The sequence below is a fragment of the Budorcas taxicolor genome, chromosome 2, assembly GCF_023091745.1.
Source record: "Budorcas taxicolor isolate Tak-1 chromosome 2, Takin1.1, whole genome shotgun sequence".
Classification (NCBI taxonomy): Eukaryota; Metazoa; Chordata; class Mammalia; order Artiodactyla; family Bovidae; genus Budorcas; species Budorcas taxicolor.
Genome location: NC_068911.1, coordinates 77,082,481 through 77,146,003, shown reverse-complemented (window position 1 = coordinate 77,146,003; position 63,523 = coordinate 77,082,481). Strand labels below are relative to the sequence as shown.

At 37.7% G+C, this 63,523-nt stretch overlaps 1 protein-coding gene across 1 annotated transcript; it reads right to left on the bottom strand.

Moving 5' to 3' along the window:
* Window positions 1-4,252: 4,252 nt before the first annotated feature.
* Window positions 4,253-36,623, bottom strand: FIGN (fidgetin, microtubule severing factor). The gene is made up of 2 exons (XM_052636091.1): window positions 36,555-36,623; window positions 4,253-6,507 (listed from the first exon to the last, which is right to left on the bottom strand). The coding sequence occupies exon 2, from the start codon at window positions 6,497-6,499 to the stop codon at window positions 4,253-4,255; it is 2,247 nt and encodes a 748-aa protein (XP_052492051.1). The 5' UTR covers window positions 6,500-6,507; window positions 36,555-36,623.
* Window positions 36,624-63,523: the final 26,900 nt, after the last annotated feature.

Below are 63,523 nucleotides of genomic sequence, written 5' to 3'. Positions count from 1 at the left end.
GTGAGTTAGTCACAAGTACAGCTGGTTTTGAATTCTGAAACACTAATAGCTCCATGTTTGCTAATGTGCTTCATATGAAAATCAGCAGGTGATTCAACAACCGAAGGCTTTACTTTTCAAAAGAAAAAGCATTGAAATGCTTTGAATTGTAAAGTGGTCATGTATATCTCTGCATATATGAAGAGAGAAAGTAACCAGTTGTTTCCGAGTAACGTAAAATAGTTTTAAAGTTCAAACAGTTGGTAGTGAAAACAGCACACGTACACACACACAAACATACACACTAATTATATATATATATGTATATATATTAGAACTTTAGTGGCCTCAATAGTTCAACAAACTGTGTCCCTTTCACTTTGCAAAATAGTTTCAATGATCATGATACCCAATTCTTGTTTAAAAAAAAAAAAACCATGAGAATGAGATTATAAACTTTCTGTTTGGAGTTGGACACATTTTCAGAGAAATAAAATTCTGTATGCTTCAAAAACATATATTCCAACCCATAAATTAATTTAAATTTACAACAAACTATTGTGGGAATTAATTTGGACTTTTTTGGATGTATTCTTCCAAAAACTGCATAGCCAAGTACTATGCAACCGATGTAAACTGACCTTGGTATTTCACATAGCATAGCCTCTGGATAGTTTTTATCACTGGCCCAGATGGTGTTTGGCCTATGTATTTGAGTGGAATGGTTTATTTTCTCCTTGATAGGTTTCAAATGCACAAGAAAACATTATACCCGTCTATCTGCATTTGAGTAGAATACAAACTGACTAATAGATAAACATTCCGTGTGAAAGTAAATAGCCTTAAAGTATACTGCCTTCACATTCCATTGATCAGCTCAGTCAGCAAAGTTTTCTATATTGTCACTAATGTTCTAAATATTTTGGTGAGAAGCATGCCAGAAGTGTAGAGTATTCCCATTTGTGTCACACATAAGGTCATTATGAACTACCTCTTGAATTTCTATTGATTCTTCTACTGAAGTAGTTTCCTTCACTTCCTTTTTGTCCCTGTTGGAAATGTTACTGCAGTTGTGAAGAAAGAAATTAGGGGCTGTTAAGTATACTGGCTCAAATCCCCTGGCCAGACGGCAAGAGATTTGGACTGGCTCATTACCTTACCTTCATTAGTAGCCTTCTCCAAATTCTTAGCAGTCAAAGAGGCCAAGACTACGAAGCCCCATTACTCAGTTGTACCATCACTGATTGTACACATTCAATTCTCAGGATGTGGTATCCACCCCCCACCCCCCCACCCCAAGCTCAAGAAAGGATGGTCAGAATAGAGCTCATTATTAGGTTAGTCCATAGACGAGCTCAAAATGCTGCCACGAAGAATCAAAGACTCACAGGAGAGCACTACTTCCTCAAAGGTCAGCCTTATCTCCCTCAACAGATCTTCATTTCTTCAGCATGCCCAATTTCCTAAGAGATCAAATCCTAGTATTCATTAGGCTAAATGAAATTCACACACAACTTCAGCTTCTGCCTCAATACATGGATTTTTGACCACTCATAGCTCAAAAGTAATTTTTAAGTCATTTAAAGCTAAAAGCCAATATGCATGACTTTATTTTCAGTTTTATAAATGAGTGTAAAACACAATAGTGCAGTCATATATTTGGCATTAATTCTTACTAGCCACAGAAATGTGGGTCAATACCGGATTTTCCAAAGTTGTCTAAATAAGACTGGGTTTGTCAAAACTTGCCAGTTGCTTTCAAGTGAACACAGCATGTTGGCAGAAATGAAATGTGACATCCAAAAGACTGAAAATAGGTCAGCACTGTGCAAAAGTAAACTTGTCAGTGAGATCAATATGAACCTACAAGTTAATGGGGATATTAGAATTTCCTTACAATAAGGGATGTGTGCAGGGTAGCGCCAGAACATGATTGTAGTGTTCATTCACTTGTGAAAAGCAGAGGAAGTACTTGAATATTACTTTTTGTATCCTTAATGAAAGGCACTACTTTTTAATATGGAATATTTATATGTAGGAACAGGTTTAATTGATAGAAAATCATAGTAAATTTAATTCTAGTTCATCTGCTCAGTTTTTAGCAAGAAAAATAAGAAAAAAGGGGAGTAATGATCAAGCATCATAAAATCTCAGAAATATCATGATGTCCTTCATTAGCTTTCTCTATGTTAAGCATTTCAGAGAATTTGACATTGTAGATGAAATCAGTAAAAACAACAACAAAAAAAGAAATATGGAAGGAAAACAAAACAATAACAGAAAGACCTTTCTTAGGGCTTCTCATTGCATTTATTTAAAGTCTGTAAAAATGTACATCACTTTTTGAATACATAAAATGCCAGTGCTTTGCAACAGTTTTGTTACTGCATCTCTCAACTAAAAAAAATAAAATAAAATAAAATAAAAAATAAAAACAGGAAAAATACATTCAAAAAGCCAGGCTGTACTGCTTATGCATGGGCAGTGGCTTTGGGAGGCTATGGCCTACTCTGTGTCAGTTCAGAGGCATTGCCGAACATCAGTCAGCTAGCAATGTAAAGTTGCACATAAAGCATTAAAGGATACAAAGAACAACTTGGGGAGCAGGAAAGGAGTGGGAAACTAAGAAAAATGCTACATACACTGTTGGAGTGGGGGTGGGCCCAGGTGGAAGTGAGCATGAAGATTGATATTTTTCAGAAACTAGATTTATAGGAAAAGATGAAAGAAAACAAAGTAATACATTTGGCAAGCTATATCTGTTGGTGTGTGTGTGCATGTGTGTGTGTGCATGTGTGTGTGTGTGTGTGTGTGTGTCTACTTCCAATTGTCTACTGGACTTTCCAGGAGAAATGTAACAAAACTGAGGTAGAAATGAATGTGGGAGCACTACAGCCCAGAAGATTTCAAAATGAGAAGCAAAATTGCACTGACAAGAGAGGAGTCCAAAAGAAGGAAAGGGGATGCAGACATATTCTTTGTGGATATATATAAGTTGGTTGGTTGTTTTCTGTTTTTATTTGTTTGTTTGCTTGTTTGTTTTGGCTGTTATCTTCTGCATTCTGTCAAACAGCATGGCAAGCCTATAAGCTAGATTAGTGAAGAGAATGACACCATTTCCAGCAGTTTTCAGGGAGAATTTGCAAACTACCACCACCACCACCATTACCACCTCTTCAGGAAAAAGACAGTCCTAGTTTTTAGGTACTGTGACTTTCAGGGTCCTAAACAGGTCTTGTGGTTGACTGCTCCAGACACTAACACAAACTGAGTAAATAGCTTTCCATTAACCAGTGTACCTTTTAAGAATATTTTCACTTCGTTATCAAGGAGCAATGTACGAAGAACTCTTGCAGGTATTGATATAAAGAATTATTCTGCTCTGGTTAATTCCCCATAATTAGTGAAAGAACCTTTTTAAAAAATCCTTCCATTTTTACTTTAAATTGTAAATATTCAGTTGTATCACGCGTCAGTATTTTTCCGGATACATTCAAAGTAATTTTCCTTGCTATTTTCCAATTGTTGAGGTAAACATACATTTTAATATAAAGTAACATTGAAGCCTATCCCATTACTCTCAGCAGTACATAGTGCTTTCAACACATTCCTTTGAGGTACTGTACAAAACACAATCACTTTCCTGAGTTTTTGCAGACAAGAACATTAAAAGAAATGAACTGCAGAAATTAAGGTCCAGATTACCGTTACCCTGTTTTACCTGTTCTTAGCTTAATACTGCAGAACAGACAGGATTGAGGAATACTGTTGCTCTTAAAATGGCAAAAATCTGGTTTTCTGTCGAAACACAACCGTTCATCTCTTTAGTCCAATAATGTTTGAAGTTAAAGCTCTTTATATTAGCACATGCCACCAATGTAATTGTGAGGCAAACAAAAAATAAAGCACCACTCCAGGCACTTGACAGCAACTAAATCTCGAGAACAGCAGAATGGAATCAACACACGAGGCTCACGTCCTTCTGAAATCAACACACTTGCACCTTGCTCCTTGGTGAGTGTTGTCTAGCTTGAACCAAACTGAGCATCGGCAGATGCTTTCTGTCATCTGGGGCTTTCACATCCGAAGGTCTCATTGGATGCCTTCTTCCTCCAAATCTACCCTGACTCGAAAGATGCAACTTAATCGTCTTCTTCCCCAGTACCCTTTGCGATTTAAACACTACTGGAAAGGGGCTCTATACCCTATGTAGCAGGCTTTATGTGTGTGTGTGCGCGCCAACATTCATCACCTTTTTTTTTTAAAGAAGTTATCACTGACTGCAACCAAACATTTTGTTCCATTCAACATACATATCAAGCTCTTTTTGAGATATGCTAGGCTGAATCTTGCAGAAAGCATTTTCAAAGTCTTGATACGTAACCGGCCTCAACTGGCTGGGCATAATGGCTGAAAGGTCTGTGGCTGGCATGGCATGGAGGGGGCCCACCACTGCTTCCTGACACAGATGAGCCACGTCTAGCCCAGAAAAGCCTTCTGTGCGCTGGACGAGCAGTGCAAACTCCTTGTCATTGAGACAGTAATTGTGCTGTGAGAGCAGTTGTACTATTATCTGGTGCCTCGCTGTGCTGTCAGGAAGTGGGATTAAAAGTCGTTTCATGAAGTACCTCCGAAGAGATTCGTCTATCTCTTCTGGTTTACTGGTGGCACAGATCACTATGATTTGGTCCTCAGCCGATGTTAGCACAGTGTCCAGCTGCATCAGAAATTCGGTTCTCATCCGACTGACTGGACTGTGTTCCTCACTCACTTGAGAGGAGAGAAGCATGTCAATGTCACTGACAAAAATCACTGAGGGCTGACGACATCTGGCCACGAGGAAAGAGGCGTGGATAATTTTCTCTGCTTCTCCTAACCACTTGGCAATAAGTCCAGAACCAGCGATTTTGAAAAACGTGGCCCCCAGCTGACTAGCTATGCATCTGCCCAATAATGTTTTGCCTGTTCCCCGAGGTCCAAATAAAAGGATGCTCCGAGGTAAGGCCGTCAGTCCACTGAATGCGTCTGACCTCAACACAGGCCATAAAACCTCCTCTTTAATGACAGCCTTTACCAGGTCGAGACCTGCGATGTCATTCCAGTCCACTGGCGGTCCTTGGGTGATAATCTCATTGGTTACCAGGTCAATGAGGTGTGTGTCTGTATTCTTCAGTTGCTCGTCCACGGCGTGGTTGGCTGAGGTAGCTGCACGGAGTCCAGGGCCTTGCATGGGGTGAGAGAGGAGCTGCCTGTGCTCCTCCCCATGCTCGCTCATCACTGGCGACGTGTACTTCCCAAAGGATTCACTGGATCTTGATCCCAATGAATTTTTAGCAGTACCGTAGGAAGGAGGGGTCAGAGCCCTACTGGACTGGCTGCTGAATTTCCTTTGCTGTTCAGAGGACATTAGCTGCTTCGTTGGCTTAAATGCTAAGGATGATGTTTCAGCATTTCTGTCAAAGCCATTCCCCCGATTTGCGTTTGAAATGCTGCTGTCGGACATTCTGTACATAGGACTCTGTGTAGACCTCTGTTGGCCATAGCTGTAATTTCCATAACTGGAATCCATGTCTCCTTGCCCTGCCATATAGAAAGCTTTCCTTTTGAGAGAACTTGCTGAACTGTTTGTCAGAGCCGAGGGTGCGATCGGTGTCAAACCATGACCCTGGTAGGTGTAGCCAGGAACAGTGGTGGGGGGCAGGGGTGTGGGAGCAGGAATTCCTGAAGGCAGATATGCGGAAGGAGGAGGGGGCGCACCCCCAGGACTATACCCCGACCCCACAGCAGTCTGAGGAGGATAGCTAGCAGAGGGGTAGCTGTAACTGGAAAGGTTAGAAGTCCCATTGTAGCCTGGGACCAGGGCTGGTGGCGGAGGAGGCGGGGGTGGCGGCTGCAGGAGCCCGGAGCTATGCAGAGGAGAAGGATGAGGTGACGGAAGTGCAGGTGCTGGCTGGCTACTGTAAGTAGAATGCAAATACGAGCCGTTGTACCCTGGGGCATATTCCTGAGACGGGAGCCCTGTATGAAGACTAGGTACAGTGTGGCTTCCACAGGTACTACTCGAATAACTAGGTTCTGTCAGGTTGCTGGCCACCCCAGGAGAGCTCCCTATACTTGCAGAGACATCTGCTGGAGGGAGGGCTGAACTGACTCCAGCTTTGCTGGCAGTGATAACATCCGGAACACAGTTCATGGGATAAACAGCGTCTGAATTCAAGGAAGGCTGCCAGGGTTCACTTTCATTCTTCCGACCATTCACTAGTCCTGATGGTGCATCCGAGTAGTTGCTGAGTACGGGTCGGTCCACAGGGCCTTCCAAAATGCCAGAATACTTCTCTGCATATTTTTTTAGTAGGTTGGATGCCGTCAGAGCAGATATGTCGTCGTTTGCCCAGGCGTACTGGTACGTGCGCTGCAAGTGGCCTCGGTAAGCTTCAGCTTTGTGGGCAGGAGATCGAGTGGTAGAGGTGATGTCAAAGTGCTGTTCGGGCCACTGGGCGTGCTCCGGCGTCCACTGCATCTTCAAGCCTGAAGATGTGGGGGGAGAAGGTTAATTTATTTTGATGCTCATCGGAACTATTAAAGCTTTTCCACCCAACTTCTTTTGTTATCCACTATTTCCTACCAATGATAGTGACATTATAAAGGATCTCCACAGTTTATAACACCTATTGTGGTCTCTACCATGCATACATCTGGAAAAGGGACTGAATTTCAGCCCTGGATAAAAAGTAAACGGAATTTAAATGAAAACTCGGTAGAAGACCTACAGTTTTTTCATTCTTGAGTAATAAGCAAATTTATTTCTGCTAAGCCCATAGAGTTACTTGCTACACACACACAGAAACACATATATATGTACACACACATCCCTGTCAAATTAGAATTCAATCACAGGTTCTCACAATATATAATATGCATACATTTTTAACATCTAGCACGTGATAGTATTAACATGGGCCATATCTAGCTATCCTGCCTCTTCACACCACAGTTTCTGTTTTATATTTTAACCAATATAAAAATGAGACACAGCTGACAGATCGCATCTAGGATACCTCTCTTATTTGGTACTGAACACCTAGTTAGCACAGTATAATGCTCCCTGTGCAGAACAATATGACACAGACATAGCAGGTCATTCCATAATCCAACTCTCATCTAAAGGGGTACACGACAGTTTCAAATCTGCTTCGTGGAGTGCAGCAAAGCAATCTCCCAGGCAGCGCTCCACCGCTTTCATCACACAAAGCCTACAACTCGGTATGAATGACAACTGGCTCCTTTCTGCCTCTCAGTTCTGTTGTTGAAACTCTGAAAAAAAAAAAACAACCAAAAAACAAGTATCACTCGTCTGTCGGTCTTCCAGCTAGTGTTCTCCTTCCTTCTGTTATCACCTTCCCCTGTGCCTTACAGCTTCCAAGGCACTAAGAGGGGAGAATATATATATAAATATGGATATATATATTCATATATATTTATGAAGAGAGTAAGGGGGAGATAGGAAAGGAGCAGGTAAAAGGGAAGATAAGAACAGAGAGAATCTGGATTCTGACTCTTTACATTTATGTGTAGTGGCATATACTCGAACAGTACAACTAGAAAATGAGATGCTACGTGTATGTAACTCTATCATCTGCTACTAAGTGAAGCAAGGTGACTATGTAGCCAACTATACAGGACTATTTTCTCATTTAAGAGAAAATACAAAGCAAGGACTTCCCTGGTTGTCCCAGTGGTTAAGAATCCACCTTGCAATGCAGGGAATGCAGGTTTGATCCTTAGTTGGGGAACTAAGATCCCATACTCTGTGGGGCAACTAAGCCTGAGCACCACAACTACTGAGCCCGCAGGCCACAGCTAGAGAATCTGCGCATGGCAATGAAAGATCCTGAGTGCAGCAACTAAGACCCAACACAGCCAAATAAATAGATAAATGTATTCTAAAAGAGAGAGAAAATATGAAGCAGAGTTAGAGAATCATTTGAATTTTACAGTTTACAAAGAGACCTTAGACATTACCTTACTTCCCACATTAGGGAACCAGTACCCAAAGGGATTTATAATGTACCCTTGAGGACTCTCATATACTTAGTTACAGAAGAGCACTGGAACCCTGTTCTATTTCCCAGTGCTGACTCCTCCTAATCTCTTCTTGATTGGAACACTTCCTATTCTGATACAGCTATATTAAGCAGGCTTCCTTAATCTCCTTTGTATTACCCTAAGTGAATTTTGCAAACTCTCTTGTGCCCTCTGGCAGAGATTCCTTGATAAGAAGGAGGTCTGGTCTAAATGAAGCATCTGTGGCATCAGCTCCCTTCTGAATTACCGCAGTCTATGCTGACAGCTCCTACCCCCTTATGCTTTCCTCCTCCAACCCCTTTAGCTCTTCATTACCTGACTCTGGCTTCTGACATGGCCAGCTTTGACTTACTGAGCTAAACTGAACAGAGCACAGAGTTTGGTAACAGAATGGCATGTTGATTCCCTTCTGACTCCCTCTTCCTTGTTTGCAAAACCACTGCACCAGACACTGGAAGTTAATTAGCAGGATGATGCTGTGCTAATTGTGTTAATTTACAAGGTTTTAGTCAAAGAGAATCATGCCAGGGCTGGCACTGCTGTCATGCTTCCGACTTAATGATTAAGAAATACTGAAAACAAGGTGGGAAGGATTGCAGTAATTACACAATAAATGAATAAAGTAACAGGATTCATTTGCAAATATATTTTACTGCAACTGTACTCATTTGCATTTGGATTTTAAAAAAGGATCCATGTAGATATTCATTTGCAAATCACCATCTCAGTTAAGTTAAATCTGAATGCCGCACTGTATAACTTAATCAAGCTTCAGATATATGAATATATAATGAATTTTTTAGTAAAAAAATCTAAATACCTTACTTCTCTTGTATACACAATAGATTCTTTACTTTTCTTCATCTCCCCCCAAATCATCACATTTCTCTTTTAAAACTGTATTTTAAAAAATAATCTCATCAATTGGAAAGAATATATTATAAAGTCCTGATCAACTGTAGCTTGCATCATTTCACTTAAGAGGAACTCTGGGTTGTGTCGGTGGCGGGCGGTGCAGGGGAGTCTTCTAGGAAGAACTAAAGTGATATTCTTAATTGTTTCTGCTTTCTCAATCATTACTTTTTAAGGGGGAGGAAAACATACCGCAAAATGGGTGAAATGACCGAGACCACACTTAAAGGGGAAAAGATGCAATTTTAATGAAGCAGCATTTCAGGAATCATACTTTCATTAAATTCAACTGGAAATTATTAAGAGCAAATCACCAGGAACCAATCGCAAGTAATCAGTATCTAAATTCTTCTAGTGTCATGGGATTTACTTTCAAGCCTTATAAAAACGAGAGAATATTAATGTGACTGTAATGTAGAACTGTCTAAAAGACCTACAAATTCATTAGTCCTGTAAATTATTTCCAGGGAATTTCTATTAGGATTTTTTTTTTCCTTAAAAGATTATCAAAATACAGAGTTGAGAAAACAAGAAAACACATATGCTATGAGTAAGAATTTGATTATATTGATACAGAAGAAACATGAATAAGTATCTTGGAAAAAAGGTCTCAAAAATAATTTAGGAGTCATAGGCAATGGAATTTTTTTCACAAACACAACACATACACACACGTACACACACACCCATAAAAGGTCTGGCTTCCTTTCAGTTAGCTGAGTTAAGCCATTATTGGCATTATTCAACAAATATACATAACAAACATGATTTTTTCTATTAAAAAAATTGTCTATTTTTTAAAAAATAAGACCGCTTTAGCTTTAGAATAATTATTTTAAAAAATAAACAAAAAGGGCAACTTTCACCTCCATTGGGCTTGAAGTTTTCCTTGTAAATTAATCATTTGTAAAATATATGCACAAGTTTTTTGCTAAGTTATAGTCACTGTGAAAGACAGGAATATAAAATTTAAATAAAACAGGTTGGCCATTTTCACTGGGTAGTAAAATGCATAGTTTAACTGCATAGTTTCACTCTAGCAAAAATAATTAAATTTCTTAAGATTTCTATTTCATCTGAAATTAAGCAAAAATCCTATCAACATTATTTATTTGGAACAATTACTAGATACTCCATTGCCTTTTGATTCTCATGCTATTTTTGGATGTGCTTACCAAGATAATTGAAAGTTTATTTATTGATTCATACTAAATAACAACCTAATAAGCAAGGCTGCAAAAGTTAAGATTGAGCTTCCTTTAAATAACCTTAAGAGAACAGAACTATTCACATGAGTGAATAGTTGAAACATGAGTTTTATTGTACTTTAAAATCATTAATAGCATTTGAAAGTATAATAGCTAAACCATAAACTAGTTCCTAATAATAGTAGGAGCTCAAGAAGCCAGTGTTCAGGAGACTGTCCTGACCTGTAGGAGCACAAAGAACTTTTTCCTCAGTTTCTTGAATTTTAATTAGAAATAGAGCTCGGAGAAGGCAATGGCAACCCACTCCAGTACTCTTGCCTGGCAAATCCCATGGACGGAGGAGTCTGGTAGGCTGCAGTCCACGGGGTGGTAAAGAGTCATGAAAATGAAACTTTTTTTCATTGTCATTATTATTGTTCTATTTATTTGTGGTGATAGTTCTGATGTGCAATGGAAGAAAAATGTAGAGCCAAATGTTCTTCAAACAAACTATCACACTCCCTTTGATTACACTGCTGTTATCTGTAAGAAGTAGCACATGCATGTCATTTAACTTGGCACCCAAATAATAAGATGGGTTTTAAAAAAAGCTTTTATACGGTTTCTCTTTGGAACATGAAGAGAAAAACCTCAGAAACAATACTATTTTAATGTTATTAGAAACAGGACTCCGGCACAATAACTCCCACTGCTGTCTAGAAATAGCTTAATAGGAACAGTAAAAATTCAGAAAACAGTGGAAAGTAAGAAACACAGTTCAAGATAATTGAAGAATTGTTCCAAAACATCAATTTTATTTTTGAAAGTATCATAAAATTCTTAAGAAAACAGCTGGCAAATTTCACAATGCGATGTGTTTGTTTTTAAAATATGTAATTTAATAGAAAATTGCTTTTAAGATACCTTAACATAAGTGTTCACAAGGATGACAGATACTATAGTAAAAAGCCACTAGAGTGGGTTGCCATTTCCTTCTCCAATAGTAAAAAGCCTAAGCATTTTGTTATTTTATTGTAATAGGATGAATTTATGTATATATAATTGAACAAGTCTATATTTCCCATAAAACTGGTCAATTTGGATAACATTTTCCATTTTTATCATTACTGACCATTTTATAACCTAGATTTAATTACTAAACAGTGGCTGCCTCATTGCTTTATTTCTTCTATTTTACTCTTAATTAGTTTGAAACAAAACAACTGTGGCATCCTTAAAAGTTTTGTCACAGCTTCAAAATGATAAAGAAACTGTTACACAGAAAAATGAAGGACATAAAAACAACTTGCAGAATAGGAGGACATTGGGAATAAAAAACCAGGTCTTCTAGAAAGTATTTTTAGCACACATTTCTGGAAATATTAATCTAAGACTGCCCCACCCTCACTCCTAACTATGCTATTCAAAGTTCACAAGGTCTGTAAAAGCTGCTCTCTTCTACAGGTCCCCATAGGGTAATTCTGGCCAGTAGGGACTCTGCCTTCATTTGCAGGTTTCCTCAGACTTCCTAAGGGCAGGCACCTGAGGCAAACACCTGCAGGCATGGCAAGCTTGCTCTAAAAGCTGCACAGCGCTCACACAGGCCTGCGTGACATCCTTACACCTACTACACTCCTTCGGGCTACTGTACTTCTGAACCTTTCATTATCTTAAAAACAAACAAACAAAAACTGGACATTATACTTACCAAGATTCTCTCTAGAAAACAAACACTACTGGTGTAAATACAATAATGTAATTATTAGCCTAATAATAATTAGGCTCCTTAGCCTAATAATGCAACAGATTCATCGTCTGCTGGGTAGGAAATGGCAGAACTAACACAGAACATTCAAAATTTCAAGTAGACAGTAGCAAATACATTCACTAAATAATAAGAGACATCTGAGACATAAAGGACAGACTTTTGATCACAGTGGGGGAAGGAGAGGGTGGGATGATTTGAGAGAGTAGCATTGAAACATATATATTACCAGATGTAAAAGAAACAGCCAGTGGAAATTTGCTGTATGATGCAGGGAACCCAAAGCTGGTGCTCTGTGACACCCTAGAGGGCTGGGGTGGGGAGGGAGATGGGAGAGAGGTTCAAGAGGCAGGGCCATATATATGCCTATGGCTGATTCATGTAGATGTAGGGCAGAAACCATCACAATATTGTATCACACAATTATTCTCCAATTGAAAAAAAAAAAGTAGTTTGAGAGGGGGACTATAAACTTCCTGGTACTGAAAACTGGCTCCATGCAGTATCTATTTACCTTTATCCTTCAAGGGGAGTGATGACCAATTGAAATGTCCCACAGACTAAGAGCATTCTCCTTTTGTGTACCCACCCTCATAAGCCAAGAGGCCAACACAGCAGTATCTAGTATGACCTGTGCTAATCTGTTTGATCTGAAATCTTCCTTAGTCCATTTCCTAGTAAGTCTTAGACTGAAAATGTGTTGTCATATTTAAAAGTAGTATCAAGTGAAAAGTGAAGGGTACACAGAAATATACATTATCCTTAATTGATTTAAATAGGTTCCATCTTTAAAACACCAAAATGAAAAGTCCTCTATAAACTGAATATGATATAGGAACTGTGCATCTTAATTAATCAACAAATTGAGGGTCCACTATGTGTATAATGTGGGCCAATGCTAAGAAATTAAATCAAGGGGATCCATTTACCAGACAACAAACTTTTCCAGCTTTCTGCATTCTTTATAATTTCACATTCTAATGTCTCTTAAGCTTGGATTTTAGAGATGAGGGGATCTTTCTAATGACCTAGACCCCAATCCAGACAGCCTCCGCTATAGTTCAGTACTTCACTTGTCATGGAGTACTGTGAGGTTGAATACTATCTAACACAGTATTTTATTGGGAGGCACTACTGGATTGTTGGCATAGAATGGACTGGAGAAAACATAAAGGTTCTAGAATTTTGTCTGAAGAGTGAATATCCTGAGCATGAAAATCAGACCACTGGCCCTGATCCATGCCTTCACGTATTTGTTCTAATCTTGGTGAAATCATATATCATGTAAGTTTTTTCAGCCATTAAATATAGACAATAATGGTATCATATACCTTATCAGGGGGCTTCCCAGGTGGTACCAGTGGTAAAGAACCCATCTGCCAACACAGGAGCTGCAGGAGAAAAGCGGGTTCTATCCCTGGGTCAGCAAGATCCCCTGGATAAGGGCACCGGCAACCCACTCCAGTATTCTTGCCTGGGGAATCCCATGGGTAGAGGACCTTGGCAGGCTGCAGTCCACAGGGTCGCACAGAGTCAGACAGGACTGAAATGACTGGGCACACACATACATATACCTTACTGGATTGTTACTAAGGTTACCTAAGGCAGCAATATTTGTGAAAATTGTTTCCAACTGTGACCTGCTACACAAGTGTTTCTTGTTATGCATTTATTTCGAAAAAGCCAGAGATGAATTAAACACAACACAAAACAAAACTGACTAGACAGAAGAAAAACTAAAATGACTCCTAGAATTTACAAATCACTTTTTCTTCAACTTCTGGACAGCTACTGAAAAGGAAATTTTCCACCGGGTATGTTGGTTGTAAGAAAGGTACAGAAGTTCTTTCGTACTCAGCAAAACACAGAACATGATCTTCTTAATCAAAAAGATGTCAAAAATTCAAACGACTGTATAGTATTTATTCTTAATGGTGTTTGTGACTCACTGTGGAGACCACAAGTAAGAAACAACAGAGGTTTAAAACCAGTTAAGGATGATCTCACAACCCACAGTCTGAAAATAAGACATTCTAATTATATAGCAATACTGTCAAAGATTTTCCTCTTTAAATCACACTTTCATACCTCAAGACTCCAAATTATGATACAGTTTGCAGCAAATTACTCCCTCCTCCACTCTACCTCATTTGCATGAAGCAATCCTTTTTGAAACTCACAAAGGCATTTATGGCTAAATGGTCCTTAGTAAATATAGTTTAAATACTTCACCATCCAATAGAAGAGAAATTGCTACCTGACAGCAAGAAGGCAGCATGTAACCTGTAACTATGTTCTCTTTGGCCAGTTCAGAGCTTTAAAAATCAGTCAACTTTATAATAAAAGAAACTGTATTTCCATATATCCCACTTTTTCAAGACAAGCTGATTGATCTTATAAGACTAGATCTCATTCTTGCCTTGCAACCATTGGCCAAATCTGAGGTCCCTCTAGATACGGCATGCCCTCTCTACTTTGTCATGACACTCCAACTTCCTATTACAACATCAGATATTTCTACAGCATCTGCTGGTCACAGAAGCAGTTAAAATTATGACTTCACTCTGAGGCTTCAAGCTTCAGTTTTTCCACTTAAGTACATCTTCTTGAAAACCAGCAAGTATAGTACTTTAAAACTTAAAAAGTAGTGCCTTTAGATTAAAATTTTCCAAATTCTTTTTATTAGATGCATTCCTGCCCTCCCACTCAAAGCACAGGGAAAATATTTGATATTTTCCTTGCTGATTCAGTGTCACTAGTACAACAGTGTAAAATGAGAAATGATTCCTTAAAAATACTGGTCTCCAGACTGCTGCCATTTTCGTGTTCACCCCTCTGCTTGCTTTGACTTGTTAGATACTTTTTCTAGTTGTTTTCCACATTAGTCTCCACCATTCCTAATATGCTCCCTGAATATGCCATAGGTTCTGATTCCACAAACCAATACTTCATTTAATAGTAATAGTCAATTATAACTTCTAGTACAACTTTTGAGATTTTAAGTTACTCCAAACTTATGCTACTTAATTCTTATAGGAATTTGTTGGGTAGATGATATCTGGATAAGCAACTGATCTTATTATGTATGTCATCATTTGGGGCTTTAAAAGCAAGTATTCAATATTACAGGCATCATGACTTGGACTAGAATGGCATAGACTCTGTCCTTCAATTAAATTTGTGGGTAGCTTATGATCTGAATCAGTTTCCCTAAAATGCATTAAATTTTATTCATGGCAACAAAATATTCACTCATCAAAATGTGACCAAGTATAAAAATGTTTATTTGCCAATATTTCATAATGAGGTTGAAACTTGGTATGCATGGGTCTCATAGGTCATCATTTTTGACATTCAAGACATATATATAAGAGAATGACTGCATTTATGAGGATGAATGCATAAGCACTTATGCAAAGCAAGTTACATTGACGAGAGAAATATCACATTTAGGCCACCAGTCTTGTGTTCAATATATCAGCAAGACAGACAGCCTAAAATCTGAAGCAAACCATAAATAGAAGAATTGTTGGTTGTTCAGCTGCCGAGTTGTGTCTGACTCTTAACGACCCCATGGACTACAGCATGCCAGGCTTCCCTATCCTTCAACAATTCTATTTTAAATAAGGCCCACAAGAAAGAAAGGGCAGAAACTGAGAGATAAATTAGGAAGCTAGTACTTAGCTTCAGGTGAGGGATCCTGGAAGCATGGACGAGGGTTAGGACAACTTAAATAAATAATTATTCTTCTCCTGTGAGGGTCATAAAATTTCCCATAGTCAAAAGTATTCAAGTGAACATACAATCACACTTACATAAAATCCATATATTTTAAAATAATAGTTTAGATTTGTGGGTTTTCCTCTTTGCAGGGGGTAGTTTTACAAAGCATATGTGTACAAGTTTTTGAATAATTTTCTAAATCAAGTAAAAAGCAGTGTCCAAAATTTTGTGCATATCCTACCATAATTAATTCGAAAGAATGCACAACTATGTGTATACACACAATTTAAAATATACAAATGATTCATACTTTGAATCTTAGTATTTAGAGTCAGGTGCAATCAACTATTGCAAGGGGAACAGTTTGAGGGTTAGTGGGTAAGACGACTGATATTCCCATGTTGAATCAGATGTAATCTTGTTTATTCTACCTCTGTGAATGATTTTAGACAATTTTAATCACTTTAAATAGTGCTTTGTAGTTAACCTTTAAAGTCGTTACTTTATGGCCTTTCATTACTCATACTGTCTCTCCTCTTTTTCCATATATGCTTTCAATCCATTAAGGCCATCTACCCTTCCCCCGCTCCAGTTCTTTTTGTCATACTAAGATCATCAGGACACACCACATATGTCCATAGGGACTGCCAGGGCTAATGAATATGTATGTTCTGTGTCACAACAGAGCACTCCCCTTGTTCTGCAGTATCAACCCTCTTATGTGTGTAAATAACAGGTGAGCTGTAGCATGCAGGGATAAATGGGGTTAACACAACCTGAAAGCCCCACTCTAGATTCATAGTATCCAGCCTGTATGACTGATCCAGAAAGAGAAAGCCAAATGCCACAAATACTGTGCATTTCCTATGTGTTCTGAATATTTATTTTAAAAAAGGACTCTGCTGGGATAACATTACCATCCTCCTAAAAGTCTGAGGTAATTTCAGTTGATTCTCCAGATACTCTTGTGCCATATAAAATAAATTCACACTTTTAATTAATTAACACAAACCAGACATGGTACCAATCTTGAATTATGACATGGCTGGTTAATGTCCTTGTTCACACTGCTAAAATGTTATGTTAATCATTATGTTTACGTAGTGCTATTTGTAAATAGTTATTTGCATGTGCCTATTCTTTTCAAGTATATATAAGTCCAAAGCTCAATTTAGTTATATTTAAGCTGAACTACATTCATTTTTGCCCAATATACCTACTGACAGAGGTCAGTAAACAAGTTCAGAATCTCCCAAGCCCCATGACCTTGTGTAAGATGGAATTTGCATTTAACCTCTTACTGTGTTCCTCTGAAACCTTGCTCTAAAAAAGACAGTTTACATAAAATAAATTATTAAGACTACTTATTTAACTTGGCAGTCTCTCTCATGTAATTAGATGAAGGAGTAAAACTACTATTTACATATAGGTATACAACTCCAACCATTCTCCTTAAAAACTCGTCACCTAAGGTGACTCTAAAGTGTGCAAAGCCCAGACAAAATTTGTTTAGATTATTTAGGCATTTTTCTCTTTTTGACAATCTGTGCATTAATTTTTAATGCAATAGCAAAATAGTGCCTTGGACTTTGATAAAAATATTCTATAGTCAGGGCTGGGTGACACAGTACATTAATTCAGTGTCCTTCACTCCTGGGACCTGTGTATAATTCAGTCCAGCCTGAAGAAAATAACTTTAATCTGAAGGCAATGGAAAGCAACACATGAAATGAGTTTTGGTAGGTTTAGTGTTATTTTGTCCATATAAGACAACATATGCAGAGAAACTGCTACAGAATACAACCAACATGGTCAAGGATTAAAAGTGAAGAGCTCTTAGTAGTAACAACAGTAGTTTCCTCTCTTTTCCATTCTCCCTACCTTGCCCAATTCTATGGTTTGGCGAAAAAAATCTGAGTATCATCCCCACCTGTAATTCTGCTGCTCTCATTTCCAGATGAACAGAACACTGGTAAAGTGCCGTGTGAATGACAGTCCAGTCATTAGCACTACTGGCTCTTCCTTTTGTAAAAACAAAGAAGGCTGCGCCATGAAACAGACACAGAAGAACAGGTTATAACACCCTTAAAGAAAGTGGCATTTCCTTGCCTAGAGGGGGTGTCCAACAAAGTAATCCTTGGGGAAAGCTAACAATAGAAGGTACTACAAAAAAAGAAATTGTTTCTTCAGATTCCATCTTAAGTGCGTTCTCCATGACAATATTCCACTGCATAGTTTCATCTACTGTTAGTATACACAAGGTCACTGTGATTAGAAAACAACAGAAAAAGCTTAGGTTTTGACTAAATTGAATAAATGGTTGATCCTCTGGCATTTGTCACATGAAATGCAGATCCTTCTTTTTTGCTTGTAAGTAAGTAAGTAAATAAGAGTTGCTCAGTTGTGTCTGACTCTTGTAACCCCATGAACGTAGCCCAGCAGGCTACTCTTGCCCATGGAATTCTCCAGGCAAGAATACTGGAGTGGGTTGCCATTTCCTTCTCCAAGGGATCTTCCCGACCCAGGGACTGAACCCTGGTCTCCTGCATTGCAGGCAGATTCTTTACCATTGAGCCAACAGGGAAGCCCCTTTTGCTCATAAATTCTACTTTAATCCCAATCCAACTCTATTCTGTTATGAATAAACACAGCCTACTTTAATATAGCAGTGAAATGTAAGGTTGCTCTCAACCAGTCAACAGAATTCAAAGCCGTTAATGATGTTACTTCTATACGGTGAACACTATTCTATAATTTTAAACTTCTTACTGATGATAATGAACTATTTTATTGGCCTCAGTTTTGCATAAGCTCCAGTATTTGCTAATAATTCTAAGGAAAAGGAAGTTGTTTTCCCAGTCATATTTATAAATTAGCAGATAATCTGAGAGAAATTTAATCCAAATTTGTTAGTTTTCATTGCTTGTGTTAAAAGAGTAAATATGTCGAATCTTCCTGCTACCTCTTCAAATAGTGTACATCCTATTTACCCAAAGTTTCTAAACAACAGGAAAACTAGAACCTTGCAGGTGATACAGGTAGGTTATAGAGGAAAATCAAATCTAGGCACTTGTATATGTGTGCTCAAGTATTCTGTCTATAGTTGTGGAAAGGATATAGAGAAAATGGGGAAAGATGACAGGGAAGAAAAAGATTTTAAAAAATGCTTGTATCCTAAAAATGATCTGTTTAATTATTTATAATCTGAGTCCAAAGCACATTCTAAGTGATTTAACTAGCATGTACACGTAACATTTTAATCAAATATAAGTATCACTTAAAGGGTTTTTTAAGCTATATATTTATTTTTGGTTTGAATCAAGTCATAATTTCAAAAAGTTTCCATAGTTAATAAAAATTTAAAAGTCTTATTTATGACCTCAAATACAGTATGAACATTGCTTTCTTATGCATTTTCAAGGAGGTCTAGGTTTACATATGTAAAGTTTTTTCAAGAAGAAAACCTAATGACAATATTGTATATTGACATATGTTCTCAATTTTATTCAAAAAGAAAAACACCTCATTAGAATCTTGTTCGATGAAATGTTTAAGAAATCCTTGAAATGCAAAAATTAAAACATATAATAACTGACTTAGGAAGGTACTCCAGTTGTAAATTTAGAATTGTTCTTGTGTTTTCTGTACCAAAGTTTTTTTCCTCCCGTTAAACAGAACAGAAAATTCACAGAATTAATGAATCTTAGATTTAGAAGTGCATTCCTCCTCACTGAACCTTTAATTGGAACTCCTTTTAAGTAAATACCTGGAACTGGTCTCCTTTTAAGTAAATCTTTTTGAAAGTATCCAAATGCCTACAAGTGTGCTATAATTTCCTTTATATATGACTTTCAGTTTTACGGCCATTACAGGATCACTTAGCTAACTTGAGAAGTTTTTCAGGTTAGCACGTTTTATTGCGCCTTCCTTTTTTAAAATGCTTCTACATCCAGCCATTGTTTTCATATTTTACTTCAGAAATTATTTTATCCAGTTCAGTGTCAAATGATATTATACTTTAAAAATAATCTATTCAGAAAACATAAAATAGTGGATTGCAAACCCAGCCATAGCCCTCAGAAGCATTAAAATGTTACTAGAATGCCCAAATGACAGCAATGACAGCTTAATCACTTAAAAGGCTTTTTACATTAACAATTTTTTTCTTTCAATTTGAGCAGTATATTCAAGCATGATTTAATAGGAGGTTAGCTGTTAAATGTGGCTAAATAACATACTTTTTAAAAATATAAAAATCAAGTTTAGTGTCTAATGAACATTCCTTTATACTTTCTGATGTATTAGTGCACATTCATAAAACTGGGCTTCTTTTATTTTTCCCCACTATATTAAAAAAAATCAGTGAGATAATTAGCATGCACAATCCAACAGCTTTCTGTATTGTTATGATTTTAAGTAGCAGATCCATGGATAAAACATAATTGAAAGGTGAGCCTATTAATCTGGAGAATAACCTCCACAATCCAAATAGGAAAGGATCATGTTTAAGTCTCCATCTCATTTATAGTTGTATATTCCTAAGGAAAAAAAAAAAACAACAACAAAGCAGAGAGAAAGTAAAGGTGACCTTATTTAGACATATTAGTTAAGGCAGCCTTTGCTGTTTTTAAGCAAACATGATTGTGACTCCACTTTGTCTATCTAGTTTCCCAGTGTGTAAATTGGATGATGACTTGGACAATTCTGTCTTCATTAGTGAACTGTGGAAAGGAAATACAGAGGTGGCTTTTTATTTTTTAAACTCTGGAGTGTCTTGTAGCCAGATTTTGAAGCAGCAGGAAAAAAAAAAAAAGTTATATATACATATATAAATTTTTTGCTAGACAAGCTGTCGTAATTGAAATGAAGTCTAATCAGACTCATTACTGTTTTCAGCAATTTGCACCACCAAAGATGCTTATTAGGTAACTGTGTTTAATAAACCACTCTTTAGAAAAATACCAGTAATGAGCTCTTAACAGCCAATCTTTAGCGTGAATGTAATGTGAAAAGTGTTCCTAGCGCTGAATAGATTTTCACATTTAGTAGTGTCATAATTAAGCTCCATGAATTGTTGCTGTGATGTTAGATTTATTACAATAATCTTATTTTTTTTTTCTGCTTGGAAATGCAATCGTCTTCTATTAGAGTTAGATTATATCCAATGTATAGCAAATTTTTGTCTAGTGCAAAGCTGGTCGGAAGGTTTTTCAACTGAGGATTTGTTAACAAATGATAAGGAACTGATAACTGATAATTGATTATAACTGATAATTGATGTTATCTATCAAGATTTTCCTCATCAGCATCCCCACACCTCAGAAAAAAGCCTATCCTGTCACTTGATTATACATGAAAAGTTACCCAAGATATACATGTATTATGATCATTAAAAGGAAAAAATTGCATTTCTATCACTAAGTTAAAACATGAGAAAAAAATTGACAATCTGAAAGGAATATTTGAAGAAATGTTGGCCTTTCATAATTGCAGTTCCAAATAATGCTATACTGCTTTGTTAGATTGCGGAAGCAAACTGCAACCCACTTCACTATTGTTGCCTGGACTGTTCTTAAAAATGTGAATAACATTTTCCTCTTTGAGTCTTCTTTTTTGTAGCACTCTTTATTAAGACCTTAACATTAAAAAACAGTACTATATATACACACATACGCTATTTATATGCACTAAAGGTGGTCATGAGAGTTAGTCAGTCTTCTTATTGATAAGGGCCAAAAAAACAAAAGGCTTCTACATACCTCTAAAGAGAGGAGTTCTTCCATGCACGATGATGCATGTGCTAAAATAAGTGTATACCTAGCAGGCAGCAGGATAGAATCTGTATTGATTAGTCTATCGATAGAGTATATCCAGAGGTATTTCCAAGTATATAAAATTGTATAGAAGGAACTGAAAATATTTCTTGAGACTTATGAGGAAGCTCTTGAGTGTGTTGTCATGAAAATGTCTCACACGATAAGATAAATACCTTTTGTTTGCTAAACAAACATCCAGAGACTATTCCATAAAGAGGGTCAACAAATGAAAAAGTACAAAAAACAAACAAACTGAAACCCAGGAGACCAAGAGTTCATACCCATTCATGAGAAAATGTTAAGAAGGATTCTGTTAGTGAATGATTCCTCTTCTCCCAATACTCTCTCATTTCTTCTTACCTCAAGCTTCACGACTCTTAATTGGAGCCAATAAGCTTCCATATCTGTTTTTAGCTTTCTGAATCAATAGCTATGAGTACTGAGACTGTCAAATTAATGGCTTGTTTCATCTGATTTTGTGGAATGCACTTCTTTGCATTACAAAGCAGAGAAGAAACCAACTCATTCCCTTATGAATTCTTATAGCTTTCAGATCAAAATATCTTCCAGTTTCTTTGTCTTGACTGAATTCGTATTCAGAACCACAAAAGACAAAGCCAGTGCATGAAACTACTAGAAACCTACATTTACATGCTTAAATGACTCACAGATAAAAAAGGAAAAACAAAAAATTAAGAGAGGGTCCCTTTCAGTGCCTTTGGAATGCCTTATAACCTCGAATAACTTAATTTCTGAATCACAGAATTTATGAATGTTTTAGAAAAGAGAGTGGATGTTTTATACATTTGAATTTATTACAAAAGTGAAGAGGCCCTAAGATGTCAAATAATATGATGGTAATAATATTAATGATAAATATGAGCAATTCTTTTGGTAAGCTTTCAAAATAACTTTCCATAATGATGAAGATATAGTTTTAATTATGAATTTCAATTAGGCATTGAGTACTTAGTTAATAGATATTTTACCTAGCTTTAACGCTGAGTTATAGAAGGTTGGCAGAATTTGCCTTGGTTTCATTTTTAATTTGAGAAAAATAATCTAGGGAGTGTGCATAGAAGAAATTTTAGTGCAGAGAGTAAAAAAACATAAATATAACCACATAAATACAAGTTATGATTATAAGGCATAATAAAATGATAGTGGTAATGGGGAGTTCTGTATTATCAAGATTTTCAGAAGGTAGGTTTCAAACTTAACTTATTGGCCATACCATTGAGACACTGGTCTGAACATGCAGAGAAGTCATATACTTAAGTTTGCAAATAATTTTTAAAAGAACTAGGGTTCATTAGTCCTTAAACTTTTCAAGGATTCACAAGACCTAGTAACAGTGTTATCATTCTTAGAACCTTTGTCATATTCCTGAGCTAATAAAACTTAAATCAATATTCTTCCATGTAACAAACAGCCAAGCAAGCAAACAAAAATGAAACCTGAGAACAATTCAATTTCTTTTACTTATGTCTTAAATTCTTTCATATTTACTCCAAGAACCTTCTCCCCACCCTTCCCCCGACCCCCAACCTCCTTTTGGGGCAGTGAGTTATTTTCTCTCTTTTCCTTTCCTTTGTCTCTGTTTTTAAGTAGTTAGTCAATTATGAAAAAAAAATTTACAGAGAAAATGTATTTTAAATCTCAAAACTAGAATCCTGAAGACAATCTTCCTTAAATCTCTGAATCTTGACAACTTTTGTTGTCACTAGAATAGCAAATGGGACTAGTTGGCTAAATTGTTTAAAACATGATGATGGCACTCATGCTGTGATAACATCTGAATACCTGCTACAACTTGAGAGCTTCTGCCCTAAGTGCTAGAAGACAAAGGTCTCTGCCCCAATGGAACTTACGATCTGTATTTAGTGATGATTTACCAAAGAAAAGATTTACTTCTGAAGCTGGCAGGGGAAGGTGGCTATAGTGAGAAGTTAAAGACTTGAGGCATATCTTGAAAGGTGAACAGAATCTTATCGGAATAGACAGATGAGTTTTCTTGCCCAAGACAAGACTCAATCAGAGTCACAGATGAAGCTTACTGTACCTGGAATATTCAAGAAACAGGGTAGCTTGGTATGGTTAGAAGATAGGAGACATGTATATGTCTGTGCATGAGTAGGATGGAGGTAATGATAAAGCTTGAATTCAGTTTGCAAAGGGACTTAAATGTTCAGACTTTATCCTACTGCCAACATAAAGTGCTGCCCTTATCTCTTCTTTAGAAATATATCAATAATAACAATACATATGCCAGAAGAGAGAGGGGAAAAGACTAGAAGCAGAGTCTGAACTTGAACAGAAAGAAGGAAAGAAATCTGAGAAAGATTTCAGATGTAGAGTTGAAAGGATGAGCTGACCAGTTAGAAGAATGAAAAACATCACAAAAATAGAAATTCTTGTGAGATATCTGTCAACTGGTTAATAGATTGTGGTGGATATTACACTTAATCCTTCAGACACCTAGTGAGGGATTAATTCCCTTTTACATATGATGAAACAGGTTGCCTGACTCTAAAGAACTTTCCCAAGGCCACCCCTGAGCCAGAATTGCAATCTGGATCATGTGACACAAAATTGTCACACTTTGGCTATCCTTGGTTTTTAGTGTATACAACCAATGAGTTGGCCACTAGAAGTTCCCACCTTTTGATAGAAGTCAAAGACCTATAAGGGTATTGAGGAATCATGAGCAAATGTGAATCATTGAAGTTATGGCCATGGAAGGCATAGCAAAAACAGAATTGTACAGAATGAGATGAGAATGGAACTCTTGAGCTGAATGAGCATTTAAGAAGCAGGCAGTTGGGGCGGGGGAGGCATTTATAGAAAAGAAAGAGAATCACAGAGGGAGAGACTATGCTATTGTAAAAGACAAGTAAGGAAGAATAGAATAATTATAGCACAGGCATCAGAGAAGTCAAGTACAATAGGAGAGAACATAGGCAATTAGGGGGCTAGAGATGATCTGTGAGAGAGTGGTGGGGTCAGAAGCCATGGGGAGTGGGTTATGGAGGAAATAAGTGGTGAGAAAGACATGCGTGGTGAGAAACTGACGTGGCAAGCATATAGGAATTATCCCCACTGTTAAATATCTTAATAAAGAGGAACAGCAGTTTATGGAGCCAAGAAAAAAATAACACAAGAGATTTTAAAGAATATGTGAACCCTAGACTAAGGGTTCAGCAAACTCTGGCCAGTAAGCCAAATGATCCTACTTCATCTAGGAAGACTTCCCACACAACACTGCCTTCCCTTCCTCTCTACTATTTTCCACATCAGCCTGTAGGTATACTGCATTTTCACATGCCTTTGATTTTTCTATTTCATCTGTATCACCTACTAGACTAATCTCTGACATCAGGTATCCACACCATTAGAATAGGACATGGATCTTGTCTTGTTCATAGCTATATGTCTAATATAGATAGATATCTATATGTATCTCTATATCTGTATCTATATAGAAAGATTTCATGCAGGCTCTAACACATACCACATGTCTAAATACTTAAGGTATAAAGTCATAAATTATTTTGAAAATTATAAAACAAAAATGTTAAAATGTTTTTTTTTTTTTTTGTTTCTACCTTGAAAATTGTTATCTTTATAAACACTAAGAAGGAAGGCTAAGTTAAAATTTAGAATTTTCTGTCCCCTGGATCATTCGATCTCTTTCAGAATGAGAGGCTGACCGATGGCTCTTTCCCTCTTGCTCCTTATCATCAAGAGGCTTAATATAGATGCTATAGATGATGTTCCATCCATTCCCTGCCATCCCCCCTCTACCCAGCTTGCTCCTATCCTCCTCTTGGGTCTAGAAGTGCACACACCAAAGAGAGACCTGGAAAAGAGCCCCACATGGGTTCAGGAAGTAGAGTCAGGGAATTTCAGGTGCCGGGGACATGGTCTCAAAGAAGGGCACAGGTTCCAAGTGGGCACATCCTCATGGCCCCTTGGATTTCTCATGATGGGATAAAGGAGAGTATTGGAAGAGGGCAAGACTAGACTTTCTAAAACACAGCACCCTTCTTGCCTGGGTCAACAGACGGTTGCAGTGACTTGTATTAATAACTCAGTGCTCTCACAAATTAAAAGAAATATTATTTATGTTTTATTTTACCCTTTTCAACAGAAAATACTATATAAGGAGCCAAAAAAAACATTTTTAGTACTAGTAAATATTATCACAATAATCTTAGTCTGAAGACCAGTCTCAGAACTTGAGAGGCCTCACTAGTCAAACCCATACAATTGCTGCTGCTGCTAAGTCACTTCAGTCGTGTCCGACTATGTGCGACCCCACAGATGGCAGCCCACCAGGCTCCCCCGTCCCTGGGATTCTCCAAGCAAGAACACTGGAGTGGGTTGCCATTTCCTTCTCCAATGCATGAAAGTGAGAAGTGAAAGTGAAGTCGCTCAGTCCTGTCCGACTCTTCACGACCCTATGGACTGCAGCCTACCAGGCTCCTCCGTCCATGGGAGTTTCCAGGCAAGAGTACTGGAGTGGGATGCCATTGTCTTCTCCACACAATTGCTATAAACGCCAATTGACATAATGTATAAAATAAGTTATTACTACATAGCTAATAATTGACAGAATTGGAGCCAGAACCTAAGTGTAATAATATTCTTATTGTAACAGTTTTGTTACTCCAGGTCTTTTTACTAAAATCTATATTTTCCACACACTGGCTTTAAACTGCCTTCTATTTTTTTTTTTCCATTTTAAATTAATTTTTACTTTATTTTACTTTACAATACTGTATAGGTTTTGCCATACATTGACATGAATCCAGCACAGGTGTATATGCGTTCCCAAACATGAACCCCCCTCCCACCTCTCTCCCCATATTCTAGACCAACATTGAGCAAGATATTTTCCCATATCTAAATATCACCCATCTAGTTTCACCATTCAGAGCTCTTGAACAAGTCCATCTTAGTCTGCAAACTAGGGCCTGCCCATGTCCATTGTCATGGTGCTCACCTCTGAGAGGAAGTATATAATCAAGAAGTATGATTCTAGCCCTCGGCGTACTGTCTGGACCCCTCATTAACTTCTACCCATTTAAGAGAAAAACAAGTAACTTTAGGTGAAGTGAAGTCGCTCAGTCACGTCCGACTCTTTGCGACCCCATGAACTGTAGCCTACTACGCTCCTCCGTCCATGGGATTTTCTAACAAGAGTACTGGAGTGGGTTGCCATTTCCTTCTCCAGAGAATCTACCAATTCCTATGGATCTTACTGAATGAAGAAAACAGTACAAGTTCTCTTGGAAGAAACTTAATAATGTAGAATTTGCCATAGGCTATAATGCCTGGCGTGCTGCGGTTCAAGGGGTCGCAAAGAGTCGGTCACGACTGAGCGACTGAACTGAACTGATAATACTTGCATTTGAAATAACACATGTTCAGAAAACAAAACAGGAATCCAGCCTTTATTATACATACTGTATCAAAATCTTTTTTCATACTGTTCATAATATCTCTTCTTACCAAGAACTATCTTCGAAAGACCATCATTTACCATAATAAGGACTTTTAATTTTTAATAATCAACTCTGTTGAAATGTCAGTATTGTTATAGCCTAACCATGGTGGATTTGAATTTGGTCATGTATTTGAATTGTCCCAGATTTGAATCCTTACATTTCTAGTTTCTAGTCTTGGGTCCTTAGGCAAACTACTTAGCCTTCCTAAGTCTCAATATTCCCACCTTTGAATCTGGTGGTAATAATAATTTCATTGAAGGTTGAGAATTAAATGAGATAATAGCAGAAAAGCAACTAACAGTACATGATGTTACTGTCCAGGAACTGTCACTGCCAGAAGGAGTTCTTTGGTGTCCCAGGGGCCAGAACTAAAGAGAAATACTGAAGGGAAATTACAGGTAAGTAGATTTCCGAAGCATAACATGATACATCCTCTAACCCTTCTACTCATTTATGATTAGAGGATTTTCATTTTCTGGACCTGCCAGTAACTTACTGTACTACTTTTATCAAAAAATACTTCTTCCTGACAGCTAGAGGTAGTTTTTCAACACAGGTAAAGAAAACTCACTGCTCACTCTCCAGGTAGTCTCTAGCTCTTCTCTTATCCTACGTTCCATCAGTGACAAAGTTTTCACAATTCATTTCCGAAACACTAACATCTATTCCTTCTTCATTCCCATGCTGTTGTTTGTGGTCAGCCTCATCCCTTTTCAGGGGTGCCTTTTAGATGTGTTCTTCTTATTTTATATGTATGTATGGGTAGCAAATAGTTTAATATGACCAAGTAACTAAACATAGCACAGCATAGCATGTATATATTTGGGGCTTACATTAAAAAAAGCTTGTTTCCCTGATTTTGAAACAGAAGCTTATTACTTTAAAATATGGCAAACACAGAAAAGTAAATACGAAATGACCATTATCTATAATCATGTAGCAATGACCTCCATTAAAGTCATTTTTCATCTTCCTTTGACTGTATTAATATTTGCTTTGAAATTTTCTGTGTATTTCTAGATCCTGTGTTATTGAGAATCTTATATTGATACATACTACCAACTCTGAGGAAGCATCTCAGTCTCTGTCACACCTTGTATTCTTGTACATGTGGCTCTCTTTGCCTGTAATGCCTTTCCCTGCTCCACGGCATCCTTCCCATCCCAGGCCAACTGCACTGTGTCTTTCTGGCTTTCTCATTAACCATGACGTCCTTGAAGTTATCTTTTTTTTCTGTTTCCAGTACTTATCATGTGTGTGTGTGTGTGTGTGTGTGTGTGTGTGTGTGTGTATCAAAATCCTATGAACTTATAATTATAACACTGATGTTATAGCGCACATCAGTGTTATAGGGCACATCTCCAACAAAATTATTTTTGATAAGTGAGTATGAATGCTATACTGCAATAGCATTCATTGATTAGAATGATGTCTGATTACCAGTTGCACATAATCATGCAGGAAGATATTTTGGGAACTTAACCAGAAAGTGTTTAAATCATCTACACAAAATTTCTAGAATTTAAAGAATCATTCAGCTAATTATGGCACTTAATCTCTTATACCAAAATTGTTTATATGTTATTTTCTTTCCCTAGGCTCAGACTGTCTTATTCATCTTATGTACCCCGCATCTTTCACTATACTTGTACAGAGTACATACCCAATCTAAAAAAAAAAAAGAAAGAAAATGTCAAATTAGTGATAAAACTTGCATTACTAGATTCTTATGAAACACAGAGAAGACACCATTTACCTAAATAGTATTTGTTACTCTTTTATAAAATCAGGATAACGGATATTTCTTATTAATACCTATGATGTGTGTGGCTAATATCAAACACAATAGATAATTATGATATTCATTAATGCAGCCTTCATGAAACCTAACAGATAAAACAAGACTCCATTAGAATATATTATGGGTGCTACTGAATATGATTCATGCCAAAAGATCACCACAAAATACTTAATCCAAATGTTTAAATATTCTGTTTAAACACTTTGTATGAGTAACCAAATTTCAGAAACAAGCATTATAAATATGATTTTGTTTCTTCTAGCTAAATTTTTATCTATTTGTAAAACTATTAACAGTTTATGTCATGAGTAGTCTAAATGATATTTGATAACTAATGGCTAGGGGGCACAGACTGATATTTAAGATGTAAGGTTTCACCGTGGTAACTTTCATGGGTGATTTTTATATTGAGGATAACCAGATATGACATTTCTAAGAAACATTTACATCACGAAAGAGAAGGAATGGCCTATTTCATCAGGAATTGCATCGGTGGGGATTGCAACTTAGCATAGTTTAAAATAATAAATCAATGCACTGGGTGGGAGGAGGAGAAGACTTTGTGTGGGGGGGAGTGACTACCGTTTTTGAGCAGAGGCATACTACAAGTGTTTTTCAGTAGATCTAAAAGGAGTAATAGGTACTTATGAAAACAGTAGCTTGCTCTCATAATGACAACATAGTCTCTTCACAGTGGTTGATATGTTAGAATCAGTTCTGGGTTGCTTTAGAGTACAGCTTGCTTTTTTACAAGCTTGGCTGTTATTGTACATTTTCTCTTCTGTGTAAGGTCACTTACTTAGATTAAACTGTTTGCTGCAACACTGCTTTTCAAACTACATATGCCTGCTTTCCAAGGGTGATATTATAATGAAGCCACTGGAACAAACAAGCTACGGTATAACTTGCATCCAGTAGACACTTAAGTAGGTATAGATGTTTAGGGTAAATGTAATTCCCACATTGTTCCAAATGCAATCCTAGGAAAACAGGTAAAACTTGCTTCCAGGAGAAAATAAACATTAAATAGAATCTGCCAAGTAAACCATGGAACAGATTTTTTTTTTAATTTAGGTGATATGAAAAATAAAGCAAAATAAAGAATTCTCAATTATAAAGTGAAATACTAAACACCATTTATTCATTCTAATAACTATTATTGAGGGCCTACTTTATGCCAGGCACTTTTCACTATTTGCAAAATAAAACAGAGAGAAATTAAAGTGAAAGAAGAAACATAATGAACTCATAGCAACTGGCAAACTTAAATCTGACAATTATTTGCAACATGCTTTTTGGTTTTCTGGGACTTGGAAAGAGACCGTGTATTCTCAACTTTCATCTCCTAAACAGGTTATATACTTCCTGGGGTTTTAAAATCTTACCTCAACAAATCCAATTCTGACACTTCTTTAACTTTGTCCAATAAATTAAACCACAGTAACGTTTCTTACGATAACAAAAGAAATCAAACTGGAGAAAACAATCTCCAGTGCTGACTTCTGGCATCTAAAGATTTAATGGCAACTCCTGTCTTCTTAGTGCCTCCCACTTAGAAGAGATAATGCATGTGAAAACGGACAAAACTGTAGGCTCAGTCAAATCAAAATGTGATTTATGCCAAAACAGATCTGGGAATGTCAATAATTGCAGAATACAAGACAAGTTTTGAACTCCTTAAAAAAGAAGTGAATTCAGTAATTATTTAACTTTTTTTGTGTGTGTGTGGCCACAACAATTTTTTCTTGCAAAGCTTTAAATTTTTTACTTTTCCTTGAGCAAGCCTTGGGAATCCAATAAAATGCTATGTAACTCTATAGAGCAACACACATCATAGTGTTTTCACCCTCTTGGCATATTTTTGGCATGATATGACTTTTGCCATTAAAAAAATTAAATTGAAGTGGCACTGACAGAATCTCAAGTAAACAAAGCATCAACAGAAAGCGCAGGGCCTCTGTGTGCTGAGAGCTCCAACAGACAGTCATCTGCAAATGGACAACTTTAATTCGATTCCTGGCACCATTGGCGTGCTGAGAATTCTCCTATCTCTTCACACCAGGGGTTTGCTCTTTTAAGCATTGCTCCCTGAAGGGAAGGAAAAACTAGAGAGAGAGGATTTCCAATGACCCTGCACAGATGAATGGATATGTCAATGGTGAATATTGGTTCAGCTTTGAACAGGGAATCCTGCAGTGGCCTCGCTTCTCCAAACCTTCTATGCTAGTGAGTGTCGCTGAAGACTTGTGTGAGCAGGAATCTTTAAAAGATCAAGACAGAGAATAAGAAAGTAAAAACACAAGCAGAAAAAAATGACAAAATGCTTTTGAAAAATTAGTGGTAATTTAAATGGAAAATTCAGTTCTCCAGAGACAAGAGTCTTATTAACTCTTGTGTTAGTGGGGCTTTGCATTTAAAACTTGAGCCTCTAAAAGGTAAATTCCAAAATACTAATTGCTCATAGAGTCAATTAGGAATGTGGTGTCCGTTTGACAGGTCTTGAGGAACAATTAAATATCGAATTGAACACTAAGCACTTAGAATCCTCTTACTCTTTCCGCTGCCAGTATTATAATTAAAGCATATACAGACACAAGCAAAAGGAAAAAAATATCAATTCCAGTTTGCTTGTAAGATGAGCATTTTAGTTACTAATTTTGCAACTGGGTAGATGCGAAAATTCTGCTTGAGTAACTGCAGAACACACATTTATTTTCACATGCTTTATGGTTAGTTTTCATTCAGTTATCAATCAATCAATTATGCTGTGACATGCTGTAATTTCCTAATCATACTAATATTCATGCTTTTATCACTATCAAACGTAGAGCACATACATTTCAGTGAGACAGAAGTCTAATTATTTAAATGTGCTAGAGCATATTACATCTCCAAGGCTGTTTCCTTTATGAGTTTTCCTCCCCTAAAAAAAAAAAAAAATCTAATTTAATGGCAAAGAGAAAAGTATATTAAACAGCGTTATACCCCTCCAGTAAGCAAAACTGATTTTTTACAGATCCCAATAAGTATAGAATTTTTATGGATCCTTGTTTAAAATTAATGTTTTTTGCTTGTTACTCAAAATAGCCAAACAGAATTTATGTCACAAAAAGAAATAATAAACACATTCAAGGTTAAAGATACAATGCATTTATTTTTCAATGCTCTTAACCTGAAAAAAAATCATAGGGACTAACTAGAAATTGCTTTATATCCTGAAAATATGATTTTGCATCATTTCTTATAACTGGCTTAGCTTTCAAAACTTTTCTACACTTAAAATTTTTCATGCTTAAAAAAAACCACTTTTATTTAATTATTTCAATGTTATCCTTGACAGGTCCCAGGGAAAATTTTTAAATTTTTAGCAAGACTACTTTTCTGATATATATGTTGCAATCAATAATTACAGGCTCTGTTGTGCAGATTACTTTAAAGGCAGTAAGTCAGTATAGGTGGTATAGGTTAACACATGGCAAACATATTTATACTCCTTTAGATATTTACAAAGAAAAAGATTCAGACTCAGTTGTCACAATTAATATTTCCTGTAGTGCTGTGAAGCCAGTTATCCACTCAGATCATGGATATGGCTCCTCAGATACCTTTCCCTTAATGAAGTATGTTTCAGTGTATCAGTATATTTTCAAGACAGTCCTGAAAGTTCCATTACTTTCTTCAGTGGGGAGTGAGCACAGATACACTGAAAACTCATAGGAAAGTTATACCATGAACAGCAGCAGCAGCACAAAAAATCCAAAAGACATTAGTTTTAAGTAGAAAATCAGTTACTTATCCACCAGTAAAAGTTGTCTGTTCTAAATCTCATACCTTTACATTCATTTGTGTGTGTGTGTGTGACTGGAAAACCTACTTTTTTTTTTTTTTCAAATTTTTATTTTCTACTGGGGTATAGCCGATCAACAGACATATGTATGGCTAAACCCCTTCAGTTCACCAGAAACTACATTCACTTTTAAAATAAGAAGCTTTTGGAGAAAATTTTCACGTGTTGTACAATCAGCACATCATTATAAAATAGTAAACTTTTCAATTATGTAAAAGTTAATATGCTTAAGCAATAGATATAGGAACTACTGAACTGGAAAATTTCACAGGACTGAACTAGAGAACACTTTCATGGCTATGTCACAAGAATGCAAGAATTAGAAGATACAGTCTATTCCTGGTCAATTTCATGAAAATCTCCACTAACTATTCATCACTTTCTTTCTCCAGCACACCTTCTACCACCTGCCACCTCCTGCCACCATACTTCCCATATATATGTATACAAACACACACACACACACATATACATGTGTGAGGGTATATGTGTACTTACGTGTGTGTCTACACATATATTTCTACATTCAGATGTCAATTGTTTTTATTTATACTTTTTTTTTTCTGCTAGGAAACATAATTGTAACAACTGACTTCAAGTATGTTTTATACTTTTTAAGGTCTTAACTTAAAAAGCAATTTAATTCATTTCTCTGGAAATGGGAGTTTCTTATGTGAAGAAAATCTCCCTTCCTTCCATCCTGGAGTTCATTAGTAAATCAAGACATGCTGACTTTGGGAAAAAAAAAAATCCAGCTGTTTTGATTCTAATGCTAGGTCTTTGAACTATATTTCATTATACAAAAGATAAGGCTACCAAATATACTAAAGCAGAAAGGGAGTGTCATCTTATACTAAAGAAGAAGGGCCAAGAGAAAATTCCTCAACATGTACTTGAGCAAATGTTACATATTTAGAATAAAACTGGTACCTATCAGTCCTAGCCCTGTGAACCTCAAGTCTCCTAAATAGTGATAAATACCAAGGATCCCCAAAGAGTCTCTTCCTTGTCCCTTAACAGACTGTTTGGCATCAAGTGCTCAGCGGGCCGGAAACCCACAGTCAGTCAGGGAGGGACAGCCCATACGGAACCCTGTTTACTCTGTCAGAGGCAGCTGATTAGGATGACACCAACTCTTCACATTAAACCTGCTAAGCAGGGCTTTACCCAGAGGGCTTCCCGAAACTTGGAGCCCTTGCCGGTGACGTTCAGGGACTGCAGTATATGTTAATTTTGGTGGCGGCAGGCTGCTGTAGTTGCTGACACAGTGCATGTTAATTAAGCGCTCTCTGGCAGTGGATTTCCCTCAAACTTCATTTTGAAAAGTTAGGATTGTGCAGTTCAAAGCTATTTACAGAGAATATCTACAGTAATGTCATCATTTTGACTTTTGTATTTGACTGATTTCAGAGTCAGGGATGCCTAGAGGAGAATCTCATAAAACAATGGAAAAAATCAACAGCCCAAAACCTCCAATTTCTTATCCATGAATCATACAGCTTGAAAGGTCTCTGTAGACCATTAGTTCAGTCCCTTCATCTTACAGCAGAGGGGGCTGAGGCTCAGAGTTCTTTCATCTCAGGAGCAGCATAGCCAGGATTAGAACCTAGACACTTCCACCACCGTAGGGAGATTTCCGTTAGACAACCCTGGCTGCCTTACACCTTCTTAGAAAATGAAAAATCCATACTGGAACATAATCATCTTTTTCAAGATAGTCCTCCCAACGAGTTGGAAATCTGATGAGGAAAAGGAAAATAGGATGGCAATGGCAGCAAATATCCAAAAAAATAAATTGGTTTCAGTGGATACAAATATTCTTAGAACTATATGACTCTTGTTGGTAAAGATTACTGCTGCTGCTGCTAAGTCGTTTCAGTTGTGTCCTACTCTGTGTGACCCCATAGATAGCAGCGCACCAGGCTCCGCTGTCCCTGGGGATGAGCTTATGCATTTTTTTTTACTAGATTAAAATCTAGTAAATAAGTGTGAAAGTGAAAGTGAAGTCATTCAGTCATGTCTGACTCTTTGCGACCCCATGGACTGTAGCCCACCAGGCTCCTCCGTCCATGGGATTCTCTAGGCAAGAATACTGGAGTGGGTTGCCATTTCCTTTTCCAGGGGAATCTTCCCGACCCAGGGATTGAACCCAGGTCTCCCGCATTGCAGGCAGTCGCTTTAACCTCTGAGCCACCAGGGAAGCAAATAAGTGTGAGGCCCTTGTGTTTATAGAGTCCTCCGTCTATGGGATTCTCTAGGCAAGAATACTGGAGTGGGTTGCCATTTCCTTTTCCAGGGGAATCTTCCCGACCCAGGGATTGAACCCAGGTCTCCCGCATTGCAGGCAGTTGCTTTAACCTCTGAGCCACCAGGGAAGCAAATAAGTGTGAGGCCCTTGTGTTTATAGAGTCTATGTTCTTTAGTCCATTCAGGCTCCAAAGATTTCTGACAGAATTCATGTTTATACATTATGATGCATTTCAGTAATAAATAACACTTATCTGTCAAAACTGCATTATTAATCTGTTACAGTATAATCATATACCAACCTAATCTGATAGATTGGTTCAGTTATCATTTTAGGTGAATGAAATATTCTTTCTCTGTCACTTGGGAATGGCTGAGTCCTGGTGACCAGCATGTAAATCACCCTTTGAGAGTGATCTTCTCTAAGTACATTTACTCTCCAGCCATTGTGGTATAGCTTCACACACTGTTAGCCTAGGATGAGGCTAACGACTGGCACCCTAGTGATCCCACAGAGTTAATGACTGCTTCCCAAAAGCTTCCAGAAATACTTATAAACCCTGTGGGACCGTGACAGCAATGCCAGACTTGGGAAGAATCTGGGTAATTAGTCTCAGCTCTAATAATTAGTTGTGTTCACTTAGCACTTGATCGTTTGCCTCATCTACAGAGGGAGATGGCTTAGATTACCCCTAAAGGCCTTCTTTCTCTGTCAAATGTTATGTACAGAGCAGCGTGGATACTCAGATGAGGGAATACCTAATAACAGTTGATAGAGCAGGTTACATATCTGTGTTGCATTGCACAGATATGTTGCTCAGTTGTGTCCAATTCTTTGTGACCCCAAGGACTGTAATCACCAGGCTCCTCTGTCCATGGCATTTTTCAGGAAAGAATATTGGAATGGGTTGCTATTTCCTCCACCAAAGGATCTTCCCAACCCAGGGACTGAACCCATGTCTCCTCAGTCTCCTGCATTGGCAGGCGGATTCTTCACAGTTGAGCCACCTGGGAAGGCCCGGTTACCGATCTACTAGAACTCTAAGTTCTCAGAGGCAAGTACTGAATATAGTTCATCTTTAGATCACCAACAGCTAGCGCAGTTCTTGACCCATGGTGCGTGGGTCCTGCTTAATTGTATATCAGATGAATAAATAAATCTGAATCATGTCGGATGGAAAAGTGGGACTGTATTCCATATAGATGGAATACCACATGCAAAGGCTTTGCTGGTATGGAAGGATATGGTATATGTTCAGGGAAAGAAGAGAAGTGTGCCTAGACCATGAGGAATGTGGTATAAGAATGGTAGGAAATGAGTCTGGCTTCCCATTTGGGAAGGATTCTAGCATTCAACCAAGAACACTCTACATCTGAGCAGAATAGGAAAAACATCCTCCGTTTTGTACACTAGGCAGTATCATGCCAAGGAAAATATGCAAACAATATACAGATACGCCCAGAGTGTCAGGATAGGCCAAGTGAAGTGGAGTTGCTGGCAGTAACACAGCAAATGGCACAGGGAAAAGATAATTCAGTATTATATTTCCTGGGGAGGATTCCATACCTCTCCTCACACACTCTCACTCCCAAGCTATGCGGATACTAGGCTTAACCGTGGTGAGCAGTGGAACCCTGGGATTCTTGATGCTGAGCTGTTGCACCCCCTACTTTATTCTTACCTTCTCACATCCCAGAAAGAGTGGCAGCAAGTCCTTGTTGTCCAAGTCATTACCTTCCTAGGAAACGGCACGTGTTCTTGCTTGAGAAACAATGGCTCCCAAGGTAAAGCTGGTTATACTTAGAAGAAGACTATTAGCTATTTCTTAACTAGTCTCCCTTGATGAACCTATTTGAAATAATGAAGCTTGAGTAAAGGTTCTAAAAGCAAATTAACAACTGAGAATAACTCAGACTCAGAAAGAATAGCTAAAACTAACTATACAAAGAAGTAAATAATCAACAAACCAATCTATTACTACAATACTGGTCACCATATACAGTATAATAGACTTTGAAATTGAATGTAAATTGTCAGCAACACTAAATGTTTATATCAGTATAATCATTAACACAGTCATTGTTTAATCATTAGTTAATCTTCTAGCCAGGCTACTGCCCTTATCTTTGGTGATCCACTATAAAAAGGTCTTGAGATACAAAACTCAATTATATAACCTTGGCTTTGGAGAGAGAATTGTTTTAAAATCTTTATAGGATAATTTTCTCTATTTCCTATGTTCTTAAAAAAACTAAGAGATAATGTGAATGTAAGCTTTTGCAGTGACTCCATAGTCACTTCTAGGGAAAAGCTGACCATTACTTTGAAGGGAAGTATTTGTAGTTACACTGTATTCTTCTTCATGCAAATGTTTGTGCATTTAGAAACGTAATGGGACATTTCTGCATTTTATAATTAACTTTAGGTATTCTTTCAAAAAGAAAATGAAAATACTATACTGCAGTGATGTCAGCAATCTAAAAGTTAAGAATGGTTTTGCCTTCCAAAGATCCATTTGGTATGTCAGTAATATCTTCTCATAGCATTTTTAAGTGCAATGGTTATAGCTGCAGGTGAGTCTACAAAATGGTAAGACCTTACAAAGAGGATTATGCTTGCTCACACTAAAGGCATTGTTGGGATGCTCAACATCACTCTTTATCAGAGAAATGCAAATCAAAACCACAATGAGGTACCATCTCACGCAGGTCAGAATGGCTGCTATCAAAAAGTGTACAAACAATAAATGCTGGAGAGGGTGTGGAAAAAAAGGAATCCTCTTACACTGTTGGTGGGAATGCAAAGTAGGACAGCCACTATGGAGAACAGTGTGGAGATTCCTTAAAAAACTGGAAATAGGACTGCCATATGACCCAGAAATCCCACTGCTGGGCATATACACTGAGGAAACCAGAATTGAAAAGAGATGTATACCCCAGTGTTCATCACAGCACTGTTTATAATAGCCAGGACATGGAAGCAACCTAGATGTCCACTGGCAGATGAATGGATAAGAAAGCTGTGGTACATATACACAATGGAATATTACTCAGCTATTAAAAAGAACGTGTTTGAATCAGTTCTAATGAGGTGGATGAAACTGGAGCCTATTATACAGAGAGAAGTAAATCAGAAAGAAAAACATCAATACAGTATATTAACACATATACATAGAATTTAGAAAGATGGTAATGATGACCCTATATGCAAGACAGCAAAAGAGACACAAAAGTAAAGAACAGACTGTTGGCTCTGTGGGAGAAGGTGAGGGTGGGATGATTTGAGAGAATAGCATTGAAACATGTATATTACCAGATGTGAAATAGATCACCACTCCAGGTTTGATGTATGAGGCAGGGTGCTCAGGGCTGGTGCACTGGAATGACCCTGAGGAATGGGATGGGGAGGGAGGTGGGAGAGGGGTTCAGTATGGGAAACACATGGCTGATTCATGTTAATATATGGCAAAAACCACCACAGTATTGTAAAGTAATTCAGTTCAGTTCAGTTCAGTCGCTCAGTCGTGTCCGACTCTTTGTGACCCCATGAATCGCAGCACGCCAAGCCTCCCTGTCCATCACCATCTCCCGGAGTTCACTCAAACTCACGTCCATCAAGTCGGTGATGCCATCCAGCCATCTCATCCTAGCCTCCAATTAAAGTTAAAAAGAAAAAAAAGGCATTATTGGTATGGAATAGGAAGCCTGAGTTAGAACTATATATGACTGAAAGACACATGGATGGGACCCAGACTCAACAGAAATTTGAGTCCAAGTCAGTTATTCTCCAATTTCTGTAAAGTGAGAGACCAAAGTTCCTTATATATGTGAGGTGATGATACAGTCTTCCAACTGTAAGAATAAAGCATTGGTAAATCCAGAACACAGACTGTATTTGCATATTTAAATTGATCACTGTCGCGTAGCAATTTCTAGTAGAAACTAAGGATTAAAATGATTTTCATCACTTCTGTTCATAAGAATATTAAAATAAATATGTAATTTGTAATACATGACTTTTGGAAAAGTTTCTTTTTCTGGTTATTGAATTTTTACTGTTCTGTCAAATCAGGTCAATATAAGTTGAATGAATCTGCTCAAAAATCTTCAACAGTATTATGGACTAAATAAATATAGGGTACTATATAAAGAAATATCAGGGAATTCCGTGGTGGCCCAGTGGCTAAGATTTCACTCTCCCAATGCAGGGGGCCTGGATTCAATCCCTGACTGGGGGACTAGATCCCATATGCTACAACAAATAACTAGATAAATATAAATGAATGAATAAATAAAAGTGCTCTCTATTTTATAAAAAAGAAATGCCTTTGCTCTACTGTCTCTCCTTTTTGTTAACTAAAACTAAATTCACTTAAATGTTGTAATGTGTATTTTAAAATCACACATCATTGTAGCCATGTTACTAAACTCTTATAAGAGAGGCTCTAAATTATAAATGTTTGGGAGTTTGTGCATTTCATTGAAAATATTCACTGAGATAATAGGCCAAAAAGAAATTAGGGGTTGATAACCAACATTTTACTTTTCAAATCAACAGTCATACTCCTCCTAGTATGTCCAAACTTTTACAATGATAAATCTGAAGACTTTACTTCTTTTTTTTTTTAACAAAAATATAGCTATAGCATGTTCCAATGAAATGACATTAAAATGAAAATAGTAAGAAAATAAATATTACTGTTCTTAAGGATTAGCATATATATGTAACTCTCAGTGCAATAAACGTTTCATTTTAAACATAAAGTCAGCTTATGTACCACTCTATTGAAATGCAATAAATAGGGACCACCACCATCTCTGTTGACAATACACTGAACCCACATTAATTTGATTGAAGGTGGCTTGCCAACACATCTCACTTTCCCCATTTGAGAGCACTCAGATAAGAAAAACACAGTGATGTTTAGCAGATAGGCCGGATGACACAATAGAACGCAACTCATTGAAGTGTAATTACAGTGATTACTTCAGAAAAGAGAACAGATACACTGATGGGAAGAAGTAAACACTGCCACAATTATGGGAGCCCAGTCCCCTTCTGGTACAGATACACGCGTCCCAGACAACACCAACCCAGCAATAAGAACACAGAAAGCTTCCAACTTTACAACGTAAAAGCAGTAAAGGTTACAAAATGGCGAGAGCCAATCTGCCCAAGTACTGGAACAAAGACCCCCTCTGTTTTTGGTGAATTCAATATATCAAATAGATTAGTCAACTACAGAAGTCCTCCTTCCACAATTAAAACGAAGTACAAACATCAGGAAGGTTTGCCCCAGAGGAATGTAATCTGCAAATGCTTTTAAAAGCTGTCATTTTGATGCCTGTGAAAAAATAAACAATGGATGTGCCTAGTCCTCTCAGGTAACTGTCCCTTGAGACCGAACTGCAGAGTCAGAGGGGATTTACCTACGACGTTAATTTGGCATATATAATCTACTGGCATCAAAGCACCTAAGAACTGTATCATAATATGACCAAAGTAAGGAAAACCTCACCTCTCCCCACTCCACAAGATCAGAGATAAAAACAGAAAAACAGAGCCTGAAAAGGGTCCTCCAGATCACCTAGTGTAACCCATGTCTGCCATACCCGAAGAAACACAGACTCCAGGAGGCTTCCAGCCTGGTCTCAGACCACACAGAAAGTGAGGGGAAGAGCAAGCCCAGAACCTACGGCTCCTGACTCCGAGTTCTGTTGTTTTCCATTATAATCTGGTTATTTTCCAGTAACAAATTTCATAAAACAAGAACCGCCATTTATATAAATTTGCACTGTAAAAGATATAGAACACTTCAAAAGCATTTGAACCACATTTTTTGTGGCCAGCTCTCTGTGAGGTGCACAGAAATATTCTTATGTCAGATGTACATGTACCTACATATGTAGGTATATAAAGAGAGAGAGACAGTGGGAGAAAGACACAGAGAAAGACTGAAAGAGAGAGAACAAGTGTGGGAGCCGGAGAGACAGGAGGGGGCAAGAACGAGTGAGAGAGACAGGTTAGTGAGTGCGGAAGCCAGGGAGAGTGGCAGAAAGACACACGCACACAGGCAGCAGGAAAGAAGAGACAGTGAGCTCAAATGACTTGCCTAAGGTCACAACACTTGTCTGAGCTCTACCTCAAATCCAGAGTTGAAACCCAAATCCCCCTGCTCCTTCCATAAACCCTAAGGAAGTCTCTAAACCCTCAAAAGCAGAGGTGAATTAAAACACAATGCTCGAACTTTGTTTTGGGTTGTTGCTCTTTTGATTTTGGCCTCAACCTTTACCCTAACTCTCACCTCCAGTAGGATGGTTAAATGAAATAGGTGGAATCATCTTGACAGAATCAAAGCAATAGCCATCGTCTGAATGCTTGAAAAAGGCACTTTTCTTTTTAAACCATTAGTCAAGTCCTGGCTTGGGAAATAAAATATCAAGAAAAACACATGTTTTTTCCCGTCATTAGAGATTTAATGACCTCCACAACATGGGGTTCTTAACTTGGAATCCATGGATGCCTCTGACTATCTGTAAACCACTGATATTGTATCCAGAAGTTAGAGCATGTGTGCATTTTCAAGAAAGAGAGTGGATCTGATTCTCAGAGGTCCGTCACTCAGAAATACTGAGCCACTGCCTTACAAGTTTGTGGAAAGACTAAAGGCTTAGGTACACTATTTGTACATCAAAAACTACCTGAATAATCGGGACAAAATAAATAATTTAGAAGACTAATGGTAATCGATCTTCAGTGCTCCTATACCCTACACATTTTTGTCTTGGAGTTTAACTGCAGAATGTTTCCCATTATTTTTTCTCCAGCCACTTTTAGTGTGGAGTTTTACTTATGAAAATGAGGTGAAAAAGTGAATTTTAAAAGAACCATGGCTTAAAACTAAGTTCATCAGTGTTTTGGTATGATTTGGTAATAACACCAAATTGGTAGGCTTTTTTTTTTTTTAAAGCAAATGCTATATAAAATATACTGCATTTGATTCAAGTGTATTCTTAATGGGCTGCTGAATTCATCAATATTAAAATAGTCCTAAAAGTAGACCAAACACAATCATCTCATATGTTGATATATATAAAACTGCCAGGATTCTTTGCTTCCAAATTAAAGCAGCATTATAAAAAGGACTCTCCTATACTGCTGAAGTACATCACTACCTGGGTTAGGGATGCAGAATTAGGAAAACAATACTGTGGTAGCTAGTTTCCAAAATGGCCTTCACGGAACCACACTTGCCAGCTTTTCTTTAATTTCTCCCCACAGTGAGTTGAGTTACACTCTGATTTCCTGTCCTCAACAGAATGCAGCAAGAAGCACCAAGCTAGGTCTACTCATAAGATTTTACACTTTTAGGGAACTGATTCTCAATGTAAGAAGTCGGCCACCTTGTTCAAGAGATGACATGGAGGGGCTAGACCAAGAGGAAGAGGCCCTAAGACTATGGCAGAGAGAGGCCCAGCTGTTTGGTGTCCCAGCTGAGTCCAGCCTCCCTGCAGCCACACCAAGATGCCAGACATCTGAATGATTGTACTGGCCATTCTAGCCCATGAGTCCTGCATGACTGCAGCCCCAGCCAGTAGTACTTGAAGAGTTGCCCATAGGCACCCAGTCAACCCACATAAACATGAGAAATAACAAAGCGTGCTGTAAGTGAGTTTTTGAGAGATTCACTAACCAGCAACAGGTAAACCAAACTGAAGCTAAAGATAACATGGCATGAACAAGGAGTTTACGAGATCAAATTCAGAAAATGATAACGGATAAGTAACTGGAGCTTATCCATGTTGAGCATAAAAGGAAAACCCTTATTAAGTTCTAATTTGCCCATCACTTATCTCATTAAATTTCATCACTACACTGACAAACAGAGCTTGAGTAACACTACTGCCTAAGGTCATGGAGCTAGAAAGCCAGAGATTGAGCACAAATTTTCTTTCGTAGCCTCAATGTGCTCACGTCACTGCATCCTACAGGCTGTGAGGAGGAAGGGAAGGAAGAAGAGAGAAGACTGACACACAGAGAGAGGCTTGACATTTAATAATTTCTGATGAAAACCTTCCTGAAGCATATCCATACTTTAAAAAATAGAAGATATCTGCCAAAACAGGTTAAATAATGGTGGACATATTCTATTTTTAAAAGTAAGGATATGCTTCAGGAAGGCTTTCATCATAAATTATTAAATGTCAAGCCTTTCCGTGTGTTTCAGTCTTCTCCCTTCTTCCCTCCCTCCCTCTTCATAATGACTCAACATCATTATTACTGACATCTATATTGCAACAATGTCCTATAATGGAATACATACTCGGAGACATATGATTCTGTATTAAAATGATCCTAAAATGCCGTGATAAATTTTAGTCCCACTTTCTGATTTTTATATATTTTCTGTTTCTCTCCTGGTGTTAGACTGTCTCTTACAGACACAGAAAAAGTGGACAACTAAGCTTATGTGATCTTTGTGAAAAGAGAAGATGAGAGCTTACAGGACTTTCCTATGAACAAAGTGTATATACCTTCTAACACAAAGTTTGATGTTTGGGGTAGCTGGATAAGTAAATTCTAGATGAGGAAGCTTTTAGTTAGCTGCTGAATTCCTTACAACACTATGACTTTGTACAGGAACTAAAGGAATAGTTTCTGCTCTAAAGAGCCCTAAGCCTTGTGGACAGCCTGGTGATTTTCAAATTGGACTCAGTGGGAACCCAGGGGTCTGCACCAACCCAACAAAAGATGCTTTACAGATGCCACAATTAAGGATTTTCTGGCAAATGCTAAAGACTTAAAGCTATCCTTTCACTGCTTTTATCCATTTTATAGTTTGGGGTTCTAAGCTTGACTTGGTTTGAAAACAAAAAGTTTTACTGTTCAGATGCTTTTGAAAATCAATGATTTGGGAGATGTACTGTGGTTAAGGAAGGGTGACAGAGTTGTGGAGTTGTCTGGCAAGGGATCTTAAATATTTTTGCCAACTTTTACGTTCTATATGCATTTAGAAACGTAATGCTTTCAAAAATGAGAGCTAACCTTTACTAGAGAAAGTTTACATTGTTGATACTCTGCTGGTGGCCACTGTGCGACTCAAACAGCTACAATATTGGCAGCACCACTAAGCTCAATTTATTCTATTTAGGAGACAAAAGACTTCTGACAGCAAGTCATGACATCATAGGCAAACATACTTATGACATAAAACACCAGACCATGTTATTTTTAGTGTAAAGACCTTCAGCAGGTTAGGGTTGTCCAAGAAGTTTCTAAAATGCTAATTTTAAAGGATTTAATTCAAGCAAAACTTATACCTAGTTGCAGTTGCTTCTTTCAAAGTGAAGTTAGGGTATTCACTGATCAAAGTGTGCACAGCTATCCATTAAGGACATCCACAATTACTATTGTCATACTTCCAGTTAGGCAGTTCAAATTGCTTAAAACTTTGGTAATGACCACTTGGCTATATTTGAATGAAGGTCATTTGCCCCTCCATTCACAGCTCATATAGCACCTTTTGTACACATCTCTCTGGGTCCTTTACAAAGAACACTAATCAAGATACAAAATAACATTGTAGCAAATAATCTTGTCACAAATTCCATTACACAGTAAAAGCTAAATAAAAAATAACAGCTTTTCTGCCTATATTTAGAAATTTATATCACTTAGTGTCAGGCAATTCAGAAAAGAGAATTCCACAAAAGAGAAGAAGGTGACAGGAAAAGATCCATTAACTAACACATACAGACTCACACACACAATTTCACCAATAAAAATGTTAAGAATGAGCCTACAAAATTAGTAACTAGGCGTAGGGTTTTCTACATTTTTAACATATTTTACCAAAGCATTAGATAAACTGGTAAATTGTCTATTCTGAAATTACTCTGAGCAACTATATTCATCCAAATCTAGGCAACAATATAAAATTTCTATTTAAACATTAAACAGTTAAACTTCTTGCTTAGATTAGTTAGCAGATGTTCTGCTAAAGAAGTTTATGTACTTTGGCTATTTAAGAAGAAAAATATGAAGTATTCCCACACCCATCTCGTAGACCTCACAAACACTCTTTGAACTTCCATAACCCTATCATCCATAATTTCTCAATTTTTTTTATATTTGCTGAATAATTTTTACTGGTTCCCAGACAAACTCAATTCTAATTGTCTGTCTTGTTCTACAAGTTAAGATGTTGGAGGAAATGAATGATTTTTAATAAAACACATACTTAGCAGTGCACGTAGGAATTGACCAACTACTATGGCACAACAAATACTGATTGCGCCTTAGACCTAAAAAATTTGACCACTTCTCTTTTCTTTTTGCTAAGACTTACTCCTTTTATTGTCTCTCATATGTAACTCATATATATTAACTTGAAAGGAGTTCTTGAAAAACAGTACCAAGCTCATTGTAAGCTTATATATAAATGACCTTGAAGAACTCATAAAGACCTACATTCACTCAAACTGCACATCTTTCTACATGCCCTCTCAAACACATACACAGCCACCTTGCTTTAAACATGTGTGTCCTGTGCTAAAATACTTTCTTTTGAAAACCTTGAGGTGATGACCACTAAATAGAAAAGGGTAGATTTGTGTGTTTATTCACTCTCACTCGTTTTCAGTATGGTATAATAGTAATTAAGAGACAAGGTCTGGAGCAAGATTTCCAGAGATTGAATTTTAACTCTACTACTTACTGGCAACATAGTCCACTAAACTGGGCCTAGTTTTCTCATCTGTAAAGTAGCACCTGACAGAATGTGGTCCACTGGAGAAAGAAATGGCAAGCCACTTCACTATTCTTGCCTTGAGAACCCCATGAACAGTATGAAAAGGCAAAATAATAGGATACTGAATGAGGAACTCCCCAGGTCAGTAGGTGTCCAATATGCTACTGGAGATCAGTGGAGAAATAACTCCAGAAAGAAAGAACGGATGGAGCCAAAGCAAAAACAATATCCAGCTGTGGATGTGACTGGTGATAGAAGCAAGGTCTGATGCTGTAAAGAGCAATATTGCATAGGAACCTGGAATGTCAGGTCCATGAATCAAGGCAAATTGGAAGTGGTCAAACAAGAGATGGCAAGAGTGAACGTCGACATTCTAGGGATCAGCGAACTACTAAAATGGACTGGAATGGATGAATTTAACTCAGATAACCATTTTATCTACTACTGTGGGCAGGAATCCCACAGAAGAAATGGAGTAGCCATCATGGTCAGCAAAAGAGTCTGAAATGCAGTACTTGGATGCAATCTCAAAAGTGACAAAATGATCTCTGTTCGTTTCCAAGGCAAACCATTCAATATCACCGTAATCCAAGTCTATGCCCCAACCAGTAATGCTGAAGAAGCTGAAGTTAAACGGTTTTATGAAGACCTACAAGACCTTTTAGAACTAACACCCAAAAAAGATGTCCTTTTCATCATAGGGGACTGGAATGCAAAAGTAGGAAGTCAAGAAACACCTGGAGTAACAGGCAAATTTGGTCTTGGAATGCGGAATGAAGCAGGGCAAAGACTAATAGAGTTTTTGCCAAGGAAATGCACTGGTCATAGCAAAGACCCTCTTCCAACAACACAAGAGAAGACTCTACACATGAACATCATCAGATTGTCAGCACCGAAATCAGACTGATTATATTCTTTGTAGGCAAACATGGAGAAGCTCTATACAGTCAGCAAAAACAAGACCGGGAGCTGACTGTGGCTCAGATCATGAACTCCTTATTGCCAAATTCAGACTTAAACTGAAGAAAGTAGGGAAAACCGCTAGACCATTTAGGTATGACCTAAATCAAATCCCTTATGATTATACAGTGGACGTGAGAAATAGATTAAAGGGCCTAGATCTGATAGATAGAGTGCCTGACGAACTATGGACTGAGGTTCGTGACACTGTACAGGAGACAGGGATCAAGACCATCCCCATGGAAAAGAAATGCAAAAAAGGAAAATGGCTGTCTGGGGAGGACTTACAAATAATAGCTGCGAAAAGAAGAGAGGTGAAAAGCAAAGGAGAAAAGGAAAGATATACCCATTTGAATGCAGAGTTCCTAAGAATAGCAAGGAGAGAGAAGAAAGCCTTCTTCAGCAATCAATGCAAAGAAATAGAGGAAAAGAACAGAATGGGAAAGACTAGAGACCTCTTCAAGAAAATCAGAGATACCAAGGGAACATTTCATGCAAAGATGGGCTCGCTAAAGGACAGAAATGGTATGGACCTAACAGAAGCAGAAGATATTAAGAAGAGGTGGCAAGAATACACAGAAGAACTGTACAAAAAAGATCGTCATGACCTGGATAATCACGACAGTGTGATCACTCATCTAGAGCCAGACATCCCGGAATGTGAAGTCAAGTGGGCCTTAGAAAGCATCACTACGAACAAAGCTAGTGGAGGTGATGGAATTCCAGTAGAGCTATTTCAACTCCTGAAAGATGATGCTGTGAAAGTACTGCACTCAACATGCCAGCAAATTTGGAAAACTCAGCAGTGGCCACAGGACTGGAAAAGGTCAGTTTTCATTCCAATCCCAAAGAAAGGCAATGCCAAAGAATGCTCAAACTACCGCACAATTGCACTCATCTCACACGCTAGTAAAGTAACACTCAAAATTCTCCAAGCCAGGCTTCAGCAATATGTAAACCGTGAACTTCTTGATGTTCAAACTGGTTTTAGAAAAGACAGAGGAACCAGAGATCAAATTGCCAACATCCGCTGGATCATTGAAAAGGCAAGAGAGTTCCAGAAAAACATCTATTTGTGCTTTATTGACTATGCCAAAGCCTTTGACTGTGTGGATCACAATAAACTGTGGAAGATTCTGAAAGAGATGGGAATACCAGACCACCTGACCTGCCTCTTGAGAAATCTGTATGCAGGTCAGGAAGCAACAGTTAGAACTGGACATGGAACAACAGACTGGTTCCAAATAGGAAAAGGAGTGCATCAAGGCTGTATATTGTCACCCTGCTTATTTAACTTCTATGCAGAGTACATCATGAGAAACGCTGGACTGGAAGAAACACAAGCTGGAATCAAGACTGCCGGGAGAAATATCAATCACCTCAGATATGCAGATTACATCACCCTTATGGCAGAAAATGAAGAGAAACTCAAAAGCCTCTTGATGAAAGCGAAAGAGGAGAGTGAAAAAGTTGGCTTAAAGCTCAACATTCAGAAAACAAAGATCATGGCATCTGGTCCCATCACTTCATGGGAAATAGATGGGGAAAGAGTGGAAACAGTGTCAGACTTTATTTTTTGGGGCTCCAAAATCACTGCAGATGGTGACTGCAGTCATGAAATTAAAAGACGCTTACTCCTTGGAAGAAAAGTTATGACTAACCTAGATAGCATATTCAAAAGCAGAGACATTACTTTGCCGACTAAGGTCCGTCTAGTCAAGGCTATGGTTTTTCCAGTAGTCATGTATGGATGTGAGAGTTGGACTGTGAAGAAGGCTGAGTGCCGAAGAATTGATGCTTTTGAACTGTGGTGTTGGAGAAGACTCTTGAGAGTCCCTTGGACTGCAAGGAGATCCAATCAGTCCATTCTGAAGGAGACCAGCCCTGGGGTTTCTTTGGAAGGAATGATGCTAATGCTGAAACTCCAGTACTTCGGCCACCTCATGCGAAGAGTTGACTCATTGGAAAAGACTCTGATGCTGGGAGGGATTGGGGGCAGGAGGAGAAGGGGACGACAGAGGATGAGATGGCTGGATGGCATCACTGACTCGATGGATGTGAGTCTGAGTGAACTCCAGGAGTTGGTGATGGACCGGGAGGCCTGGCGTGCCGCGATTCATGGGGTCACAAAGAGTCGGACACGACTGAGCATCTGAACTGAAATGAAAGTAGAACCTACTTCAAAAGACTGATGTGAAGAATTAACCAACTAATACATGTAATTTGCGCAGACAACTTCTAGTGCGGAATAAGCACTCAATAAATATTAATTATTTCTGTCATACCTCAGGCCCTATGTCAGCACTGAGAGTTGCAATGGTAAACAAAAATAGGCACAATCTCAGCCTTGCTAGACATTAAGTCTAGTTCTAGAGCTTCTGAATTATTTCCTTCTATTAAAATATATAAAGTTGCTGCCAGTGACTGAACAGATATTGATAATAGGGAAAACTTAAAGAAAAAAATTAAAACTAAAAAGAAAAGTATTTTGGCTACCAAATTGAAGGTGACATTTAGCTTCATTTATACTTCATATATCTCTGCTGCTTTTTTGGATAAAACCGTATGACAATAACATTATCAATTTTTTGAAAACCAAATTATGGTTTCAGTTTATTTTGGATTTATTATCTTAAGGCATTAGTATTAATTTTTTAAAATATCATTACTGATGTTTTATATCAGAGAGTAATTTAAGTATGAAATTTTAAAATATTTATGTGGTTTCAGTCTATTCACAGCAATTCCTCCCCCTCACCAATGAATCCCTAAAATGGAAATTAGTGTGAAAGGCAAAACAGATTTTGTGCAACAGATATTTTCAGGAGCTTTTACTTTTTATTACAATTTATTTTAGAAAGATTTTTACAGATACTTTTTCTTTTTCCTTAGTTCTAAAAGTAACAGAAAGACAGAAGGATGTGTTAAAATCTATGTTAATACTATCTAAACAATTTATGGCTGTGGACTTGAGTTATAGAGATTTCTTGCTAAACTGAAGCCAAGACCTAATATGAATATAAGAAGAATCTTAAAGCTTTGGTATCCATAAGTCTCATTCTGAAGAGGTGAAAGTCCTGACCTATGAATAATCTTGAAGATCGGAAGAAAGGCAGGAAAAAAAGGAGCTTTCCCATAAATTTCATTAACTCTTTTATTCCATTTCCTATCATTGATTTCATTCGATTTCTTGAACTATCATAGAGACTATATTACTGTTTCCCAAGAATACTGGAGTGGGTAGCCTATCCCTTCTCCAGCAGATCTTCCCAACCCAGGAATCGAACCAGGGTCTCTTGCATTGCAGGTGGATTCTTTACCAACTGAGCTATCAGGAAAGCCTGCATCACACAAGATGTTGTGTAATACTTAATACACTTTATACTCATGTGTATTTGAAGAGACAGCATCCTGAAATGATGAAAAGTACCTATAAAATTGTAACTGTTTATAGACAAAAAACTCATGTTACTTGATTTTAATTTTGGCACCAATCAGGTTAAGAAAAGATAGGATATTAATGAAGATGGTGCCATACTAATCAGGTATTCACATCCTCAAGAGAGCTAATGCTGAGTGCTAAGTAATTATTTCTTTTGGGTGGTTGCGACTTTGACCCACTTACAAGCTTACTAATAAGAATTAGGATATAACTCATTGTTGTATTTAACTTTTAAGCATCAAATGTATCAGCATCAAATGGATCAGAATTGCCCTGTAAAGAGAAAGGGGAAAGGCTGAAGAACAAATCTACATTATGTGCTAGTCTCTAGGCCTAGTTATTTTTCACAGGCGCTCACAGTTAATCAATGGGAAGCAAAAAGAAAGAAGGGGGTATTTTATTAATTCACAAAGGAGAAGAGTTCTAGCAGGAGACTGATAAACTGAAGAGGGCATTCCAGCCCAAGATGAGAAGTCAGACCAGTGGCTTCTAATGTTTGTCATCTCTGTTATCATGCGACGCTATGCTAAAACATACCCTGTGTTAAAACAATGTAGATGTTTGCTTGCACAAACACACACACACACACACACACACACACTGAGATCTACATTTGCAAAGATAACTCCTTTTCTAAACACTCCAGGCAGCAGAGACATATGGGGTCCTACTAAGATTCTAGAGGGATTCCCTGGTGGCTTGGACAGTAAAGAATCTGCCTGCAGTGCGGAAGACCTGGGGGAGGTACTTACAGAATAAGTGAGTTGAGCTAGATAAGCTTTCATTGCTTCTTCAGTAGCTTTTTATAAAAATGCTTTCAACAATGTCAAGTTATATTAAGAATACTTTAAACTCAAATGACTCAGATTTGGAATAAGTAGCTTTTCTTTTGCAATCAGATACATAACTAGTGGGAGCAACAAAACACATCTCTCCAAGATTATTCATGTACAAAATAAATAAATCTGTAAGATTATTAATGAATGAATATTACCCACTGGATATTGACTCTTCCTTAGAGATACCCAGAGATAATTTGGGAGTTGAATAAATTTTTTTCTTGATGTTGATGAATGATTGATCACCTTACACTCTTTATTGGGTATCAAGGGTTCTAAAACATCCAGAAGCTTTAAGACAAGCAGTGACACATCATCCTAAAACAGAACTTGATTCCAAGTGAAATGTATAAGGTTATAATGAAACAGTAAGAAAAATAGGAAGGTATCTCATAAAAGCATCAAACTTGCAAGCTAAACTTATGCTTAGAACTAATCCAGCCCCTAGGTATAGCCAACCAAGTCAGGCCCCACTCCTAGAGGGGTGCATCAAGCCAAATTTCTGCAGTGTGCTAAACTTGAGAAGGTTAGATTGCCTCCACCTACCAAATCAGAAAAACTGGGACACTGGATGTGGCATGAGAGTCTGGGTTAGAAGTGTCAGAAGCCAAGCTATTAAATGATTAAAATTGCCTCTAACAGGCATTATTTTCCACTGTTTCATCAATAAGGAAGCAGGCACTTCTGTACTATTTCACAGGATGGGGATGCTTTCTGGAGTTAGATTGTTCAAGAGCTGCTTTTTAAAATAGCAATACTCTTATCATAGTAAAACTTGCCTGCTGAGTCAAAAGGAAAGTTGGCCTCATCTACCTTTAGAGCCCAGGAAGAATTTAAATTGTAAAGTTGCCTGGCATGATTCCAACTGTTGGCCACTACAGACACTTTTAAATATCCACTCTTTTATTGATCTGAAGATATATGGATAAGCAGGTATACACTGAAAATGGAAAACAGAAAGAAGGCCAACTTTAAAAGTCAAATTGATTGAAAGCAAACAATAAGAAACCTGTACTTTTCTTTTGTTCATCCAAAGAATCCAGCTCTACAGACAGACTCCATTCTAGGAGAAAAATAAATCACAAATAGTGCCAAGACATATATTATTCCTTATGATGATGAAGGGAGGAAAAGTTCCAAAACAGAAATAATATTTCCAATAAGGATATTAAATCTAATGCTGTTTTGATGTCAGGTCCACCCTTACCTAATCCCCACTGATTTTTATTCAGCTCAATTTGAAGCCACCATAGAACTCTGTTTTAGGAAGCCTCCTCACTCTCAATAAATTTACTTAGCAGGGATGATAAAATAGATTCTGTAATGGAAAAGGACTAATCTAGAAACATAAACACTGATAAATTCTAATGGAACATTTTGGCATAAAATGTGCCAGAAGAGGTAGTGCCTTGCAAAATTTGACATTTGTCAAAGATCAGGATATCAGACAGATGAGTGTATGTCTGCATGTGTGTGTGTGTGTGTGTCTGTGTGTGGGTGGATGCATGTGTGTTAAGATGGGGTTCACTCAAAGTTGCTTGAATGAAGCTAAAAATTCAGGAGGAATTCTGCAGTAATCACCTAATGCAAAAGAGAAGGCTAATGTAATAAAGGGAAGCCTGTATGTAACCAGCAATAAGTTCTTTCGCTTGGCCAAACTCTGATGGTAAGAGAGGTAGAACCTGTTACTGCACGTTTTTAGTATGTCATGCCAAATAGTGTAAAAAACAGACTTAGTCATGCTTTGATGAAAAGATTTCGGAAATATGTAATAGAAGTTACAGTGTACAATGTATTCGATTTTGAGATTCTGGAACTTTTATATATATATGGTAATTTTGTGTTTGGAAGCTTAAGAATGAAGTGAAAACTGTAGTTAGAGGTTACTTTACCAGATTTAGTATAAACTTAAAAGCTAGGAATAACCACATCATTAGCCTATTCCAGGCAGTCCCTGAGAGTAGTAGGAGCTACTAAAGGGGAAGGGGGAAAAGGGGACTAGAAAACAGTCACCATCAGACCTTTCTTGTTGTTTTAATTTTTAAAAAATCCTGACATTTTCTTTCTTGGGGTAATTTGTCCTTGGAGGAATAGGTACCATTGGCTAGTTTTAGGGAGCCCATTGTGTGTGGTAGGTAACTGGTTCCTTGAAAAGTAAAGGAACTCCTGAGGCATCTCGCAGGGGCATCTGTGGGATGTTCATCTGTGTATAAGGGACTGAGGGCTAGGACCCCAGCTGTGGCAGTCCAAGGGTCTGCCATGGGCACACTGAGGACTGGGTACACATAGGCAGCCCTTCTTGGGAAGCATGCCCAGCTTCTCTTGTCCTTGCATGCCATCAGTGAGAATAGCGAAGCAGCTCTTACTAGGTGCATCAATTCTTTCATGCCTAAATTACATTATGCTGAGTGTTTCTGAACATTCATCCAATATTCAAGAAACTCTTTATACTATCTGCTTCTTATACCCAATATACGGTTTCATAGCCAGAAAAGAGTCAAAACAACCATGTCATCTATATGCACACATGAATCTTTCCCTGTACCCAACCTTTTAAGCGGACCATAAATGTATTCTCTGTCCACTAAAAAATAATTAGAAATTCTATGGTAATTATGCAAAAAAAAAAAAAAATCTAAAGATAAGTTCAACAAATTTGTTCAAAAACCCAAATTACTTTTTAGAAACAAAATGAGAAGCAAGATGAAAATCAAAACAGAACAAAGGAAAATAAATATTTTGAGGAAATGACTCCAGAAGAAATTTGGAATGTACACTGCTCTATTGTCATAGCTACCATTGGTTCAATAATTTGAGAGGAACTAGGGTTATTAAACCCAATAGCCAACCTAAACTACTAGGAAATCCTATTCTCAGATATACCCAAAGCAGGACTTCCTTAGTGGTGCAGTGGGTAAGACTCCAAGCTTTTAATGAGGAGGACATGGGTTCAATCCCTGGGCAGGGAACAAAGATTCCACATGCCAGGCAGTGCAGCCAAAAAGAAAAAAAAAAAAAAAAAACCTACCCAAAACATTCTTTAAATGCATTTCCACATGTGAAATCGAATTAGATACTTTTCTGAATTGGAAGATGTGATCCAGAAACTTCTGGATAAAGCCTTCAAGAAGCACAGGAATAAACCTAGGCTATCCCCAGATATAAAATGAAATTCTAAATCTAAGCTAATGAAAACCCATTTTTTGAATTAACTTTGAAACAGCATCTCAGGTGGCCTGAAATATTCTGGTCACTTTATGAAGGCAGAGAAACAAATGGGCTTCTAAGAAAGTGAAAAGAACAGGCTCTTTTATAAGCATTTCTTATAATGGGAATTAGATTGTTATTATTTGTTAGGTGAAAACTCACATGAAACTTTTTTTTTCCTTCTCCTAAATTAGCAGAGATTGTCACTGAAACACCTGGTATGCCTGGTATATCTAACAACTGCTCACAGTAATAAAACCCAATTTCAGTCATGTTATTATTCAAACACCAAGATGAAAAATAAGCTTCAACTCATAAATGCAATTGCTGATGTATTAATGAGGAAGAAAATTACCAAATACAGGAGGCTGAATATTGCAACACATTTAAAAAAAAAAAAAAGGATTAAGGGGAAAATAACTTGTCATGCCTTTGATCTTATTGTATAAAAAGAGTCAACTCTCTCAGGAGATTTATCAGTTTTCTCAAGGCCTCTAGGTAGCCTAAGTGGTTGTGTATTGCTATATTATTCCAAACTTTCATAGCAGCATAATGCAATTTAGGCATGAAAGAACCGATGCACCTAGTTAAGAGTTGCTTCATTCCCTTCTCACTGATGGTACCTAATAGGTGGAGAAATATACCGAATTGTCACAGCGTACATTTCAATGAGAAAAACCACTACCACATAGAAATATTTATGGAAGTGCTGACAACATATCAATTAATAATGCCTGAAAGATACAAAGAGAGACTATTGTATCCTTTACAAATTGGGAAAGAGCTAAGCCAAAGACTTGATCTCATCCAGCTTCTTATATTACAACACAGCAAACAATTTCATCTTTGATGGACAAGTTAGACCTGACTGAGATTTTGCTAACAGCTGGAGTGGAAAACAGCAACAAGCAGAACTCTGTTGTATAGTGTGTTACCATCTATGTAAGCTGGGAAAGTGGAGGATGATATATACATGACCATTTGCATACACAAGCAATCTTTGACCTAGGACAGTACTGGGAAAGTGTGTACCCCTTGAGGTGGGATACCCCAGGGCAGGGTAGGATTAGATTTACTTTTACTGTATACGCCTTTGTGTGGTTTGAATTTCTTATTTTTCTTCTTTTTAAACCATGAGTGTAGAAGTGAAGTGAAGTTACTCAGTCGTGTCCGACTCTTTATGACCCCATGCACTGTAGCCTACCAGGCTCTTCCATCCATGGGATTTTCCAGGCAAGAGTACTGGAGTGGGTTGCCATTTCCTTCTCCAGAGGATTTTCCCGATCCAGGGATTGAACCCGGGTCTCCCGCATTGTAGGCAGACGCTTTACTGTCTGAGCCACCAGGTAAGTCAAACCATGAGTATATATTAAGAAAAAAAAAACTTTTTAAAATGGCTGGAGAACAGATGAAGACTGAGTATGTTATCATAGAATAAGCTAACAAGCTGTTGATGAACTATTCTGAATTTCAAATGTCAGCAAACAAAAGATAGTTTACTCTGTGGCCTATAGACACGTGACTTAGGAGTCAAAGAAAAGACAGTTTAATGACTAAGCATGACTTGATAAACCCCAGTACTACCATTTGTTAGTTGTCTGTCTATGGGCAATTAGCATTTATGTCCTCATCTGTAATTACACACATGTGCATGTGGGTCTCTGTGTGGTAGGGGACAGGCTGGGTGTAACTAGGACTGACTACCTGGGATTGGGGGAAGTGGGTCTTATTAATTAAAGGAATGGATCCCTTGTGATTTGTATTAAGGGGACTTAAACTCTGGTCAGATTTTGAGAAAGTTCTCCTCCCCGTTTAAAAAAAGTAGCAAAGACAACGAGAATTGAAGATGTCTCTATTACAATATTTCCTTCCTTTGTAGTCTTTCCTTCAATGGGTTTTCAAAACTGCTTCATCTATGATACTCTTCTGTTAGAGAGATGCAGGATAATTTTGTATATTTTCATGGGCCCACATTTCTGGAAAGTTATCAGAAATGTGTATTATTTATTAAACCCCTACATTTTATGGTTCACTTAAAATTTCACTACACAAAACCCCAGCCAGCCAGCCATTAGCATTTATTGTTCATAGGTGTCCTTCCAAAACAGTCTAAATTTCTACCCATTTTTATCTATATGAGCAGCCAATAGTAAAATATTATTCCTTTTCCTATTTCCTATGCTTAAACCAGCTCTAAATCTATCTGGAAGCCAAACACATTCAACTCAAATTCTGCAAACCAATCACATGAGCTTTTAACATTGCATCATATCAGTATGCCGGACAGTGGATGTTTACCGAAAGATACCCTGGAAGTGAAACGGAAAACAACTCCCACTTCTAAACTGACTGCCTCTTATGTAGGAGCTGTTTCCCCATCGGGCTGGCAAAATGAACAGTAGTTTTATATAGTAATTCAGAAGATAATGGATTATTTGCCAGTGGTCTGTTTTGAGTTGCCATTTATTATTGTTATTATTTTTTTTTATCCACTCCAGGGACACACTTTCAATTTCACAGTCTTTTGCACATTGTGGACAGTGGTGTTTAATTTCTTTAAGGAAAACACACTCTCTTTCTATTATAGTTAGACTAGTTGCTCTCCAAAGAGCAGGCAGGGAACTTTCTATCCGGGGAGAAAATGTCTGTGCTCACATTTGCGTGCTCCCTCCATCCATGGTGTCATGGTTTACAAGCTGGGAAGGGAATTAAGAAAGAGCCTTTCTTCCTGTCAGAAAAGCCATCTTTGTGGTTCACATTCTTAGATGTGCCGGCTGAGGGATGGTAAACATTCCTGAAGGTATCGTTCTTTAATTGTTTATGGATTACTTCTCTTTATTTTACTGTGAAAATAAGAGTTTCTAGCAGAGTTAAAGAAAATCTTGTCAGGAAGCAGTTGTTTCCCTCCTACAGACTAACATTCCTGCAGGCAATGCAGCAAATTAACCAATATAAGTGTTTCCTTCAAAACACAGAAATCTTTTATCTATTTAGGAACAGATCACACAATATAACATGCTGAACTATTTCTATTAAGCCCAAAGATGACAAAAAATTGAAAAGAATAAATCCATTATAAAGAATTCATATCTGCTGCTTTGTGAGCAATCCATAATACACCGTATTGTGCAAACTATAGGAAATGATGACCTAACAATACAGAATGTAGAGAGGGCTTTTGACAACAGAAAAGCATGAGAGAGTATCATTTAATGGAGAGTGAAAAAAAAAATGATCCTGGATTCTTTTTCCCCCTTTATTTGTTGTATCACTTTGTAAAACCTCTCTATGCCTTGCTCTCTTCATCAGAAAAATGAGACCTATGGTTTTATTTTTACAAAGTGCTTTAGGATTTAGGAGAACCCAGAATGCATTCTGCGATGAGAGCCACCATGGTGCATGCCACGTGACTGCAGCAGAAAAGGATCTAGGGACCAAAAGCAAAACATGAATCAGCAATGAACACTCATTGTATTTGTTTAAAACCCCAGGATGTGCAAATATATGTCAGAACTGAAGCTGACCCTCTTCCCTTATAATCACACATCACTACATCTGGGTCTGGTTTTGAAACTTGAGTGTAGTAGAAAGAATGTGAACAGGAAGGAATAAAGGGCAGAGTCTCTCTCAAGCAAATCCCAAGTCACCAAGGGCTACATTAACTCACGCTGAATCCCTTGAGGACCAGAGAGAGAGAGCACTGATTTTCTCTCTTCCTCGTTTCTCAGCATAACCCTATGCCCAACAGAGTTATACACTGGAAAGACAAGTCAGCGAAGGAGAAGCTGGCTCCTCCAACTGCCCAGTTATATGGGTTTTCAAGACCACAGGCGAGTCAAGACTGGGGATAATGTGGATGGTTACATTGAGTGGTAGGTCAGGAAGGTGTATCAGAAGTCAGGAGTTCTAGGTTTCAATGCTTATTGCAACACAAACAAAAAAACATGGAGAAATGCTACAATCACAGAGTTGCTGCTGCTGCTAAGTCGCTTCAGTCGTGTCCGACTCTGTGTGACCTCACAGACGGCAGCCCACAGGCTCCCACCATCCCTGGGATTCTCCAGGCAAGAACACTGGAGCGGCTTGCCATTTCCTTCTCCAATGCATGAAAGTGAAAAGTGAAAGTGAAGTTGCTCAGTCGAATCACAGAGTTAGCTACTGGCAAAATTAGGACTAGACTTAGGGGTTTCAAAACAAATTCTGATTATTTTTACACAGCAGAGGGTTTTCTGTAAATTCTTCAGCTTGAGAAATCTAAATCTAAATTCATTTAAGAAAGAGTTCGAAGCACAGTGACACACTCTCCCTGTCTCTCTCTATTTGGTCATTCAATATACATTGTAGTTATCAAATAAAAAGTACTCCTATATTAATCTGTTCTCCTTTCTGTACCTTCTTTTTGGTTAGTGTTGCTGGAGAGGCCCAGTATACAGAGAAAGAAACCCTGGCTTCATCTTCTCCCCTTCAATCCCACTCTGAAGCACTTTTCATTCACCTGAGACTTCTTTCTCTATTTCTATATTTTTTGCTTCAGCCCCAACATATTTGCATCATTCAAGCCTTATCTCTTGTCTTACCTCTGCCCTCTAGACTGGTTTACTTGCCTCTGAATTCTTCCCCCACACCATTCCTATAAAGAACATATATTTTTAAAATTAAAATGTAAACATATTTATTACCTACTTTAAAAAATGTCAAAATTCGTCAGTTGACCCACAGGATAAAGACTAAGCTTCCTAGTAGGAAAAATCCGGCCCTTTCTGCCTCTGGCTGCCTTTCCAGTTAGACTCCCTTTGTTATCCACATACATTCCATGTTTGAGCAAGAACATATGCTGAGACATATTTCCCAGTTACTGCATACCACTGTGCCTTGACATATGCGAGCATCTCAGTCTGGAAATCCCTATTCTTTTCCCATCATTTACTTGAAAAGTCCATGTTTTAAAACAAGTAAATCCTTGAGTTTTAAGGAGTAAATCCTTCTCCCTTCACTGGGATCCCTCCAACTCCATACCCTCTCATAGAGTTAACCACATCTTATTCTAAGCTGCTTCTGTACTTTGGACAGGCTTACACTGTTGCATTCATCACAGTGTACTGAAATTGTTCATTTGTGTAGCTCTCTCCACCCCTAAACTGTGAAACCCTTGAGGGCAAGAATTGCATTTTAGTTCATGCTATGTCCTTAACATAATGCCTAGAACATGAATGGTCCTCAGGATGTGTTTATGACTATGAATGAACAAACAAACCAGCTAACAGTCATTAACTCAACAACCACTTTACAAAATGTCTCACAGAGTTCTGAGAAAGAAACAACAACAAAACCTCCACAAATAACACAGGAAATAGAAAAATAAACAAGTTAACAAAAAAGGAAAATGACTGATTGAGGTAAGATGTATTCAGAGAACTAAACTGATATGATAGAATAGAACATGACCAAATCACGCACATTGGTTTGCATGGTGGGGAAAGGCTTCTTCTAACCCTGTATGACAAGAACTGTCCCATATGCTTTGCCAAGAGAACAGCTATTGTAATGATGATCAGCATTCAAACTGAGGAAAAGAAAGCAATTAGGAGTAGCTCAGAGGGTTTTAGTTTTAGCAAACAAGTAAACGGTGCTATATACTTTGTTAGGGAAACCTGGGAGAGGTGCAAATTTGGCTAGACAAGAAAGTTACCCATTTGGGTTCTTCAATTTGTAGATATCTACAGGACATCTAAGTAGAAATGCCCAGTTGGCAGTTAGATTCAGAAATCTGGTTTTCCAAGGGCATCATGACGAAAGAGAAATACTTGGAGAGCCATCAGCTCCCTGAAAATGGTATTTAAAAACACAATGAGGCTGAATGAAATCATGTACAGAGTATGTAGGTTAAAAAGAAGGGCCAAGCCCTGGGAGACACTCCAACATGTAGATTTCAAACTGAAGATGAATCAATAAAGGATAATGAGAAGGACATACTACTAAGCTAGGAAGAAAACCAGAAGATCACGGTCAACCGTAAGAAGAATCAATGTATAAAACAAGGAGGCAGTGGTTAACTTTGTCAAACTTCACTGAAAGGTCAAGTAAGGAAATATGTTTAATTAGCAAAATCCAAGGACACTGGTTGGCTGATGAACAGTCTAAAAGTAGATAGGAATGAAGCCTTATACAAGCAGTATCCCAGCTTTTCATAAGCAACCATAAAACAATATTACACAGTGATTAAAAAAAAACCATTACTTTCTATTTCTATTTGAAGCAAGGCTTAAAACTGGGTAAAACGTAGATGAAATTTAAGACCGGTTTCAGAAAGAATTTCCTAGCAGCATAGTTAACAAACCTCCTAATACATATTAAAGGAAAGAAAAGGCATCTCTTGTACTAATCAATTTAAGTACTACTTCTATTTATCTATATTTCTAAACTGAAAAACTATTTGGTCAAAAATCACTTGAAATATAATTGTCATTTTTTTCCCTCACATTTTGGGGGTACATTCTCTTATAAATCCATGGGGCTTCCCTTGAAGTTCAGCTGGTAAAGAATCCACCTGCAATGAAGGAGACCTGAGTTTGATCCCTGGGTTAGGAAGAGCCCCTGGAGAAGAGAACAGCTACCCACATCAGTATTCTGGCCTGGAGAATTCCATGGACTATGTAGTCCATGGGGTCGGAAAGAGTCAGACACCACTGAGTGACTTTCACTTACTCTTATAAATCCATACACCTGATAACAACAAAATACTTTCACTTTTAGAAACCAAGAAATAAGGGCAATGATTGTGTGAATGAATCTCCAATTGTTATAATTATGAATTTAAAAAGAAAATTTCATTTTAAAATTTGTAGATTGAAGATAAAATGAAATGGCACATTCTATAACCAACCTTGTCAGTCATAGTAAGACTGAATAAGGCTACTTCCTTTTATGGATACTACATCTCAAGTTATTCCTGTGGTTTTCTTTCAGAGATGACAAAGATTTCAAAAATCTAATCTGCTGAGCAAACTCTCAAAGAAACAAAACTAATGCATATTAAAGTCTACTTTCCTAGGGACAAATTCTCTTCTAAATACTCAGGGTTTTGGATTAAAAATGGTTATCTTTGTAACACAAATATGAATGATTTAATAAAAGAAAAGATAAATACCTATTCATACCCTTCTAGTGTTTGCTGAAGGAAGTATTGATATCTACTTTTTTACAGGGAGCAAAGGGTGTTCAAATGGTTTGTACATTAATTGAAAATCTAAGTAAAAACAGTAATTATTATCAAAGACTTATATTCTTCTATTAGAAAGATAAGGTCCGTCTAGTCAAGGCTATAGTTTTTCCAGTAGTCATGTATGGATGTGAGAGTTGGACTGTGAAGAAGGCTGCGCTGAAGAACTGATGCTTTTGAACTGTGGTGTCTTGAGAGTCCCTTGGACTGCAAGGAGATCCAACCCATCCATTCTGAAGGAGACCAGCCCTGGGATTTCTTTGGAAGGAATGATGCTAAAGCTTAAACTCCAGTACTTTGGCCACCTCATGTGAAGAGTTGACTCATTGGAAAAGACTCTGATGCTGGGAAGGATTGGGGGCAGGAGGAGAACGGGACGACAGAGGATGAGATGGCTGGATGGCATCACTGACTCGATGGACGTAAGTCTGAGTGAACTCTGGGAGTTGGTGATGGACAGGGAGGCCTGGTGTGCTGCAATTCATGAGGTCACAAAGAGTCAGACACGACTGAGCGACTGAACTGAAATGAAAGATGTGCAAAAAGGTAACCCTGATGGACAGAAAAGCTTGATTTTAGTAAAACTAGAGTGATCTGCTTGGGTGCACTACAATAATTTTATAAAGATATTAAAATAAATGTGATCCCTTTTAAATGTCAGCTGACACAAAGGATTATGTCAAATATTAAAATGATGCCATGTTAACAGTCGATGCAGTGTTTAACAATGTCAGCTGGCAACTTTAGGTTAGAACAGAGTAAGATGATTTTTTTAAATTAAGGTCTTGACTGTTTAGAAGCAAACAAACCAAAACAGAACAAATCCCATAAAAACAAATTCCTTAATTACACAAAATAATTAAACCTTATTCAACTCAGTGGCAAATATATAGTGTAATGATGCTATCATGAATGTTTATCTTTTATAAACAAAGCATTTTCAGTAACTGATATCCTCCTCAAAATACACTAAACACAATGTAGATGCATAATACAGTGAACCAAACTTGGAAAAGAGAAAAGGATTTCGGCCTTTATAACATGACCGTCATCTGTGGTAGAGATTTTTTCCTTTTTTTTTTTGGAGAAAGAATACTATTGGTTTATTTTAGGAACATGATAGGTTCATCAGGAATACTTAACCAACCATAACATCAAGAACAGACTGGAATAGGAACTGTGAGATCACATGATGACTCACATTATCTACCCAGCTGGCATGACTGGGCAAACAGTATTTTACAAGGCATGGCACCAGCCTGGGATGGCCTGGAGATGCAGGGTGCCCCTTCTCTGTGAGTGAAGGTGTGGCATGTAAACTTGTTAACTGCTGTCACAAATTTTTCTAACTTTAGCAATCAGCAGATGTTCCAAGTGTAGCACAGGTGAAGGGTTTATGGGTAGGAGAATGCCAAAAAAAAAAAAAAAAAAAAGGGGGCAAACAAAAGAAGTCAACCTCCAGAGCATACTAATTATTTAAAGGGGTTGAACAGATCATGCATGTTGTAGGTGCCACGTAAGATACAGGGCAGAGCTATCAGAGGTGCTACACACTATAGACAGTAACAAACAAAACACGCAGAAAAGGAACTTTTGACCATGTTGAGTTCAGTTGCTCAGTCATGTCCGACTCTGCGACCTCATGGACTGCAGCACACCAGGCCTCCCTGTCCATCACTAATTCCCAGAGCTTACTCAAATTCATGTCCATTGAGTTGGTGATGTCATCTAAACATCTCATCCACTGTCGTCCCCTTCTCCTCCCACCTTCAGTCTTTCCCAGCATCAGGGGCTTTTCAAATGAGTCAGTTCTTCACATTGGGTGGCCAAAGTATTGGAGTTTCAGCTTCAGCATCAGTCCTTCCAATGAATATTCAGGACTGATTTCCTTTAGGGTAGACTGGTTGGATCTCCTTGCAGTCCAAAGGAGTCTCAAGAGTCTTCTCCAACACCACAGTTCAAAAGCATCAATTCTTTGGAATTCAGCTATCTTTATAGTTCAACTCTCATTTCCAAACATGACTACTGGAAAAACCAAAGCTCTGACTTAGATGGACCTTTATTGGCAAAGTAATATCGCTGCTTATTAATAGCTGTCTAGGTTGGTCATAACTTTTATTCCAAGGAGCAAGCGTCTTTTAATTTCAGGGCTTCAGTCACCATATGTAGTAATTTTGGAGCCCCCCCAAAAGTAAAGCAAACTAAAATGGACTGGAATGGGTGACTTTAACTC

Excerpts from the sequence above, each read along its gene's own strand:
- FIGN (XM_052636091.1), bottom strand. The coding sequence starts at position 6,499 with ATGCAGTGGACGCCGGAGCACGCCCAGTGGCCCGAACAGCACTTTGAC.